Source organism: Chlorocebus sabaeus, chromosome 16, assembly GCF_047675955.1.
Source record: "Chlorocebus sabaeus isolate Y175 chromosome 16, mChlSab1.0.hap1, whole genome shotgun sequence".
NCBI classification, from domain to species: Eukaryota; Metazoa; Chordata; class Mammalia; order Primates; family Cercopithecidae; genus Chlorocebus; species Chlorocebus sabaeus.
The window spans coordinates 48610657-48671604 of record NC_132919.1 but is presented as its reverse complement, the minus strand read 5'-3'; the positions used below and the strand labels follow the sequence as shown (position 1 = coordinate 48671604).

Here is a 60948-nt window from a genome sequence, read left to right as displayed (position 1 = left end):
GGGCAATGTAGCAAGATCTTATCTCTACAAATAATTTAAAAATTAGCCAGGCATGGTGGTGTATACCTGTAGTCCTAGCTACTTGGGAGGCTGACGTGGGAGGATCGCTTGGCCCACGAGATCAAGGTTGCAGTGAGTTATGATTGTGCCACTGTACTCCAGACTGGGTGACAAGAGTGAGACCCTATCTCTTAAAAAACAAAAAACAAAAACAAAAACTTGTCCAAGAGTAATGCAGGTAGGAAGCAGCAGAGCTGAGATTAAAATTCAGATCTGACATCAAAGCCTTGTACTGGACACTAGTAGAGCTGATGATACAATAAACATGATTTATTTATGTTTCTATTATCTGTTTGGGAAGGGAAATGAACAGAATTATCTAGCAAACTGTACAAGGAAAATAACAAATCCAGCAGTTAAGTGCAAAATAACGTATCATTATGCCCTACTACCTTACAAAGAATGAATCAGAAAAGATTTTCTGAAAAAATACAATTTTACCATCCTGGCTAACACGGTGAAACCCTGTCTCTACTAAAAATACAAAAAATTAGAAGGGCATGGTGGCAGGCGCCTGCAGTCCCAGCTACTGGGTAGACTGAGGCAGGAGAATGACATGAACCCAGGACGCGGAGCTTGCAGTGAGCTGAGATCGTGCCACTGTACTCCAGCCTGGGTGACAGAGCAAGACTCCGTCTCAAAAAATAAATAAAAATAAATAAATAAATAAAAATTTAAAGAGGGTTAGGAGATGCATCCAGGCAGGAAGTAAAGTCTAAGAAAATAGAAAGGCAAGGAGAACTGTCCAGAGTGTCAATGGTGAAGTCTGGTGGTTGAGGATTGCCAAGGGGCAACCTGTCAGAGACTTTGAAATCAACATCAGTTCCTGCTCGGAAAGCTAATTGTGTTGTGATGAGCGTGACCCTCAAAGTAAATGTTTGGTTTAAAAAAAAGAAAGGAAGAAGGAATAAGCTTTTAACATCCTCCCCTTCCCCATTCTAAATATACCTAGCTGGTCTACTTTCAAGTACTATACACTTTTTTTTCCTTATGATCATGTTTCTATCCTACTGGTGTTAGTTTTTTCATCTTTCTGCCAGAGTGTACATTTTCCAAGGACAAGAATCATATCTAAATGAAACTGTAAACTCTTTAGCGTCAGCTGCAGTCTTAGGGAATCTAGTGTAAGAAATTAACTAACGACTAATTCCTGTAATGCTGGTATTTGTGTGATGGATGCGAGTCAGGATAAGATCTTATTCTAAAACACTAATTTCCAGGGAGGGTAACTTCACCATCTCTGAGTACTATACATTCAGAGACTGTAAAACAGTAATGATATTCTTACTGAGCAGCAAGCATTTACTGTGGGAAGAACAAGGTTTGAGCACCACTAGAAAGGATGGTAAGGGGCGGGCGGGGTGGCTCATGCCTGTAATCCCAGCACTGTGGGAGGCTGAGGCAGGTGGATCACCTGAAGTTGGGAGTTCAAGATCAACCTGACCAACATGGAGAAACACTGTCTCTACTAAAAATACAAAAATTCGCCAGGTGTGGTGGTGGGCGCCTGTAATCTCAGCTACTCGGGAAGCTGAGGCAGGAGAATCGCCTGAACCCGGGAGGCGGAGGTTGCTGTGAGCCAAGATTGTGCCATTGCACTCCAGCCTGGCAACAAGAGCAAAACTCTGTCTCAAAAAAAAAAAAAAAAAAAAAAAAGAAAGGCTGGTATGGCTGGGAGTGGTGGCTCACACCTGTAACCCCAGCACTCTGGAAGACCGAGACAGGCAGATCACCTGAGCTTAGTAGTTCAAGACCAGCCTGGGCAACATGGTGAAACTCTGTCTCTACAAAAAATAAGCCGAGTGTGATGGCACACGCCTGTAGTCCTAGCTACTTGGGAGGCTGAGGCAAGAGAATCCCTTGAGCCCAGGAGGCGGAGCTTGCAGTGAGCTGACATTCAACCATTGCACTCCAGCCTGGGCTACACAGCAAGACTCTATCTAGGAAGAAAAAAAAAAAAAAGAAGAAGAGAGAGAGAAAAAAAGAAGGATGGTATGAAATAATTGAGATATGCTCTTAATATAAGAGATTCTTACCACTAGTTGGGGAGCCAGAACATTCAAATGTAACCTCAGGAACATATCAGTAAGTGCAAAATAACAGAGTAATGGTATGAAATTAAATGCTTAAGTGGTGAGGGGCTACAAAGGAATAAGTAATGTGAGCCATTTTCAAGGGTAGGTTCTTACGTGCAGTTCAACCTAAGTAGGTTATCAAAGGTATTTATACTAAGCACTAAAAGCTAAGTATTAAATACTAAAAGCTGCCTGTGTCAACACTGGCCCACGACATCCCCAAGGCGAGTGCTGGCTAAAAGGTCTGGAACTTTAACTCTTGAGAGTTCTTTACTTAGCACATCAATCAGATGTTTACCTTCTGCTACTTTGTTCTTTAGCCCCTGGGGAAAATCTCCATCTTAACGGGGGGAAATCTCCATCTAAAGGGGCCTCAGATTGAAATTGGGGTTAGGGATCCTAACTTAATGACTGAGCGTGCCTGGGTTCCACCCAGCCGCAACTGGGCAAGACTTGGTCCTCTCAAGGCCTTTCCTCCAGAGAGGTTAAATCTTCAACGCCTGCTCTCCACTTTCCAGCCTTTTCTTAAGGCTCTTCTTTCAGCCTAGTATCAGTGACCAACCTCTCCTTCCTAGGCCCTCTCATTATTATTTAAATTTCCATTCTTTTGGGGGCTTCAGCTTCAGTAAAAACATTTCCTCTTCTTCCTCCGCCTCAAGCATCTGGATTCCAGAGGTCATTCGAGCTAAATGGGGTTCAATGCTTTTCTGACTCTGGTACTGCATTCCTGGGACACTTTCAAATCACATTTTTCACCCCAGGGCCCCCAGTGGTCTCAAACCCAAACACAGTGCGGGAAGGAAGTGGACGCTCGCCACAGAGCTAAATTGGGAATTCTTTGAGCTGCAGCTTCTGGAGAACGGTTTTGCCTCCTCCCCGCGACATCAACTAACTTACTTGCTGTTAGCTAAGGGCAAGGACAATGTCTCCTCTACCAGACAGGAAACTTCCTGATGGCGGACGCTACCCTTTAGTTCCTTTTTCAATTCCCCATTCCCACCCCTTCGACACCAGGATGGTTCTTAAAATACAAAGTTTCTTTCACAAAACATCCCTCCGCAACTTTTGAGTTTATGTAATAAACGGAAACGTCCTTTAAACAATCAGGCAACGAAGGGGTTAAATCTAATCTCAGCAAACTCATGGATTCCGGGGGGTTTCCTTCCTCGACTCTAGAAATTAAAACGACCGGGAAGGGAAATTTTGCCCAAGGTAAAGATGAGAACCGTTTACATCAACTGTCAGGCTTCTGCCCCAAACAAGAATGGCTACCCACGCCCACAAACAGCGCCACTCACGTTAACTAAAAATGGCTGGTCCCGGATTCCACCACTGGCGTCACTTTCTGCCCAACTTCAAAATGGCGCCCACTAGCTTCACCAAAAGGATCTAATCTCCCAGCACCCTCTTTGGCCCGTAACGCCAGGTGACGCGAGACCCAGCCGGAAGTGAAGGAAAAAGCGCTTCAGCCCGCGGCGCCTGCGCAGAACGCTCCAGACGCTGAGAGGCAGGAGGCACTAGGGATCGTCCGCAGGATTGGGACTGCTACAGAGGCCGCCACGGAGCCCGCCGGAGCCACCGTTCCTGCTGCTGCTGCCGCCGCTGCCCGAATCGGAACCGTCGGGCCGCAGCCGCCGGCAATGCCGCGAAGGAAGGTGAGAAACGGGAGAGGAGGGATGGCGGGTTTCTAAGGACAGTCGATTGAGCACCGTGACGCAGTTGGCCACGCCTCACAGTGCTTGGGTCCCAACTTCCCGCTCCCCCGAACCTTGCTCAGCCACCCTCTCTTCTGTCCATATCCAACAGAAAAATGTGGGCCCGACCCTGGCCTCGGCCTGTGCTTGCAACTATTCCCGCCCTCTGCTTGCCTGGATCCGAGGCGTTCTTATTAATTGGTCGCTGAAACGTCAGGAAGCATATTGATTGGCTGGTGACGCCGCCTGTTTGGGCTCAACGGTCACCTCCCCGCGTGCGGGGGCGGTGTCTGGCCCCGGCCCTAGCGCTCTCCCACTGGCTGGAGAGAACGATCCCTCCTCTCCTGATTGGTCGGGGTTGGCAGTCTGTCCTGTGGGGGCGCGGCTTAGGCGGACCTCGATTGGGTGGCCCGAATCCCCGCCTTTCCGAGCGGGGACGCTGATAGGTGCAGAGGCGGGGTTTTGGAGGCCTCGTTACTTTCCAGGTGAGGGGCACAACAAAGCAGAAGACTGGGTGATGGGAAGCCGGCGCTCACTCCCAGGGGATCCCACTCAGGCCAGTTGCCTCCAAGCCGTAATCTTTATTTGCTAGTTCGACAGCTCCTAGAAAATGCAGTTGGTAAAAACCGAAAACTTCTAGAATTAGGACTTAGGAGGTCACCCAGGAATGGCCCCCTACTTCTTACAGTTGAACTAACGGAGGTCCATGGAGTGCCGCAAGCCACTCAGGCAGTGGCAGATCCAGAATATAGAACAAATCTAACTCAATTCAACAAATATCTATTGATTACTTTCTGCGCGGTGGTTGCTGAGGATTCAGAAATTTATTAGATGTGATACCTGGCTTAAGGGTATCACAGCCCGATAGGAGAAAACAGACATGAATAACCTTAGAACGATCTAGTAAGTTCTCTGCTTGGAGGTGTATACAAAGTGTTACAGGAAGGAAGTGAAGGAGCAGTTGGTCTGCTCTGGAGTACAATGGTAGGTATACTGGTAAAAGCCACAGGGAAGAGCTGAGTTCCAGGATCAAGCCAGGAAGGAACAAGTCTCACATCAAGGCTTTAAATATCTAGGTAATTAGACTATAATGGTGACTTTTAAGATTCCCCCTTCATTTTAGCTGTTTTCTGTGATTCTTGCTTATTTTAGACATTTTCTGTGATTCTTGCTCATTTCCTGGCAGGTTACCCTTGAGATATTTGGAAAACTGGGTGGTATTCTTGCTCATTTCAGTAGAAATCTTTCTCTTCACAGAGGTTTTTCAGGCTGAAAATGTATGCTTTTTAATGTCTCCTAAAATGATCTCAGCTGGTGGGTGGTATGTATGGTTTTTTGTTTTTTTTTTTTAAGATGGAGTTTTGCTCTTGTTGCCCAGGTTGGAGTGCAATGGCATGATCTCGGCTTGCTGCAACCTCTGTCTCCCGGCTTCAAGCGATTCTCCTGTCTCAGTCTCCCTAGTAGCTGGGATTACAGGCGGATTCCATGACGCCCAGCTAATTTTTGTGTGTTTAGTAGAGACAGGATTTCACCATGTTGGTCAGGCTGGTTTCGAACTCCTGACCTCAGGTGATCCACCCGCCTCGGCCTCCCAAAGTACTGGGATTGAAGGCATGAGCCACCGCGCCCAGCCGGTGGTATGTGTGTTAAGGCTCACCAAATGCAGGAATAATATTGGTGCCTTGAAATAGGGCCCCAGTCTTCTTTCTTAATTTCCTGAATACCAGGAGTTTCTTGAAAATGTACATTTTTTTAGTAACCTGTTTGGCAGCAAACCTGTCTTAATCTGTCCTGAGGCTACTTACAGTTTTTGTGTGTCTCATTTAGTGTGACTGTTTATATCTTTTGCTGCAGAAGTATTATGTTTTGTTATTGCACCCAATATTTGCAGGATAGATGCAAAGTACTCCCCTTCTAAAACTCCAAAAAAAAATACGAATTCTAAACACAACTGGCCCTCAGGGTTTTGAATAAAGAATTGGGACTTACAGCGTGAATCTTTGTATTTTTAGCAAATATTTTTTCCTTTCTGGTTTTGTAAAGGGTATAGTGTTAGTGCTCAATTGATAAAAGTTATCTTTATGGCTAAGAAAGAACTCCTCAGGAGGTTAATAATTGACAGATAATTATTCACTGAAAAGATGGTTTTGAAAACAACTGTTTTTGAATACCCATGAGTCTTCATGTGCAAGCTGCCTTTTTGAAAGATAGATGGCTTTCATGTGGAGAAACTTCAAGGATAAATGGCATACGCAGTAACAATTTTTGTCTTTTTCTGCTTAAATTCTTTTGGGATGAGAGTTGTGGTCCATGATATTTTGAGATAGTATATGATTTTTAAAAAATAGTATAGCTTTTCATGGAGACATTTAACAAAAGCTACTCTAAAGTTAAATGAGGTCTAGCACCAACGATTTTTTCACTACATTGGACCTTTTTTTGTGATACTGATCTCCGAATGATCTTGGTTCATACTTAGTGCTAATACAGTAAGAATTAATTATCTTCATGGCTGGGTGTGGTGTCTCACTTCTGTAATCCCAGCACTTTGGGAGGCCAAGGCGGGTGGATCACCTGAGGTCAGATGTTCAAGACCAGCCTGGCCAACATAGTGAAACCTCATCTCTACTAAAAATATAGAAATTAGCTGGGCGTGGTGGTGGGTGCCTGTAGTCCCTGCTACTTGGGAGGCCAAGGCAGGAGAATCGCTTGAACCCAGGAGGCGGAAGTTACTGTGAGCTGAGATTGTGCCCTTGCCCTCCAGCCTGGGCAACGGAGCGAATGAAATGGAAGCTCTTCATTTATTTAACAAAAGTCCCTTATTTGTACATTGTTCCATTTAAGTGTTCTAAATAAAGTGAAGTTGCCTGGGTGGGTGGGAGGATGGGAAATGCTTGTGGAATCCTTTCTTAGGTTTGAACTTGGTGTTTTCGGTGTCACAGCTTGTTTTATTTTCAGTGTTAATGCAAACCCTCAGACCAAATGCTTCTGTGCTAATATCTGGATCTATGGTATTACAGAGGAATGCAGGCAGTAGTTCAGATGGAACCGAAGATTCCGATTTTTCTACAGATCTCGAGCACACAGACAGTTCAGAAAGTGATGGCACATCCCGACGATCTGCTCGAGTCACCCGCTCCTCAGCCAGGCTAAGCCAGAGTTCTCAAGGTAAAAATCTTCATTTTTCCTTACCACTCCTCACATCTGGCTGACGGGCCCATCACATTATTTTCCTAGTTAATGTGGAAACTGGTCCCTTGGCTTGGTGTAGATGACAGTGCACCAGATGATTGGTAAAATGTGGAGTGAATGCAGAGTTGTCAGCTCTTTAACAATGCTTCTGTTGGGGGCTGCTATCCAGTTTGTAGACCCAAAGGAACTGTGGATGGTATAATGGATAGAGACACATGTATGTCTTGAGTCATTTGTGTTTTTTTTGTTTGTTTGTTTGTTTGTTTTTTTAGATCGCCGTGTCTCCATCAGTAAAATGAAAATGTTATCCCTTCACTTTCTGTTTGAATGGTTTAGGCTTAGGGACTTGAAGTCCAGATGGTATCTGACTTATGGTGGTTTGATTTAATTATTATTATTTTTTTTAACTTTACTGTGGTGCTAAAGCAATATGCATTCAGTAGAAACTTTTCGAATTTTGAATTTCAATCCGTTCTTGGGCTAGTGATATGTGGCCGAAATATTTTCTTGTGATGCTGAATAGTGGCAATGAGCTATAACTTCCAGTCAGGGAGCCGTAACTCCCAGTCAGCCATTTGATCATAAGGGTAAACCAGTACCCTTCAGTGTACTGTCTTCAATAAATTACATGCAATATTCAATACTTTATTAAAAATAGGCTTTGTGTTAGATGATTGTGCACAATTGTAGGCTAATGTAAGTGATTTGAGCCTATTTAAAGTAGGCTAGGCTAAGCTATGATGCTCGGTAGGTTAGGTGTATAGTGCTTTTATTTTCTGGAGACAGGGTCTTGTGCTCTGTTGCACAGGTTGGAGTGCAGTGGTGTGATCTTGGCTCACTGCAACCTTGACCTCCTTGGCCCAAGTGATCCCCCCACCTCAGCCTCCTGAGTAGCTGGGACTACTTGGGAAGTCTTGTTATGTTATCCAGGCTGGTCTCAAACTCCTGGACTCAAGCAGTCCTTCCACCTTGGCCTCCCAAAGTACTGGGGTTATAGATGTGAGCCATCATGTTCAGCCTGTAAATGCATTTTTAACTTATAATACTTTCAACTTATGATGGTTTTATTGGGACTTAACCCCATTATAAGTCAAGGAGCATCTGTAGTCTCTTGGACTTGTTATTGGCAGAGGCCCAGTACTTCTAAAACCATGTTTAATTCTGGAATGTAATCCAATACACACTTGATAAATATTAATAATTGTACCAAAATATCAGTGTGGAAATATGGAATTTTGCTTTGGTAATAAAGAATTGAGAATCTTGGGGTTGGAAGGTAGTTTGAAGTATCTCTAGTGCATTTAGGCATCTGGGGTTAGATTTGGAGGGTACCCTTGACCCCTCCTGGCTCTTCTCTGGTATTCCCTGAGGAGGAAAGAAGGTTGTAGCTAATATAGAGAGCTGATGATCAATAGGTGGTAATAGATTAGGGGAAAAAAGCTTTAACATGTTTTGAGCAGTTCAACAGTGTTGCTTTGGTTACTTTTTTTTTTTTCTGAGATGGAATCTCGCTCTGTCGCCAGGCAGAGTGCAGTGGCGTGATCTTGGCTCACTGCAACTTCTGCCTCCTGGGTTCAAGCAATTCTCCTGCCTCAGCCTGCAAGTAGCTGGGACTGCAGGCATGTGCCACCATGCCCAGCTAATTTTTGTATTTTTAGTAGAGATGGGGTTTCACCATGTTGGCCAGGATAGTCTCAATCTCTTGACCTCATGGTTTGCCTGCCTCGACCTCCCAAAGTGCTAGGATTATAGGCGTGAGCCACCATGCCCTGCCGCTTTGGTCACTTTTATATGAGTATGTTGCACAATGAGAGAAAAACCATCAGTTTTTCAAGCAAGAAAGTGGGAATATCCCCTTTAACAACTATTCTTAACTTTATTTTTGAATTTAGGATTTCAGCTAAAGTATTGCTATTGTCTCTTGATTTCTTAAGCTTTAAATTTTTACCACAATGAGACTATGGATAAATAGCTACTGTAACTCAAGCACTATGTTATGTCCTAGGAACCATGATAGAAAAATCATAGTTCCTGTCCTCAAGGATCTTACAGTTCAGTGCAAGATATAGATATGAAAAGTGGTCATGGGAATATATTATGGCAAGGGCTGTGAGAGGGGTTTGCATAGAGTACTACAGAAGCCCAGAGGTGGGATAGCCAACTTAGGGCAGCACTCCCACAATGATGAAGTCTTTTTTGTTGTTGTCGAGACAGAGTCTCGCTGTGTTGCCCAGGCTGGAGTGCAGTGGCATGATCTTGGCTCACTGCAGCTTCCGCCTCCTGGGTTCAAGTAATTCTCCTGCACCAACCTCCCATGTAGCTGGGATTACAGGTGAGCATCACCATACCTGGCTATATTTTGTATTTTTAGTAGAGACAGGGTTCGCCATGTTGTCCAGGCTCATCTTGAACTCCTGATCTCAAGTGATCTGCCCACCTCGGCCTCCCAGAGTGCTGGGATTATAGGCGTGAGCTGCCGTGCCTGGCTGCACACTGACGTCTTAAAGGCTCTGATAGGAATTTACAAGTTGAAAGATGGGAATATGTTATTCTCGGCAGATGGAACAGCATATGCTAAGGAAAAGACATAATGTTCGTAGAAAGTGTAATTGACCATGCCCTAGACACCTGAAAACTAAATATTCAAAACAGCTAGGAAATGCGTAAGCCCTGGGTCTTGACCTCATGACCACAGAGTTGCACAACTCCGGGGTACCATTTACAATGTCATCCATGTAAGGTGTTCCTCCCTAGAGCAAAATGTAGATCATATTGTGAAAGGAGGCCCCTGGAGATGTACAAATTGATAACCTTGTTGTGTGCTAACTTTTCTCACCCGAAAGTTTGGAAATTTTCAGTTTTCTTCTTTGGAGAGTCTATAAGATTTCTTCAGATTTTTTGTTGTTAAAATATCCGTTGGGGGGTGCAGCTGTGAGAGAGTGAGGCTGACACCTGACCTGTGCATCCTGCCCTCCAAAAAAAAAAAAAATTAATTAATTAAAATAAAATATACTTTAGAGAGGATTTTGAATGTTCTCACCACAAAGAAATGACAAGTGTTTGAGATATGGATATGCTAATTATTTTGATTTCATCATTACACAATGTATACATCTATCAGAACATCACAGTATACTCCATAAATATGTACACTTACATGTCGATTAAAACAAAACTAAGACTGCTAGGGGCTTACGCGGAGGGAGTTGAGCCAGCATCACCACAATGATGTTGGAGAGCGAGCAGTTCCTGATGGAGCTGACCAGACTCTTCCAGAAGTGCTGGACGTTGGGCAGCATCTGTATCACCTTGAAGAAGTAGAGTGGTCGAACCAAACCCGTTCCAAAGAAAGGTTCTGTGGAGGGCTTTGAGCCCTCAGACAAGTGTCTGCTAAGAGCTATCTATGGGAAAAAGAAGGTTAGCACTGTGGTGAGCTCCAAGCAAGTGAATAAGTTTCAGAACGCTTATTCAGACCTACTGAGTGCTAACATGGATGGGCTGAAGGGACAAAAAGAACAAAAGTAAGAAGACAAAAGCAGTAGCACAGTAAAGGGCACAAATTTCCTGTTTTCACCAATTAACCACTGAATTGCTATTTTTTCCTTTGGGTTTTACTTTTGGCCACATAGCTAGGTTTCTGGTTCCCCCACACTAGGTGTTTTCACATAAGATGTAGGATCCTTTTGCAAAGAATAGCTGCAATGTTTATAGGGTAGTTGTGGTAAAAATCTAGTTTATTTTACATTTGGCTAATTGGTCTGTACTGCATGGTTATATACTCCTGGATTATAGATTAAAAGTCTCCATAGTCATCTCTGTAGAAAGTAAGCTATCATTAAGCATGTCTGTTTATCAAAAAAAAAAAAAAAAAACGAAAACATATCTATATATATTTTAAAAAATGCTTTACTTTCAGCTTTGAATTTCTTTCATTTCCTTTGTCATCAGGTTGGAGATATAAAAGGGGGGCACTGAGTGCCTCAGAATAGGTTTTTCCATCCAAAAAACTTAAAATGCTGCATTCCTATTTTACCTTTATGAATCTATTATGATTGTGCTAGAGAGAGTAATAAGAAAGAAAAAAATTGGCCCCTTAAGAAAGGAAATCATTTTGTTTGTTGTTATATCTTTGTTAATAGAATATCTGTTCTATGGTGGGTTAGAAAAAGGGAAGAATGAGAGGATGCAGCTAATATTTATAAAGCGCTGTGTACCACGGATGATGTTAAGTGCTTCACGTGCATTATCTCACCTATTGCTCACTACAATGTTATGAGGAATGTGCTACTAGTATTTTCCTTTTCAATAGGTCAGGAAACAGGCTTGGAGAAAATAACTTGCCCAAGATGCCGTAGCTAGTTGGTATGAATCACATTTAGTCATAATTCCAGAACCTAAACTATTAATGCTGTACTACATTACGTCTCTATACCTGAGCTAGGCTCTTTTGCTTATATTTTATTTAATTAAATAGACATTTTAAGGATTTGTTGGATTTTTTGAAACATGAAGAGGAGGAGGAGGAGCTACATTCTAATAAATTATATGGATAGGAAGTAAAACAGATTTCCATCTTTTTTCTTTATTTTCTTTTAAAATCGGGATCAGATTCCAGTCCTGTTCGAAATTTGCAGTCTTTTGGCACTGAGGAGCCTGCTTACTCTACCAGAAGAGTGACCCGTAGTCAGCAGCAGCCTACCCCAGTGACACCGAAAAAATACCCCCTTCGGCAGACTCGTTCATCTGGCTCAGAAACTGAGCAAGTGGTTGATTTTTCAGATAGAGGTGAGTGGGTATGGTATGACTTAGACCTATCACAGAGCATCTGGGTGAATTTCTTTTTAAGGAGGGCTTGGGGCCACTGCAGGTAGATGCCTAATACTTCAGCTAGATGAATGCTGTTTGCTTGTTTCCTTTCTTATGTCTTGCTGAGGACAGTTTGATATCAGAATATTCTCAAGGTGCAGAGTAACTGGAGTATATTAAAATGGACCTATAATAGGAAAAAGAGACTGGGGCCTTCTTAACCACAGATGAAAAGGGCTTGAAGCAGACTTTTCTTATAGCCATACTTCTCAGCCCATTTATCTCCAAATTTCTTCATGCAGAGGTTACCGACTGGTGAACTACTTCTAGCCTCTCCGCATGGTTGGTTGGTTTGCGTGCACAGTGTTTAAAATTTTTAAAATTTGTTTCTAGTATTTGAAAACACAGTGATTTCATATAAAAACCTGGATTAATCGTTTATTTTAAACAATGAAAAGATCTGGGAACACTAGGTGGCCAATCACCCATAGTAATAATTGGCTGGAGTTGAATAGTAGCTGTCCCCTTTGGATGGACAATGAGCTGTCTATTTGGCCTTGCTGAGCCCCTGTAGCCATTTGGTTTGCAATTCCTGATTTACAGTCTGGAATTTCAAGATTGAATTGTTAGACTACCAACAGGCTCACTCAAGAGTCTAAGTCCATTCACATCTTACACCAAGCCTGTCCAGTGTCATCAAGAAAGACAATCACTGTCACTTATCTTCTGTCCTGTGTCTCTCCTGGAAGGGAAATGGGATAGTAATTGTTTTTGTGTGTGTTTTTTTTTGGGGGGGGGCGGGGAAGGAGTCTCGCTCTGTCGCCTAGGCTGGAGTGCAGTGGCGCGATCTTGGCTCACTGCAAGCTCTGCCTCCTGGGTTCACGCCTTCCTCCTGCCTCAGCCTCCCAATTAACTGGCACTACCGGTGCCCGCCACCATGCCTGGCTAATTTTTTTTTTCTGTATTTTTAGTAGAGATGGGGTTTCACCATGTTAGCCAGGATGGTCTTGATCTCCTGACCTTGTGATCCGCCCACCTTGGCGTCCCATAGTGCTGGGATTACAGACGTGAACCACTGTGCCTGGCTGTAATATTTTTAAAATTTATTTCCATCCAGTTTTGATTATCCATGATTAGCAACTCAGGAGAAATACAGATAGGTGTAATAGGTAAAGTACAAATTTAATTTTAATTAGAATTTAAAGTTGCACAAAAGGAGTGGTGTAGAAGTGCCTCTTCATTTTCCACTTAGCTGTCTAGCAGACAAATAGCTGAAAGTTACTGGTTAAATCATAGAAAAAGAATCTGGGAAGCCCATAAACTCATCTGAATAGTAAACCTCTAAATAAATGAACCTCACTCGTGACTTCTACCAATTGTTTTTGCTTTAGAAACTAAAAATACAGCTGATCATGATGAGTCACCACCTCGAACTCCAACTGGAAACGCACCTTCTTCTGAGTCTGACATAGACATCTCCAGCCCCAATGTGTCTCACGATGAGAGCATTGCCAAGGACATGTCCCTGAAGGACTCAGGCAGTGATCTCTCTCATCGCCCCAAGCGCCGTCGCTTCCATGAAAGCTACAACTTCAATATGAAGTGTCCTACACCAGGCTGTAACTCTCTAGGTCAGTGTGCCCCAGCTTCATGACATCCTTTGTTCTGTGGTTCTCTCTCCCAGGATCATCCAGAAATGTTTTGTGTTCTGTTGGGGTTTAGCTTCTTAGGCTCTTCGTGGTCATGTGCTGAGTGATAATGAGTTGCTCACTTGAATAAAAGCCTTTCTCTTCTTGACCGATGGTCCATAATAATAGACCTGGTTGTAAGGAAATTAACTATGATGAACAATTTAGTTTATCAAGAGCTTTTCCCAGTGAAAAATTCACTCCTTTACCCAGCAAAAACAAAAAAGACTATCTCCAAATATCTTATTGCATGGCACATAGCTCATACTCAGTGAGGACTAGTTAAGGGTAAGCTAGTACAGAATAGTGGTTGCGCAGCCATAGCTGTTAAGGAAATGAGGAAAACATTTCCTGTCAGGAGGCTGTGAAATTAAGAGTACACATGAGACCCTAGCCTTCTGTAACTTTAGTAGCTTTAGGTCTTGTGCTTTGTGTGCTTAGTAAGTATAAAGAAGATAAAATATTTCTTCTGTGATAAATATCTTATTTTCTTATGAGTTTTACCCCTTAGTGAATTACTTTAGAGATTCTTGGAGTGGTTTGAACCTTATTTGTGCACCTTCAGTGAGCTGAGGTGCGTATATTGGGCTTAAGCTTTTGTCTAGAGTTGGAAGAAACTGATTGGGAGATAAGGGGTCTTTCACTACTGGGTCTACTTCTCAAATTCATACTTTGCATGTGGCTATCAAGTTTGAAAAACGGTAGAACAGAGTAAGTTACTGCTTGGCAGGCCAACAGTACACTTTCTGTAGTGGTTTTTTTGTTGTTGTTTGTTTGTTTTTGAGACGGAGTCTCGCTCTGTCGCCCAGGCTGGAGTGCAGTAGCGCCATCTTGGCTCACTGCAACCTCCACGTCCCGGGTTCAAGCGATTCTTCTGCCTTAGCCTCCCAAGTAGTTGGGATTACAGGCGCCCACCACCAGGCCTGATTTTTGTATTTTTAGTAGAGACGGAGTTTCGCCATGTTGGTCAGGCTGGTCTCAAACTCCTGACCTCATGATCTGCATGCCTCTGCCTCCCAAAGTGCTGGGATTACAGCATGAGCCACCATGCCCGGCCTTTTGTTCATTTTTATAGAGAGACAGGGGTTTCACTTTGTTCCCCAGGCAGGGGCGCAGTGGCATAATCATAGCTCACTGCAGCCTCAACTCCTAGGCTTAAGTAATCTTCCCATCTCAGCCTCCCAAGTAGCTGGGACTACAGACATGTGTCTTGGCTTTTTTTTTTTTTTTTTTGGTCTTATTTTTTAGGGATGAGGTTTTTTCTGTGTTGTTCAGGTTGGTCTTCCAACTCCTGGGCTCAAGCAATCCTCCCCACTCATGCTGAGTAGCTGGGTCTACAAGCGTGAGCCACCATGCCCAGTGGTTTTCTGTAGTGTTTAATTAATTTGGATCATTTCCTGGTCTTATAGCAGTTTCTCAGATAATTTCAAACCATCAAAATGAATAAATACAGCAAAGTTCTCTTGAACTCCATACCAGTTGTCACTCAAAGAGGATAATTGTTTCAGGCCTGCATTGATTTCCTTGGAATAAATAATGAAAAACTAAGAAAGACAACATATTATACTAGTATAAGAGATGATGGCTAATGTGCTGTAAGAGTTGAAGGGGATCTACTTGCCATGCAGCAAGAAAAGGAATTTTCTTTTGCTTCTGCTTGTTACTAACCATTTGTTGCTAAATTGTTACTTTTATGTACTATATTTGGTCATTCATGCAGTAAATATTTACTGAATATTGGTCATGTGCCAGACACTGTTTTAAGTTATGAGGATGTAGCTATGAACAAGTCAAAGTCTCTGCTCTCATGGAGCTTATAGTCTAGCTGAGGAAGGCAAATAGATAGATGTATAATGTATCAACTGGAGGTAAATACTGTGAAGGAAAATAAAACTGGGAGTACTGAGGGTAGGATATTGTGTGCATACATACATGTATGCATACATATGTATATGTATATGTGACATAGGAAAAGCTACTCTGATATGGTCACATTTGAGCAGAGACTTGCTGTTTGAATATTTTACAATAAACATTATGGGTAGGGAGAACAGCAAGTGCTCTGGGCAAGAGAATAATTAACCAGTTTGAGGAACACTTAGAGGCCAGTATACCTGGGGCAGAGTGACCAGAATGGAGAGGAGGAGGTAGGCGAGAATGGGTCCTGATTGTGTTATTTATGCCCAGGAGTTAACCTCTTAATGGGGTAGACCATAGGGTAAATAAAAAAGATGTTGCATTAGAGGAAAGTTTATTTGTATTTATTTATTTATTTGTTTGTTTATTTTGGAGACAGAGTCTCATTCTATAACCCAGGCTGGAGTGCAGTGGCGTGATCAGTCACTGCAACCTCCACCTCCTGGGCTCAAGCGATTCTCGTGCCTCAGCTGCCTGAGTAGCTGGGGTTTACAGGCATGTGCCACCATGCCTGGCTAATTTTTTGTATTTTTTAGTAGAGACGGGGTTTTGCTATGTTGACTAGGCTGGTCTCAAACTCTTGGTCTCAAGTGAAAAAGTTTACTTTGACTTTGGTTTTCATGTATTGGAACTTTGAAAAATATGAACCTGAGCTTCCAAAGTATCCTTTTTTTTGAGGCAGAGTCTTACTCTGTCACCTAGGCTGGAGTGCAGTGGTGCGATCTCAGCTCAGCCTCCGCCTCCCAGGCTTCATTGGATTGTCTCCCAAGTAACTGGGACTATAGGCACATGCCACCATGCCCAACTAATTTTTGTATTTTTTATAGAGACAGGGTTTCACCATGTTGCCCAGGCTGGTCCTGAACTCCTGGGCTCAAGTGATCCTCCCACTTCAGCCTCCCAAAGTGTTGGGATTACAGTTGTGAGCCACTGCACCAGGCCCCAAAATATTCTTGACCCTAGTCTATTCCTTAAGAATTTTATGTACTTGTGAAAAATTAAAGCTCTATAAGAAAGTTTGAAGTGCATTAAGTAAAAATTTTCCTTCACTCATGCCCCCAGAACCGTGCCACAGATACAAAACTTCTGTTTGCAGTTTTCTATGAATGCTTCCAAGAAGTTTTTCTACATATATAAGCACACATATATGTACATGTATTTCCTTTGTGTGATTATTCATAAAAGGGAAAATAGGATACATTCGTTGGTTGTACATCTTGGATATTTTACGTTATTAGTATTTAGAGGTCTGTCTTTTTAAAAGATGTGGAGAATTTCATTATGTTGATAGTTCATAAATATTTAAATTGTCTCATTCACATTTAGATTGTTTCTCATTTTTAGCTTTTTTGAACAATACTGTAATGGGTAGCCTTTTATGTACATATTTTGGTGTCTTTCTAGCAAATCTGTAGGATAAATTCATAGCAGTGGAATTTTTAGGTTAATAGATAAGCTGTTCCTTTTTTAACGTACATGGTAGATTGGTTTTCATTAACATGTAGAAGAAAACATGACCTGAATAAGTTACTAAGAAGTATGGATATGCCCAGGCACGGTGGCTCACGCCTGTAATCCCAGCACTTTGGGAGGCCAAGATGGGTGGTCACCTGAGGTCGGGAATTCGAGACCAGCCTGGTCAACATGGTGAAACCCTGTCTGTATTAAAAATACAAAATTAGCCGGGCGTGGTGGCGGCGCTTGTAATCGCAGCTACTCAGGAGGCTGAGGCAGGAGAATCGCTTGAACCTGAGAGGTGGAAGTTGCAGTGAGCCGAGAACACCCGATTGCACTCCAGCCTGGGCAACAAGAGTGAAACTCCATCTCAAAAAAAAAAATAAAAGAAGTATGGATACATAGTATCTGAAAAGCAAGTCTTGCAATAGTAATGACACTCCTTTATATACATATATATATTTTTTGAGACGGTCTCTCTATCACCTAGGCTGGAGAGTGGTGGCGTGACCATGGCTCACTGCAGCCTTGAATTCCTGGGCTTAAGTCATCCTGCCACCTCAGCCTTCTGAGCAGCCAGGACTACAGGCATGGACCACCATGCCTGGCTAATTATTTTTATTTTTGTAGAGGTGGAGTCTCACTATGTTGCCCAGGCTGGCCTTGAGCTTTTGGATTCACGTAGTCCTCATGCGTTGGCCTCCCAAAATGCTGGGATTATAGGTGTGAGCCACTGTGCCCAGCTGACACTATGTTGTATATATGGTATTTGATCAGTGAGGATGGTTTTTCTGTCCGAGATAATTTTGTGGATCTCTAAAATTGCATTTTTTTTTTCTTTTTTGAGACGGAGTCTTGCTCTGTTGCCTAGGCTGGAGTGCAACGGTGCAATCTTGGCTCACTCAGCCTCTGCCTCCTGGGTTCAAGTGATTCTCCTGCCTCAGCCTCCCGAGTAGCTGGGGTTACAGGCATGCATCACCATGCTGGTCTAATTTTTATATATTTTTAAGTAGAGACGAAGTTTCACCATGTTGGCCAGGCTGACCTCAGGTGATCTACCTGCCTTGGCCTCCCAGAGTGTTGGGATTACAGGCGTGAGCCACCGTGCCTGGCCCTAAAATTGCATTTTTAATAATACAGTCCCAGAGAAACGGTAGCCTGAATGTTCTAAAATCACCCACTCCCCAGTACTTGGACTGTTTTTTCCTTTTAAAGTTTATTCTGTAAATTATGTTGTGTAAGCTTTAAACTCCCACTGTCTTCTTTACCTCAGATTAAATATATATATATATATTTGTAATGAAAGATGAAGATTTTTGTAGACTCGCTATTCAGCTTAGCTAACTTTTTATCCCATTAGAATTGTCCTCCGAGCCCTTTCAGTCTTAGGTGTTTTATAAACCTTTTGGTTGAAGAGAAATATATAAAAAGGAAATAAGGTTCAATTCCCTGTGTGTTTTCAAAAAAACCACAGGAAAAATAGATGAATGAAGAGAAACCCATTTAAATAAAACAAGCTTTCGTGTATTGTTATTCCTTATGTTTTTCCGTCTTCAGAAGGCCTTGTGTTACTGCCTGTTTCGGGCGTGGTGGCTCATGCCTGTAATCCTAGCACTTTGGGAGGTGGAGGCAGGAAGATTGTTTGAGTCCAGGAGTTCAGGACCAGCCTGGGCAACACAGTGAGACCCGTTTCTACAAAAAATTTTAAAATAGGCCCAGCGTGATGTGAGCCTGTAGTCCTGGCTACTTGGGAGGCTGAAGTGGGAGGATCACTTTGAGCCTAGGAGTTGAAGGTTGCTTTGAGCCATGGTTGCACCACTGCATTCCAGCCTAGGTGACATAAAAATATTTTAAAAAGTAAAAAAATCTGATTATAGAAGAATCCTAAATCTTTAAGCAAAACTCTGTTCTCCCTCCAAAAAATAAGTATTTAATCTGGTTTAAAGTTATGTAAATATGTTTACTTATATGATAGAAAAGGCCATTTCTTTCTCCATTTTTCATAAATTTATTTTGAGTATTGAAAGGGGTTAAATTCAGGTTGGATAGCATTGCACAGTAGAAAGAAAAGTACACTTATTATACATATGACCTGATTAATTTAGCGTAGGAGAGTTACATTCCACCAAAAGAAAGTGTTCCTCTTCATTCTCTTGTGCTTTATCACAAATGTTGACTTCATGACATTTTGAGATTTGAGAAGTCTAAGAGCAGAAAGAACTATGGTTTATATTGATCATACATAAGCATGTTCAAAGATAGCCAGATCCATCCTGTGGAAGAAAAGAATGAGTGCAAGTTATAGCCCTACCAGCCTTACCTTTGGTGGATTCAGTCTGATCAGACATATATTTGATAAAAATGATGTAGCGAAAAAACAGGTTTGTCGTAGAGAAACATACTGCTTTCTAAGCTTGTCTTCTTTCTTGAGATTGAGTTTTCCCTCCTTTAACAGGACACCTTACAGGAAAACATGAGAGACATTTCTCCATCTCAGGATGCCCACTCTATCATAACCTCTCAGCTGACGAATGCAAGGTAATTGTGTTCTCGTTTATTCAACATATGCTTTTTGAGTGCTTACCGTTTGCCAGACACTTTACTAAACACTGGGGATACAGTGGCCAATAAGATGGACAGGGTCCTTGTTCTTACGTTGTAGTCGAGGAAACATAAAAACCAATGTGCTTTTTTAGAAAAAACTAGTTAAACAGACAAAAGAATTGTAATATGTTATGAGTGATTTGAAAGAAATTAACAAGGAGATTATGAAACATTTGGAACATCAGCTGCTAGTGCATTGATATTTTCTATTGAAAATTGGCTTCGAAGACTGCTAGGGACTTATTCCACTAAGGAATAATTTGCATATTTTATTTGCATAAAATTTGTGATCTTAATATTTATGCATTCAGTTCTCTTCTTATAAATCTATGAAGTCATTTTGCTTTTAAAAACTTTTCATAATTCTTGTTCCTTTTTCTGTCCTTTTCTGTGAAATACTTTTTGTTACTTTCAGTCACACCTACTCTTGGCTAATTCTTCTTTTAAATTCTTGAAACATAGCTCCTAAATAACCTTTGGGATTTTGAGATAACGTATTTAGGAGTAGAAGCTCAGATCCTATTTGTATGTTCCTGTGTGGGTTGCTGTTCCCAAGGATGGAACCAAAGATCTAATTATGGGGAAGCAAGAGTGGAAAATGTTATTAAATGGATTGCTTGAGTAGTATTGGATAGGTTATCTAAGCTGGTTAGACGAAAGTATTATTGTTGTTTTTGTTGTTACTTTGCTAATGATGCCAGGGTCACAGGTTTATTCCTGTCTGAGCCAATTTCATTGTGAGGAAAATTAGATTCCCTAGCTAACATTGATTTTCCTTGATTCAGGAATTTGTTCTCTTATTTACAGGTAGACTGCAGGGGTGAAAGTTTCTTTTATGTGGTTAGTCTTTCAGCAAAGTAGTGTACTTTCCATGTTTATATGGATTTTAAGGTCAATGACCCTACTCTTATTTTTCTTCATTCCAAATCTTTTTATAAGCGGCAGTTCCTTCTGCTCTGTGTAAAAGTAAGTTGTAGATCTTCCCATTGTCTTCCCATTAGCCTGGGACTAAATCAAAACAGAAAAAGCTGTGCCCCCATCTGTGTCAGAAGCAGGCAAGTCTTTAGGTACTTCTTTCTCAGAAAATAACTGCGATCCCTGCTTGTTGAGAGTTGTTGTCTACCACTTGTCTCTAAATGTAATGATCTGATACTATGGATGGTTTTACATAAAAATCTTATGACATGTCTTTTGCTTTTGAAATTGTTAGTTTATAACAATATGACTGTGTTAAGTTAAGCAGTTTATTTTAGAAAAAGAAAAATTTAAGTTTAGAGAAGAAAATTCTGATAAAAGGAAAACATTTCTATCCTGAATTTATCCTCTTTGTTTCCTCTTCTTTGCAAGGGGCATTAGGCTCAGCATAATCCATCTTTACTACTGGAACATGTGCATGGAGGATCAGGAGAATTTCTGAGATGATATATTTTTATTACATTTAGAACTGTAAGTGGAAAGATTAGACAAATTCCCCACATTTATTAACAGCTCTAGTGTTTTTGAAGACCCTTCATATACGTGATTGCTTTTGAGTTTCCCAGGACACCCTTGCGATTAGTGATGTTACATTTGTATTCAGTCATATATTTCTGTAGCTGCATGTACCAAATACAGGTATCTGATGATTCAGTGAATAAAAGACTGCATTTAAGGAGCTCATGTTCTCATAGGGGGAGGCAACATAAACCTTCAAATTAATAAGTAAATAATTTTGTGCAATGATAAATATTGTGAGGAAAAAAGACGAATGATAGAGTCTGTTTTGGGGGTGAGGGTAGGGATAGCCCTGCTTTTCCCAGGATGGTCCAGGAAGACCTTCCTGAGAAGTTGGCATTTGATCTGGGACATGGATGATGGCAAAGAAGCAGTTGTGTAAAGATCTAGGAGAAAAGATACCTAAGTAGAAGGAACAGCAAGTGCAGAGGCCATGAGGCATGGCTAAACTGATGGGTTTGAGAGGCTGAATGAAAGTAGGTTGTGTATGGCTGGATCCAGATCATAAAGGACCTTGTGGACTTTGGCACAGGAGTATACTTTTGTTCTGATAGAATGAGAAACTTTTGGGGGGCTTTAACAAAGGCATGATAGGATTTCATGCACACTTTTTAAAACTGAAGGCTTGCTAACGTGGAGAATGGAGTGTAGAGGCAAGAGTTGATGCAGGGTATAAGGTGCTTGGGAGACTGCATGGAAGTTCAGGCAGTAATTGGTGGACTGGACTAGCTTTGTATCGGCAGCAATTCTAAGACTAGGTTGGATTCAGGATACATTTTAGAGGGGAGCAACCTGTTAGGCTTGCTGATTGATTTGATGTGAGGTGTGAGAAAAGAGAAGAATCTAGGATAACATTCAAGTTGTTGACCGGATCAGCTATTTAGACAGTATTGCTGTTTATTAATACTGGGAAGATTTGGGGTGGAGCAGATTTGTGGAGAAATGCCAGGCGTTCTGTTTTGACCATTCTGAGTTTTAGTGGTGAAGTGGAATAAGCAGTTGGATATGAGTTCCCAATTCCCAGATTATGAAACAGAAACTATTGAGAGCTGATGTCATTTGTCTGAGGTCATGTAACTACAGAGTTAAGTTTCACTGGAGACTTGAACCCAGGTTTTCTTTTTTTTTTTTTTCGAGACAGAGTCTCGCTCTGTCACCCAGGCTGGAGTGCATTGGTGCAATCTCGGCTCACTGCAACCTCAGCCTCCTGGATTCAAGCAATTCTCATGCCTCAGCTTCTTAGGTAGCTGGGATTACAGGTGTGCGCCACCACACCTGGCTAATTTTTGTATTTTTAGTAGAGACGGGGTTTCACCATGTTGCCCAGGCTGGTCTTGAACTCCTGGCCTCAAGTGATCTGCCCACCTTGGCTTCCCAAAGTGCTGGGATTACAGATGTGAGGCACTGCGTGTGGCCAAACCCAGGTTTTCTTTTTTCTTTTTTTTTTTGAGACGGAGTCTCGCTTTGTTGTCCAGGCTGGAGTGCAGTGGTGCAATCTTGGCTCACTGCAACCTCCGCCTCCCAGGTTCAAGTGATTCTCCTGCCTCAGCTTCCCAAGTAGCTGGGATCACAGGCGCCTGCCACCATACCCTGCTAATTTTTTGTATTTTTAATAGAGACAGGGTTTCACCATGTTGGCCAGGCTGGTCTCGAACTCCTGACCTTAGCTCATCTGCCCGCCTCAGCCTCCCAAAGTGCTGGGATTACAGGCGTGAGGCACCACGCCCAGCCCAAACCCAGGTTTTCTAATGTTTCCTTTGTACTTCATACTCTATTCTTGCACTTCCTCATGCTTTTTTTTTTATTTGTTGTACTTTGGGAAGAGTCCAGGCTCAGAGTCATCAGACATGATTAAAACCTTAGTGATCCCATCATTTAGCTGTTATCATTTCAACTTCTCTGATTCTGTTACTGGCTGGAAGGCAGAATGTGAAGCTTGCCTTATCTCTTTCTTGTAGAGATTGTGATAATAAGTGTGAAGACGCTTTGAAAGTAAAGTACAACATAAATCCAAGGCATTATCATTGTATTCTTATGCTTTAAGTAAACGTAGTCTTAGAAGCAGGTGGATTTATTGACGTTGTTGATGGTTGCAGGTGAGAGCACAGAGCCGGGATAAGCAGATAGAAGAAAGGATGCTGTCTCACAGGCAAGATGACAACAACAGGCATGCAACCAGGCACCAGGTATGGGCCTTGTTAAAGCTCTGGCCACTCATAGTTTGAGGTCCGTTTCTTGGATCTCCTCTATAATTGTCTTCAGGCATGTCTATGCCTCATTTCCTGTGATATGTCTTCCAGATGTACTTAGAATCACGTTTCTTTTTCAAACAGTAAATTTTCATAAAACACTTCTACCTCATGAAGGAATCATGCTATCTGTAGTAATAGTAGTAGTACTAGTAGTAGTAGTAGTAGTAGTAGTAGTAGTAGTAGTAGTAGTAGTAGAAGAAGAAAATTCTGATTATTCAAAAGATTACACTTGCTGCTTCATTTCCTCACTTGGCATCCTTTAAGACTATTGTAGCTTGCTTTCAAACCTCTCCACTCTGCTAGCACCTTTCCAAGGCCACCAGTGACTTTTCCCCAGCATTTGACACTCGCTGACTATGTTATTTTTCTTGTACTTGTCTCTTCCCTTGGTTTGTAGGGAGCATCCTGGCTTGGTCCTAATCCTCCTCCTGCCTCTCTGAACATTCCTGCCACATTGGTTGCACTTAATTTCTTGTTCTTCCCTAAATGCCTTTGGTCTTCACTCTTGCTGTTTTCCTGCCTGGAACACTATACCTGTACGGAGAAGAGATTGTATTTTCCTTCAAGGCCTGTGCAGTTCTCAGCTGTTGCAGGAATTTTTCCCAAATTCTCTCCCACTGTTAATGAATTTCTTCCTTATGTATTACCATTGTAGCGCTCTCAAAATATGCCTTTGCGTCTTTGTGACATACTGTATTTTGTTCATCATTTAGGTGTCTGTTTTTGCAGTTAGATTAGGTGGATAGCAGAGATGTATAGTGATAAGGAAGAAGTTTGGCTTTGGAGCCAAACAGATGTGAATTTGAATACTCATTAACTCTAGCTATGTTGTCCTGGGCAGGTCAGCTAACCTATTTCTTTGTTAAGAAGAAGAGGTGAATAATGCCTTCCTGGCAGGGGAGTCAGCTAAATTATGTATGTAAAGCACCTCTACTCAGTGCTTGGCAGGTAAAAAGCACTCCATAAGTGGTAACTACACTTTTCTTCATTGTCTATCTTGGGTGTTATTTTATTTTATTTAATTAATTTATTTATTTTTTAAACAGAGTTTTCACTCTTTTTGTCCAGGCTGGAGTGCAATGGCGCGATCTCGGCTCACTGCAACCTCCGTCTCCCGGGTTCAAGAGATTCTCTTGCCTCAGTCTCCCAAGTAGCCAGGATTACAGGGGCACACCACCACGCCCAGCTAATTTTGTATTTTTAGTAGAGACAGGGTTTCACCATGTTGGCCAGGCTGGTCTTAAACTCCTGACCTCCAGTAATCCACCCACCTTGGCCTCCCAAAGTGCTGGGTTTATAGGCGTGAGCCACCGTGCCCAGCCTTGAGTTTTATTCTTACTCAGTTTTTCTATTTAAATGAATATATATAAATGAATTTTTGTACCACTGTTGATCAGATCAATAAGCATTAATTGGAAAACAGTTCTTGTTGCTTTGGTGGAGACATCCATCCTTAGTTTATGTTAATAGTAAAATAAGTTTGTACTCCTGAACCTGTATTTAACTGACAGTAAAGGTGGTGGGGTGATGATTACCTGATTTGGAATTTTTAAATTGCCATATTCATGAAAAAATTAGCTGGGCATGGTGGTATACACCTGTAGTCCCAGTTACTTGGAAGGCTGAGACAGGAGGATGGCTTGAGCTCAGGAGGTAGAGGTTGCAGTGAGCCATGATTGTGCCGCTGCAGTTCAGCCTAGGCGACAGAGCGAGACCCTGCCTCAAAAATAATACAAATGAATAAAATAAAATTGCCATATGATTTGCAGTGTGGCTAGAACATTTCTGGCGTTTTTTTCTCTTTACATTTAAAAAAATGTTTTGGTACCTTCTTTTTTTTTTGTTTTTAAGACAGAGTCTTGCTCTGTCTCCCAGGCTGGAATGCAGAGGCGTGATTGGCTCACTGCAACCTCTGCCTCCCAGGTTCAGGTGATTCTCCCGCCCTCAGCCTCCCGAGTAGCTGGGATTACAGAAGCACACCACCATGCCTGGCTAATTTTTGTATTTTTAGTAGAGACGAGAATTCACCATGTTGGCCAGGCTGGTCTTGAACTCCTGATCTCAGGTGGTTGGCCCGCCTTGGCCTCCCAAAGTGTTGAGATTACAGGCGTGAGCCCCGAAGTGTTGAGATTACAGGCGTGAGCCACCTGGTTGGCCCGCCTTGGCCTCCCAAAGTGTTGAGATTACAGGTGTGAGCCACCGTGCTGGACCTTGGCACTTTCATTTTGAAGCTTAGCTTTATAAGCAGTTTTCTCTCAGTTTTCTCCTTTTTCCTTTTAGGCACCAACGGAGAGGCAGCTTCGATACAAGGAAAAAGTGGCTGAACTCAGGAAGAAAAGGAATTCTGGACTGAGCAAAGAACAGAAAGAGAAATATATGGTGAGGAAAAGTTAAATATTTAATGAGCATGAACTCCTGCTATCACATTTGATTCCTTTTGCTTTCTGAGCTTATGCCTTTCAGATTTGCCATTTAGTATGCTCTACATGTGAATACTAAGTGACTCTTCTATGGCACTTAGAGTTTATTTCATCCCCTAAAACTGAGTTGTTGAGAGTGGAAACAGGAGGTCTTGGGAAAATGAAATACCATTAGAATTTAGATTTAAAAAAATTTGATCCTCTGGTTGTTCATAAATTTTACTTTCATCTTAAAGGGTTAAATTTACCCACTAGAACACATGCCATGGCACTGGAAACTTATGTATGAAGAAAAATAGTCAACCTTAATAGTAGGCTGCTTATTTTAATGGAAAAATAGATTTCCTCCATGATTAAAAGGTATTAATCGGGTGAATATTCTATAATAGATATTCTTGTAGTATTTTAACATTTTTTTCTAATTTTAGAAGTAATTATCTTACATTTGTAAGATAATTTAGAGTGATTAAGCAAAGTATATGGAAGAAAACAAGTCCTACCACCTAAAAATAGCCACAGTTAGTGTTTTTGGATATATCCTAGCTTTTTCACAATCCCTTATTTATGTAATTGCCTCCTTACTGTATGTAGCACTTTGAATTCTGTCTTTTCACTTAAACATCTTTTTTTTTTTTTTTTTTTTTTTTTTTTTGAGACTGAGTTTCACTCTGTCAGCCAGGCTGGAGTGCAGTGGCATGATCTCAGCTCACTGCCACCTCTGCCTCCTGGGCTCAAACAATTCTCCTGCCTCTGCCTCCCGAGTAGCTGGGATTACAGGCATGTGCCACCACGCCTGGCTAATTTTTGTATTTTTAGTAGAGACAGGGTTTCACCATGTTGGCCAGACTGGTTTCGAACTCCTGACCTCAGGTAATCTGCCTGCCTCAGCCTCCCAGAGTGTTGGGATTACAGGTGTGAGCCACCATGCCTGGCCTTAAACATCTTTTTTTAGGAAAATATTTTATTATAAATGTATTAATACATGCTTACTACTGAAAATACCAAAAATATAGAGAAGAAACATTCCAATAAAAAAAAATTGTCCTTCAAGATACAAACCACTGCTTAACATTTTTCTTTTTTTTTTTTCTTTTTTTTTTTGAGATAGAGTCTTGCTCTGTCACCCAGGCTGGAGTGCAGTGGTGCAGTCTTGGCTCACTGCAGCCTCCGCCTCCCGGGTTCAAGCAATTCTCTGCCTCAGCCTCCCAAGTAGCTGGGACTACAGGCACCCGCCACCACTCCTGGCTAAGTTTTGTATTTTTGGTAGACACGGGGTTTCACCATGTTGGCCAGACTGGTCTTGAACTCCTGACCTCGTGATCCACCCACCTCGGCCTCCCAAAGTGCTGGGATTACAGGCGTGAGCAACTGTGCCTAGCCTTTTTTTTTTTTTTTTTTTTTTTTTAGTATTTATTTATTTTAAATTTTAGATAAGGGGGTACATGTACAGGTTTGTTACATGCATGTGTTGTGTGATGCTAAGATTTAGGCTTCTATTGATCTTATCCTGTCACCCAAGTAGTGAACATAGCCCCTGATAGGTAGTTTTTCGACCTTTGCCTGCCACCCCACTTTTGGAATCCTCGGTGTTTATTGTTCCCTTCTTTGTGTGCCTCTGTACCCAGTGGTTAGCTCCCACTTATAAGTGAGAACATGCTGTGTTTGGTTTTCTGTTTTTGTGTTAATTTGCTTAAGATAATGGCCTCCAGCTGCATCCATGTTGCTGCAAAGGACATGATTTCATCTTTTTTATGGCTGTTCTTTTAGTTTTTTTCTGACATTTTAGTTTTTTTCACAGAATTGGAATGTTTTCTTATTTAGCCATTAGAATAGATTCTTAAACGTAGGGCATGTGAATACTTACTCAGGGCATGGCTTCACTAAGACAAAAATATGCCAGACTATGTATAGTTGACCCTTTGTATCCATGGATTTTGTTCCTGTGGATTCAGCCAACCACAGATCGGAAATATTTGGGGAAAAAAATGTGCGTTTGTACTGAACATGTACAGACTTTTTCTTGTCATTATTTCTGAAATAGTACAGTATAACAGCTATTACATGGCGTTGACATCACATAAGTAATCTAGAGATTAATTAAAGTATACTGCTGGATGTGCCCTGGTTATATGCAAATATGACATCATTTACATATGAGACTTGAGCATCCATGGATTTTGTTATATGCAGGAAGGTTGGGGGGCGTTCCTGGACCTCTTCCCCCAGGGATATCAAGAGATGACTGTATTTACTTTTTTTTTTTTTTTTTTGAGACAGAGTCTCACTCTGTCACCTAGGCTGGAGTGCAGCAGTGGTGCAGTCGCAGCTCACTACAACCTCTGCCTCCCAGGTTCTGGGTTCAAGCAATTCGCTTGCTTCAGCCTCCCAAGTAGCTGGAGTAATAGGCATGGGCCACCACACCCAGCTGATTTTTGTAATTTTAGTAGAGACAGGGTTTTGCCATGTTGCCCAGGCTGGTCTCAAACTCCTGACCTCAAGTGATTTGCCCATCTTGGCCTCCCAAGGTGCTAGGATTAGAGGTGAGCACCTGGCCTATATTTACTTTTTTGACAGTCATCACTGTCTTAAATGATAATTTGACGAATAAGTGGACGTAGGCCAATGTGAGATGGGTTGTGGGGTGAATTTGTAGTTAGACCTTTACACCAGACTGTTGGTTTGTAGAGTGAGGGCTTTAGTAGTGGGCTGTAGGGTACCAGGTTGTTTGCTTGCCCCAGTCTTGCTCACTGTTTCTCTCTGCAAACTGGTTAGAAGAGTAATAAGACAATGATAGCATATATTGAGTGATTAGTGCTAGGCACTGTGGTTGTGATGTTCCTTTGATCTTTTAACAGTCCAGTATGATTGGTAGTATTTCCTGTATTTTATATACAGGAAAACTGAGACTGAGAGAGGTAAGTTGCCCAAAATCATACAGGTAGAAAGAGTGTCTGAAGTAAAAGTTCCTGAAATTTTTAACCTTAACAAACATCTGCTCTGCTTTTCAGTAATTTGGGATAGGTTAGTAGGACCCAACCTCCTTGATTAAAATGCTGGCTAGGATTTTTTTCAAGCCTTTTTTTTTTTTTTTCCCGGTGTTCCTCAAAATAGAAGAAATAACTAATGCTTAGAACCCAAATCTTAGATGATAAGTGTCCAAATTTAAAAAGATTTACAGCAGATGGAATCAGATTAACCAGAAGAAATTTTAATAGGGATAAAGATACTGATGAGTGGTGTCTTCATATGCTAATATGTGTGTGAAATCTATAATATTTTCCTGGGATAAGCCGTCCACTCCACTTAACTACTATTATCTCCTATTCTCTGGATGGGAGGTGGAGCCTAGAACAGAGTGGGAAGGGCTAAAATCAAAGGCTTAAAAGGGAAGTTTCCTTTGTAGAATCTCTTTCCTGGAAAGGATTCTTGTAGTGACTGCCATGGTAAGATTGGGAAATTATTTTGAGACTGGATTATTTTCACGCTTTTAATTTTCTATGGCTTTTCCCTGTCTTATTCTTGCTTAATATTTAGTAAGGCATTTTTTGGAGTCCAGCCTATTTTTCCTGAGCATGTGGACTGGAGTTTGAGGGTAGCACGCCTTTTGCAGACAGTGTAATGGTGGCTGGAGCAATTCAAGTGAAAGAAGTTACAAAGGACTACTTCATCCAGCTGCCCCTGTCCCTCCCTTCCTGCAGATTTTCTTTTGAGTCTAAAATCTTAGACACTAAGGCTTAGAGAATCTGGTTTTTGTGTGTTTTGTTTTTAAATCCGGGAGTATCCACCAAAGCTCCTTCCACATCTCGGGATTCTGGGAATTTGTAGTGTCTCTGGGTTTGCTGTACTTTATTTATTTGTACTGTCATGCACATTTTTACATGAAGGAATGGAGGCATAGAGTTCTGATCCACGAAGAAATAGAGTGAAGCTCCCTTCTGGAGGTGTGGGAGCATTTCCTTTCCAGATTCACTGGGGTGGGTAGTGGGAGTGTTGTGGCATTAATCTGATGAGTAGTATGTCTTGTGCTCGATGCCTAGCACCTAGTATGTAGGCACTAAATAAATAGCTTATGGTTGTGTGGTTTGCATGGATTGAAGTGAAATAGATTAAAAAGTTCTTAGAAGCAGAGAGTATCAGAGTGTCATGCTCTGGTTATTTTCCTAGGAACACAGACAGACCTATGGGAACACACGGGAACCTCTCTTAGAAAACCTGACAAGTGAGTATGACTTGGATCTTTTCCGAAGAGCACAAGCCCGGGCTTCAGAGGATTTGGTGAGTATTAAAACCTCCAAACTGAAGACCACTTGTGAAAGGTGCTTAGAATTGCCAAGAAAAATGATTGCAAATCAGTTTGGTGGGAATTAAATGTACCTTGCTTCTTGAATCTCTTTCCCTCTCTTCCCAGCTGTCCCTTTTTGGAGACTAGCCTTTCCCTTTCAGATTTAAAACAAATCACCCCTCCTCCCTTCCTTTTTTTATTCCCTTCTTTCCACCTCAGCTCCCGGAAGTACCAGTTTGGCTAGAGCTGATGAGGCTGGATAAAACTATAGGCTCCCCTTTGTCTCAGCTGGGCAATTTGCAATTCTGAGAACCTGTAGCCTAGGAGAGACTCATCTCTGTTGTTTTCTTAATCCCAACAGGAACTCCCCTTTTGCTAGGTTTCCTCTGCACTAAGAATGAAAATAATAGTGAAGGGGAATAATGGAAAAGGCTGTTTGTCAGATGTTTTAGAATTAATCTTTGACACAGTCAAGTTTGATACATTGGTTTTCCATTCTGATATTTATTTAGAGCTAGTTTATACTGAGTTGCTGTCCTAGGCGGAATTTTTAACAACTTTGCTTGAAGAAAATTCTGGTGATTGAGTTTACCTCTGATATAACAGATTAAGTGTTCAGGGAAGCTCAGTTTTTAAAGTGAATCTCATCTTCACCCCCTTCCCCCTTGTATTAAAAAAAAATTGTATCAAATAATAGACTTGTTGAAAACTGGGCGGAGGCAGGGTTTGCTGGCTACCCTTGGCTGGAATGGGCAGTTCCTACTGCTAGTTTTCTCTATCCTGTTTTGTCATGGAGCATTTCTGAGCTAGCGTTTCACAACTTTACACCTGGTTATACTTACAAATTATAATACTTTTGTAGCCAACTCAGAGTCACTGAATTTTCTTTTTTTTTTTTGTCTGAGACAGAGTTTTGCTCTGTTGCCCAAACTGGAGTGCAGTGGTGCCATCATGACTCACTGCAGTCTCGACCTCCAGTGCTCAAGCGATTCTCCCACGTCAGCCTCCTGAGTAGCTGGGACTATAGGCATGCCACTACACCCAGCCCAGAAATATTTTCTGCCTTCTGGAGTTTAGATTCTAGAAGTATCATGCACATTTCAAAAATATTTTTTAAAAGGCCTACTTTTTTTTCTAAGTGAGCATTGTGGATATATGTCACAGAGATTCATATAGCTTTATAAAAGTTTCTGCAGATAAGGCGGATTCTAAATCAACTTTTCTGTTTAGTTTTAGAATACTTTCTAAGGGTGGGCAGTTTGTATCTGTGATGATTTTCTTTATAATTCAGTTTGGTCTAGGCTGATAATAATGAAGTTTCCAAGGTCTCATTCTGGTGAGGCCCAGAATGTGGGAGGTAGCAGAGAAACCCCTCTTTTGAGACCTGTGCTCTGAGCAGTATGGGCAGTAAGTTTTCTGTATGCCTGCCTGATTTTTCATGTAGCTCTCTTTAATGTAAATTCTCATGGGTAGAAGCCAAATCTGTCTGATTTTTTCTATAGCCTAGCATGGTGGCATGCACACACGCTTTTAGAAACAAGACAATATTTATTTTTTTAAAACGGAGTCTCGCTCTGTCTCCCAGGCTGGAAGTGTGGTAGTGCGATCTCGGTTCACTGCAGCCTCTGCCTCTTGGGTTCAAGTGATTCTTCTGCCTCAGCCTCCCAAGTAGCTGGGATTACAGTTGTTTGCCACCACACCTGGCTAATTGTTGTATTTTTAGTAGAGATGGGGTTTTGCCATTTCGGCCAGGCTGGTCTCGAACTCCTGGCCTTAAGAGATCTGCCTGCCTCAGCCTCCCAAAGTGTTGGGATTACAGGATCCATTGTGTCCTGCCTGAAAGCAAATATAATAAATTCTAATCCTCCTTTGACTTTTGATTTCTTGGCAATAGGAGAAATTAAGGCTGCAAGGCCAAATCACAGAGGGAAGCAACATGATTAAAACAATTGCTTTTGGCCGCTATGAGCTTGATACTTGGTACCATTCTCCATATCCTGAAGAATATGCACGGCTGGGACGTCTCTATATGTGTGAATTCTGTTTAAAATATATGAAGAGCCAAACGATACTCCGCCGGCACATGGTGAGTTGTCTTGGGTTCCTCTGCCTTGACCATGATGGCAATAAGCTGTAGGATCTCTAGATTTTGCCGTAGTGATTGCCTCTATTCAGGCACCTTCTCAGTGGTCCTCAGCAGTGGGGTGAAGGCATAGGAAATGGAAGGCCACAGCTTAAGATGGGGTGTAGAGCCTGAGGCATGGCTTGTGCTGGGTGCCACCCAAAGCAGCTGAGGGCCCTTACCCACATCCTGTCATGTACGTCTTCCTGTCTTTTGTTCTTACTGCCTACTCCTCTTCATTTCCTCCTTGGAATATGAATTACCTCTGCCCACAGGTTTTGTGTGTCCCAAACTAGATGAAAATACAGACTTCATTAGGCAGAGCAGGGACAGCATGGCTCACCTTCATATCCCCAGCAACTAGTGTGGACAACTGATGCCCAGGAAATATATGTTGAATGGGTACACTTACTAATATGTAAGAGTGATCAGCCTGTGACAGATTATGAAAGTAGCAGAATGGGTCCTTTGGTGCCTTCCTCTCTTTTTCCTAATAAAGCAGGTATAAGGAGTTGAATCTGTTATTGTTGACAAATTTGTTTACTAGATTTTTTGCAGCTTCAAAAAAAAAAAAGCCATTTCCCCCACTCCCTCTGTTATGAAATAAGAAGTTTTGTCTTAAGGGGAATTTCTGCCATGGAGCAAGGGAAGGAGTAGAGATTAGATTAGCCTTTCAGGCAGATAAGCCTTTTTCTTGTTTTTTTGTTTTTTGTTTTTTGGGTTTTTTTTTTTTGAGACGGAGTCTTGCTGTGTTGCCCAGGCTGGAGTGCAGTGGCGCGATCTCGGCTCACTGCAACCTCCGCCTCCCGGGTTAAAATGATTCTCCTACCTCAGCCTCCTGAGTAGCTGGGACTACAGGTGCACACCACCACACCAGGCTAAGTTTTGTATTTTTAGTAGAGACGGGGTTTCACCATGTTGGCCAGGATGGTCTTGATCTCCTGACCTCATGATACACCCGCCTCAGCTTCCCAAAGTGCTAGGATTACAGGCATGAGCCACCGTGCCCAGCCCTTGTTCTCATAATCACAATATAGTTTGGCTCTAAGGCCTCGGGGGTGTCTCTTTTTCCTTCCCCTTCCTTTTTTATTTCCCAGGATTTCCATATGCTGAGCATCTATGACCCAGTCTTCCTGTGATTTCTGTCATTATACTCTTCTCCCCAGTTTGGTTGGTGATACTGCTTTTTTATGTTCCCAGTTCAGGAGCATGTGGTCTGCAGGTTCAGGGCCCAGAACTGTTGCTTTGACTCAGGTTCTGCAGGCCCTGGCACACTTGACTGCATGGGTCTAGAGTCATGGAGGGGAGGTGATTGGCGGGGATTGGTAGAGATACCAGTGTACAGGGAATGATGGGATCAGAAGGAGGGGCACTGACACAGATGGCAGTTCATGGAGATAAAGTAAAATGGTTTTACTATGTAAAAGCAGGTATTTTTATTGATGTGTACTGCTTACCATTTATGCCTTTTTTCCTTTTTGTTTCTGGTTGTTTAGTGACACTAACCGATGAAATAGCTAAAAGGGCAAGAAACAGTAATAGAAGGAGAAAACAAAGGGTCTGAATAAATCTGAGGATCGAATAAACATTATGAATATTTGAAAATCTTCCATATTATATGATATAAAAATCAGATTTCAGGAAATACCTATTTTATTCCATGCCTGTTCTTATTCGCATTGCTTCAGGTGTGATCACTGAAATGAAATGGTCTTCCTTTGGCTTGGCTTCTGTTTCTAAACGATAATTGTTACATGAGTTTGCTTATTGTTGGGAAGAGCCAGCATGAGTAAAGGGGTAGAGATAGGAACAAACTACAGATGGAATTTTCTTGGAGGGATTCCAGTTAATAAATATTTGGATTTACATATGACAAATTGGAACATGCTTCTTGAGTTGACAAAAAGGGTCGCAGTAAAATTACTTAATAGAAAGTGTTTCATGGGCCAGGTGCGGTGGCTCACACCTGTAATCCCAGCACTTTGGGGAGGCTGAAGTGGGAGGATTGCTTGAGGCCAAGAATTTGAGACCAGCCTGGGTAAAATAGTGAGACTCTGTCGCTTCAAAAACCGTTTTAAAAATTAACCAGGTGTAGTGCCATGTGCCTATAATCTTAGCTACATGGGAGAATCTTTTGTGCCCAGGAGTTTGAGGCTGCAGTGAGCTATGATCGTGCTATTTCAGCCTGGGTGACAGGGTGACACCCTACCTCAAAAAAAAAAGTTCTATGTATCTATACTTTTTAAACACTTTTTTATTTTTTTTGAGACGAAGTCTTGCTCTGTCACTTAGGCTGCAGTGCAGTAGTGCGATGTCGACTCACTACAGCCTCCACCTCCCGGATTCTTTTGCCTCAGCCTCCAGAGTAGCTGAGATTACAGGCTCCCGCCACCACACCTGGCTAATTTTTGTATTTTTAGTAGAGGTGGGGTTTCACCATGTTGTCCAGGCTGCACTCAAACTTCTGACCTCAGGTGATCCACTCACTTCAGCCTCCCAAAGTGCTGGGATTACAGGCGTGAGCCACGCGCCAGGCCTTAAACATTTTAAAATGTAAACCTTTTAAAGAATTCACCTAACAGCAGAATGCAGCTGACTGGCTGCATTAAAACAATTAGCACTTGAGAGTTAGGAAAATGGGGTACTTCATGCCTCCTTGTGGCCAAGTGCCCCTAGCTTCCTGCTGCTCAGCTAGGCTGCTTGCTTTTTTTTTTTTTTTTCCTTTTTTTGCCACAGGACTTTCTCTTAATTTCCTTATATAACTAAGGCAATGCAGTTGTTGCAGGGGAGAGGGGCAGACAGGTAGTGGTACATGGTTTTTATCATTGTGAGTGAGTTTTCTAATCTGAACAAAAGAAGACCATAATGGTTAGGTGGTAATGAGAAGTTATGGGTAAAGGTGAGAGTAAAGTACTTAGCCACCCTAAGCTGCTGGAAATAAGCTGCTTAAGAATTTCCTGTTGGCTTGAGGCATAATAAGCAAGGGTATTGTTATTTAGTTGACCTTTATGTAGTGGGTGATTTTAATCTCCTGGGCTAAAGCAGTGCCAGAATGTAATCCAGAGTACTTGTTCCAGATTGCTATAGAAGAGTCATAAATATATTCAAATGATTTTGGAAGTCTTTATTTTATGGAAAAAAAATCTGTGTTTTACTGTATGTTCTCAACTTGTCCAACTGTCCTGTAGCTCAGTTAATCACATTTGACCTGTCATTCCTTTTCCCTTTTGAGGAGCAGTCTTGTTGGGAGGCTTTGGTTCCCTGATGTGAATTTCATTGTCTCGCAGGCCAAATGTGTGTGGAAACACCCACCTGGTGATGAGATATATCGCAAAGGTTCAATCTCTGTGTTTGAAGTGGATGGCAAGAAAAACAAGGTAAAAAGTGGTGACTTTAGAAAGGAGTTGTAATGTTGGATATTCACAGGTTTGAGAAGGCATGTGTTTTTTCTCCATCATACCTTGTGAAGGACATAGAACTCTTCTTTTGCCAAAATACACAATATGTTTCATTAATAATTATAGTATGTTTGTGAATTTTAGGCCTTTATCTGTTTAGGAATCAGTGGCCCACACATGAACTCTGTTTCTCTGCTTCCAGATCTACTGCCAAAACCTGTGCCTGTTGGCCAAACTTTTTCTGGACCATAAGACATTATATTATGATGTGGAACCCTTCCTGTTCTATGTTATGACAGAGGCAGACAACACTGGCTGTCACCTGATTGGATATTTTTCCAAGGTAAGCAGGATCTGGAGATTAAGAAGCCACTGGCCAGAGCAGGGTGATCCATGTTCGCAGCTGGGGGCTCAAATCACCGACAGGAAGAAGCCGCACTCTGGGCAATGATAACACCCCTTCCTTAAATTTAAAAAAAAAAAAAAAAAAGGGCAAACCCATGTATCAAAGATTGTTTAATGAAAATGCAGTTTTTATTAAAAGCTTCTGGTTAATTCTTTTCTGGAATTGTGGACTGGAGCTGCCTATTAATAACTGGCCAGAGCCCTCCCTAGTAACTCACAAGCCAACATCTTGTAGTCAAGCCAACTCTCCTGGCTTTGCCTGCCTCTGTGTTATCAGCTTAAAACCAGGAATATACTCCTTTTGCCTGATTATTTAGCTGGGCTCCTAGCACAGTCCCTTCAGTGATAACACTACTGCACCTTTTAAAGACCCAAGGCCGGATTTTTTTTTTTTTTTTTTTTTTTGGAGACAGTCTCACTCTTGCCCAGGCTGGAATACAGAGGTGTGATCTTGACTTACTGTACCCTCTGCCTTCTGGGTTCAAGTGACCCTCCTGCCTCAGCCTCCTGAGCAGATGGGATAACAGGCGCCTGCCACCACGCCCAGCGAATTTTTTGTGTGATTTTAGTAGAGATGGTGTTTTATACCATGTTGGCCAGGATGGTCTTGAACTCCTGACCTCAAGTGACCACTCGCCTTAGCCTCCCAAAGTGCTGGGATTACAGGTGTGAGCCATTGTGCCTGGCTCAAGGCCAGATTTTATGACTTTTAGTATAACAACTTTATTGAAATATAATTCATACACCATAAATTCACACACTGAAAGGGTACAATTTAGTTGTTTATAGTGTATTCACAGAGTTGTGCAATCAATCCAGTTTGCATTATCCTGAAAAGAAATTGTTAGCAATCACTTCTTTTTCCACTCAATCCCTCTCAGCCCTCTGTCTGTACAAATTTCCCGATTCTGGACACTTCCTGCAACTGGAATCACACATTTTGATTTCATTCGATTTGATTTTTTTTTTTTTAATCCTTTTGCAGAATGGAGACTTACTGTGTTGTTTCCTTCCCTTCTCTTCCAGTAGGCAGCTCCTTTTCAAAAATTGCATTTAAAGTGGGCTTCTGTATACTGAGTCAGCAGCCTTAACCTTCTTGCCCTGCTCTGTGGCTGTCAGGAACCCAGAGTCAGCCCCCTTAAAATGAGACTGGAGGTCTCAGCTAGGGAAATCCTGGGATGATTAATGGCTTTGGCCATTATAAGGGGTGTGGTTATAACAGCTGTGAGCCTGACAGCCACTCCTTGGTACTGGTTACCCAGATGTTTTGCAAGCAGTCTTATTTTGTATCTGTGGAAGTGCTGAAACCTTTGGTTTCAAATCCTCGTGACGTGTTCATCTGTTTGCTCTTGATTTTAGGAAAAGAATTCATTCCTCAACTACAACGTATCCTGTATCCTTACTATGCCTCAGTACATGAGACAGGGCTATGGCAAGATGCTTATTGATTTCAGTAAGTGAAACTGCTAAGTCATTAGTTCCACAAGGCAGGGACCATGTGAATATTGCTGTTTGTCTTTTTGTCTTGTGGTCTCTGCAATTCCTGAAATGTAGTGGAGGTACATGGATATTTAGTAAATGGATGAACAAGTAGGAAAAACCTGAGCATTGTCATTGTGCCTGATACACATTGACCATTGAAGGGATACAGGACTTCTCCTTAATGAGTAGGAAGTACAGAGGATGATAAAGTGAGCTCTTTCATATTATCCCAGTTTGAGACTTTTAAACAGCACATACATGCATGAGGCTTAAAATCTGTTCCTTGATGCTAGGGATTTCACTTTTGTAGGGACTTGTCTAGAAGTAATCCATGTACCCAATGGACCCTTTGCATAATATACTCTGCCCTCATTAATTGTGGATTCTGTGTTTGTGAATTTGCTTACTCACTAAGTTTTATTTGTAACCCCAAAATCAATCTTAACATTTTTGTGGTCATTCGTGAACATGCACAGAGCAGCAAAAAATAAGAGTCATGGATGCACGCATTCCCAGCTGACTTCAGAGTTTTCAGCTCTTATACTGTAAACAAGTTCATTTTCAGTCTGTGAATGCCACACGGTTTTGGCCTTCTGTTGATTTTAAATGGCCCCTGTGAGTAGTGCTGATGTGTCTGGTGTTCCTAATCTCAGGAATCCTGGGGTACCTTACACTAATCTCAGGAATCCTGGGGGGATACCTTACACTAATCTCCGGAATCCCGGGGTACCTTACAGAGGTTAGATGGCTTTCTTCAGGTGAATTAGAGAGTTGCTGGCAGTGAGTTCAATGTTAATGATGTCAACAGTGTATATTAAATAAGGCATTTTTAAACAGAAACATAAAATAAGGTTATGTATTGATGGTTGACCAATGTGTGACCAGAGGCTTGCAGGAACCTAACCCTCCCTGTATTTCTCCTAGTAGCAGTGGTTCAGTATTCACTAATTCAGGTTCTCAGTGACTTTATGAAACATAACTGCTGTGAAAAACAAGACTCCACTGTGTGTTATTCTCTATTTGATGTCCACTGTCAAAGGACAGGGTATATTGTAATCAAAATTGGAATTCCTAGAATTAGCCTTCCAAGCCTTCTTTCTTTCTTTCTTTCTTTCTTTTTTTTTTTTTTTTGAGACGGAGTTTTGCTCTTATTGTCCAGGCTGGAACGCCATGGCGTGATCTTGGCTCATTGCAACCTCCATCTCCCAGGTTCAAGCGATTCTCCTGCCTCAGCCTCCCGAGTAGCTGGGATTACAGGCATGTGCCACCACGCCTGGCTAATTTTGTGTTTTTTTAGTAGAGATGGGGTTTCTCCATGTTGGTCAGGCTGGTCTCGAACTCCCGACCTCAGGTGGTCCGCCCACCTTGGCCTCCCAGAGTAGCTGGAATTACAGGTGTGAGCTACCTTGCCCAGCCACCTTTTTTCATTTTTAAGTCACCTGAGAAGAGATGAACTGGAAAGTGACATAAGAGGGGAACTATATATCTTTGAATAGGTAACACTGTTCGTATAAACTTGATTTTATAGGAAGTTTTAAGCATTAACAAAAGTATAATAAACCCTCCTATACCCATCACCCAACTTCAATAATTACTGTTTTTTGGGGGTGGGGGGGGCTAACCTTGTTTTACCTATACTTTCACCTGCCATTATTTTGATATTTCTAAAAAATAAGGTCTATTACACCTTAAAAAAAAAAAAGTCCTTCATATCATAAATTGTGATACTCAAATTTCCCTGGTGTGATTTTGTTCTTTTTAAAAAACTTTTTTTTAATACTTAGATCCAGGTAAAATTGATAGTGAGATTGAGAAGTATGGCTCATAATTTACTTTCAGTCTAAAATTTTCCAGTCCCATCTTTTTTTTCCTTGCTGTGTTTTTGTTGAAGAAAGGAGGTTAGTTGTCTAAAAGGGTTACCCACATTATGAACTTTGCAGACTGCATCTCCATAATGTTGTTTTGTATATTTTGTATAAATTGAATGTTAGGTGTTTAGACTTTACAACTAGAGGCTTCATCATTTGGGTTTTTTACACCCGTCCCCTACTATCTCATAGGTGGTACTGAGCTAATCTCTTCTTACCATTCAAAGATTTCAAAAATATTTTAAAACTAGGGAATGAAGTGGCTTCACATTTTTTTCCTGTCTCCCTTGTTTCCAACACACACCTATAGAGAACCATTGCTATCAAAATGATTAATAGTGAAGCCTTCCAGAGTTCTTTTAGTGCCTATTACAGTAGTGCCCTCCTTATCTGCCATTTCACTTTCTGCAGTTTCAATTACCTGTAGTCAACTGCGGTCCCAAAATAGGTGAGTACAGTACAATAAGATATTTTGAGAGACAGACACCCTTCACATAACTTTTATTACAGTATATTGTTATAATGGTTCTGTTTTACTATTACTGTCTTCCTGTTCCTAATTTATAAGTTAAACTATAGCATAGGTATGTGTTGATAGGAAAATACATAGTATATATAGGATTTGGTACTATCCACAGTTTTGGGCCTCCACTGGGAGTCTTGGAACACATTCCCTGGAATAAGAGGGGACTGTGCTTCTTAAACCTTCTTGCATGTTGGCACACTGTTTTTTGCTATTCGGATAAGATCTAGTGCTGCTAGAAAAAGTCTGTATTTGTTCCCTGGCAGGTTATTTGCTTTCCAAAGTCGAAGAAAAAGTTGGCTCCCCAGAACGTCCACTCTCAGATCTGGGGCTTATAAGCTATCGCAGTTACTGGAAAGAAGTACTTCTCCGCTACCTGCATAATTTCCAAGGCAAAGAGATTTCTATCAAAGGTTGGTTTTTGACTCCTTGGAATGGTTGATTGTTGCCCAAGAAGTTAACTTTACTGGGTATTGTGTTTCCCCTGAATATGAGAAAAGAAGGCCAACTGAAAATGGACCACTGCAGAGACCCTCACTAAAGTTGCCTAGGAATCCAAAGCATTTGGCCCCTGGCCAAATTATTAATTGGCTTCTCAAATCCAGAGTTGCTAACACTAATTCTTGTAAAAGTCAAGAAGAAAAACTTCAGGTCTTTTGGTTCATCTTTCTGAGAAAGACGTCCCTGTGTATTTATACAGGGGTGGAACAATTTAGTTTGATCTATATTTGACCCTGATTTCTAAGGGGCCAAGAATAGCTTCTTGCTGTAATATCCTTCTGTAGTTATTTGGACTGGTCAAATGAATACTTTGTAAACTCCTCCTAAACAGATTGGGTTGAGTACAGAAGATTCTGTCCATTTGGATTTCCTTTAAGGGAAAGTAGACCTTGGTTGGGGGCAAAGGGGTGGGAACCTGCACTTTGGTCAGGTTGTCAGTACCTCTTCTGTTTCAGAAATCAGTCAGGAGACGGCTGTGAATCCTGTGGACATTGTCAGCACTCTACAAGCCCTTCAGATGCTCAAGTACTGGAAGGGAAAACACTTAGTTTTAAAGAGACAGGTAAGGTTTTCATCAGCAGCTTGCTCATTGCTGGATGTGCTTCAAGGCTTAGCAGAGCAAAGTAGGGGCCTTAAGACTCAAGAGAACCTTCCCTTAAAGGAGTTTGGCTACATGCCCCTTTTACTGGGTCTCGTTTCTATAGCTGGCAGTGATGCCTGCATTGCCTTATCTGTATCTGAAGGTTTTGGTAAGCTCCTGTCTCAAATTTGGATGACACAAGTTAAGCAGCTCCAGTTAAGCAGCTTTATGTTGTACAGCACTTCTGTCATTTGATGATTTTCTTACATGGGAGGAAATTGTCCATCTGTAGAGGAATCTTCACAAACGCTGTCTCAACTCATACTCACTTCTATTTTTTAAAATTGTTTCATACATACAATAAAGGTAGGTGAGTGATGATTTTCATTTCTCACTGAGGGTAAAGTAGGAAGAATGGATTAGATAGAAAAGTCGTTTATAAGTCAAAAGATAGTATTTTTTTATACCCTAATATGTTGTTAAACCTTTGGCAATTCCTTCTTGGCGGTTAGTTATTTTGGAATCTATGTAAAGGCATTTGAGTTGAAAGTATATAATCCTTTTTCCCATTGTTCTCCCCTAGGACCTGATTGATGAGTGGATAGCCAAAGAGGCCAAAAGGTCCAACTCCAATAAAACCATGGATCCCAGCTGCTTAAAATGGACCCCTCCCAAGGGCACTTAAAGTGACCTGTCATTCCGAGCCAGCGAACCCCAGCAGTAGGAATCCGTACCCTAGGGATCTGTCTGTCATTTCTGTTGCTCTTGTGATTGGCAAGTACAGTATCCTTTGGGAAGGCCATCCCCCTCAGGACTGTCCTGGCTCCGACCTTTGTGTACACTGCAGACGCTGGTTCTGAGGAACTGTTGTTTCGGCCTCAGTGAGGTTGCCTGGATGGGATCTGTATTAGACTTGAGTGCAGGTCTCTCAGCACTGACCCAAGGAGTTCTGTTATGGTACTGTACCTGTCCAGTCACTGGTTCTCTCCTCATGTCCTCTCGCCCCATGAGGTTGTGTTGTGTCTTCTAAGCGTGGTACTAGTGCTTGCCGCCTGGTCACCAGACCTCCAAATATGGCTGCCACCACCAGGACCTTTCCAGTTACTCCTTATGTGTGTGTTCTATGGAGGGGCAGGGAAGAGGTGGCACTTGTGAGTGTGTGTGGATTGGCAGGGGATGCATTCACTTTGGGTTTCATCTTGCTTTAAATTTCTTTCCTTCATTTTGATTAAGAGACTTCTTTTTGATCTGTATTGGGCTTACCAGAGCCAAATACTTTTGAAGAGTTTCCCAGGGACTGGTCTTGGTAATAGCATATAATTGATCTGAATGAGATGGAGAGAAGAATGAAGAAGTGGTAGTTCTGGGTTTGATTTGAGTTCACCTGTGGGCATTGGGGCAGTGTCTTGGTGAAAGGGAGCGGATACTACTTTTTGCCTCACCGTGAAGTACCCACAAGTTAATATTTCCTTCTCTCTTTACTCCCAGTCCCTTTTTACGTTTGCAGGTGCCAAAGTAATGTCCACTTCTCCCTTTCATGCTGCGTGTTAACTGATTAATTATACTGCAGAAATCTTTTCACCTCCACTAGTGTGATACAGTACATCTTTACTTCTGTATACATTGCACTGATTCTGTCTGAGTGCCCTGGGAGAAGTTGAAAATGATTGAAAGTGACTTTCATATCTCAGCTCATGACTCAGCAAGGCAGAATGGCCACCCCTGCCAAGGTTTGCTTCTCTTTTCAACAGTGCCTCACCCTCCCTCTAGGATTAAAGTGCTTCTGCCCTTCCACGAACTCCTCCTCCATTTCCTTTTTGGGATTTGTCACCGTCCTTCTATTCTCTGGTCTTCTATTTTTGGTGTTGTTCAAGTGAAGGAAGAGATGTTCCCTCTAATTTCTCTGTAGCCCATTATAACCTGCTATCTTGGGGCAACTTTTGATGTATGACATGTCACCCTTCCCAACTTGGTCTCCTCCAACATGCTGTCTTCATGTGGAGCCCTCACCACAATCCCTGACTCCGGTCATTTGTGCCTTTCTCTTGTCATCTCTGTACACTACTTATATTCACTGTGGGTTGGGGGAGCTAATTTTAAGCATGTTCAGTGGCAGCTCCCCTCCAGTTTCAGTGTCACTGTTAAAATTTATCCAAAATCAACTTCACTAGGGGTTTTCTTAAGGGGTAAAGGCCTTTTACAGAAGCTAAACCCTTCCCCACATGTGGTAGAATGTGCTCTTCTATATCTACTCCTCAATAAAGCATGTTCTCTGCTCAAGTCTGTTTCATCTGGGGGCTCTCATTTATATATGAAAATGATGCACACAATCTGCTACTCATAGTAAACGCACTTAGGATTTGCTTTGCCTAGCAGTACACTGTTGAGGGATGTGGTTTGTGGCTATGGAATGTTTTTCCCTGTGATGCAGGCTGTCTATAAAGATCGAGGGAGTGCTCACGCTGAACTTACCTAGATGGTGGCACAAATTTGATCTGCCTCACTTTGGTTCCAGCTAATCAGTATACATAGCAATGATTAGTCAGTATTACCCATTCTTTCACTAAGTGCCATTTTTCACTGATTTTAGGGGCAAAGGAACCAATAGGAAGTTAGGATATATGGGAGTACAGTTGATGCCTGTGGGAGATGGGAACAGATATCCCTTCTCATTTCCAAGTTCATTCACCAGTATTGAGCAATGTCACGTCTAATTATTGACTACCAGGTTGAAATGATTATTTTTGAAAATAGCTGCATTTTCCTGTAAGATATACCCAGCACAGGAAAAGGGTGGCTGAGCACTTACCTCTGTATAGTGGAAAGAAGGAGGCTGGGAATTGTATGTGCTGGAATGGTTTTGCTCACTGTGGCCAGTAGTGGTGAGAACCTATACAGTTGAAGTTTTTTGCACAGTCCTGATCCCAAGCCTCCACTCGCTTTGCCATCCCACTTTACTCACTGAAAAATAAAAGAATTTATTATCTCATTTAAACCCCCACAAGTGTGGGAACAGACTTCCCTTGGCAATTTTGAGTAAGACTATCCCATTTCACTCCCTCTTTTTTTTTTTTTGAGTCAGAGTCTGGCTGTGTCACCCAGGTTGGAGTGCAGTGGCCGATCTCGACTCACTGTAACCTCCACCTCCCGGGTTCAAGTGGTTCTCCTGTCTCAGCCTTCCGAGTAGCTGGGATTACAGGTGCATGCCACCATGCCCAGCTAATTTTTATATTTTTAGTAGAAACAGGGTTTCGTCATGTTGGCCAGGCTGGTCTCGAACTCCTGACTTCAGGTGATGGCCTCCCAAAGTGCTGGGATTACAGCTGTGAGCCACTGCACCCAGCTTTTAACTCCCTCTTATCTGCATAACAGAAGCTTAGCTGCTTAAGCTCCTTTATTAGAAGAGCAAAAGTCTGAAATTATTACTGAAACCTGCTCAATGGAAGTACCTACTCTTATTTCTGGAGGAAGAGAGCTGTAGCATGGGCTGGTTGCTTCCCATATGGTTGTCACCGTAGCTTCATATTGCCTCATTTGACCCTCATACTAGCCCTGTGCAGTAGATGTGTACACTGGTTTGCCAAAGGAGACCTGGAATCCAAGGTGGAAGTAAGCAGCGAATCCAGAAACTTCAATTCTGGTCTGTCTACCTTGATAGCCCGTACCCTCCCCTCAAACGTTTGCTTCCACAACTTTTTTTGATTCCTTAGTGATGAATCATCCTCTCCCTTCTAGTTGGATTTCTTTGCTATAGGCACCCATGTTTCTAATGGCTTCCATTACAAGGATAATAATGAAACTGGTGAAAACTTTCAGGCAAAGGGATTGATTTTCTTTTTACGTTTTTTTCTTATTATTATTTTTTTAATTATTAACCAACTCAACTCATTACAGTAAAAAGGACTGATTTTTAAGCCAGCCATGATAGCTCTGTAATAGTCTGTAATCTCAGCACTTTGGGAGGCCAAAGTGGGCAGATTGCTTGAGGCCAGGAATTCGAGACTAGCCTGGGCAGCATGATGAAATCCCAGCTCTACAAAAAATAGAAAAATTAGACGTGGGCATGTGCCTGTAGTCCCAGCTACTCGGGAGGCTGAGGCATGAGAATCGCCTGAATCCAGGAGGTAGAGGTTGCAGTGAGTTGAGATGATGCCACTGCACTCCAGCCTGGGTGACAGAATGAGACCCTGTCTCAAAAAAACAAAAAACAGAATTGATTGATGTTAGTTGGCTTTACAAGCAGCAACTTTGGGGGGCTACAGAGCTAAACCAGGAAGCAAAAGATGTACCTCATGCTGGCATTGTTTCTGATTTAGGATAGGAAGCATTGTCCCTTTACTTCTGTGGTTTTCTTCATTCCTCACCACAGCACAGTAAGGTGGATATTATAGCCCTCTGCCAGATGAAAAATTGAGGCTCATAGCGGTCTTGCTGCTGTGTTAGAGCAACAGAATGAGAGAGCCTTGCTTCCCTGAGTCCAAATCCCATACTTTTGGCATTGTTACCATGAGGTCTGGTCATCTGATGCTTCCATGCTATTTTCCCATTTCTTATCTGGGGATAATGAGTCATATTAAGTAATTTTGTTTTGTTTTGTTTTGAAGATGGTGTCTCGCTCTGTCACCCAGGCTAAAGTGCAGTGGCATGATCTTGTCTCATTGCAATCTCTGCCTCCCAGGTTCAAGCGATTCTCCTGCCTCAGCCTCCCAAGTAGCAGGGATTACAGGCGCCCACCACCTCGCCTGGCTAATTTTTATGTTTTTACTAGAAACAAGGTTTTGCCATGTTGGCCGGGCTGGTCTTGAATTTCTGACCTCAGGTGATCCACTCACAGCCTCCCAAAGTGCTGGGATTTCAGGCAGGAGCCACCATGCCCAGCCAAGTAAGTTTTAACAGTGTGGTATAACCTTTAAATGACAAGGTGATGCTTTTGACTTGTCCTCTACTTTGATTTGTCCTGATTTGTCCCTATAGTTCTGAGTGGGTCAAAACAAAGTCTCAGGGGCTGCACCAGGATCAAGCAGCACAGCTCGGCCATGATCCTTTTACCACTTTTTTCTTCTGTGAGACTCTGATTAAAGCACTGGATTTTTAAAAATCACCCTTGTAAATACACACACATTTGTCTATAGTTGAGGAAATTGTGCCTTTGAAGTCCATTCTTGGACGTGGAGTTAGGAGACCCTGGTTTGAGAAAAAGCCCCAGTGAGACAGCAGGAATCCTCTTGCCACACAACCCATCAGCTAGTTCTTAGTGTGCTCAGGCTCAAATAACCAATCCCATCAAGTGAAATGAATGGCAGCAGGGAGAAGGCCTGGGTCACTGAGGCTCTCAGCATTAATTTCCTCTACCTCATGTGTCTCTCAGGTGCACATATGTACAGCATATCAAGGTGTTGAATGTCATGAGAATAAAATATGAAAACTGCTTTGCTGAGTGATAGTATGTGATGTGTGCTAGGGCTTCTAGAAGCCACTCTGCTGTTCATTGGGATCATGGAATCGGACCTCAACTGGTTTTGCCTCAGCACTTTCTTCCACAAAATTATGTGTGACTGCCTCCTCCAGACTGTTTCCTGCTGATAGGGGCAGTTTAATAGCCTTCTTCCTGTGTGGTATCTGCAACAAAATCCCAATGAATGTCGCTAAGAAGGAAACAAAGGATTGCCCAGCGATGAGAAATGTCCCTGGTGCCAAAACATCAGTTTGCCCCTAACTTCTTGTGCAATACCTTTAAGTCCAGGTCATGTTGTTACCATTTGGGGGTTTGGGGATTTGTTTACTTGTGCCCAAGAGTGGAGAAAATAACCTGTGCGATTGCACAACTCTGGCTCCATGGTTCCTCAGAAATGTTCCATGTGAGATATAAACATCTTTATCCTCGACAAGTCATGTTCGTTCCAAGAAACCCGTCTTTGTTCTTAATTGGGCATTTGTTTCTGGAAACAGCTTACCGTACATTCAATTCCAAAGTTATCAGAAACCTACACTCTTATCTCACAAATTTAGAGGTATGGTAGATCATCTCCAAAGATGGCCACCAGCAATTGCTCTCATCCTCTGTGCACGTGCTACTTCCAATAAGGTCTATTTTTTTCCTCAGTGTGGGCTGAACTTGTGACTTGTTTTGACTAATAGGATGTTATGGAAGTGATATTTTGGTAGCTTCCACTTTTGTTCTTGAAAATGCTGTTTTCAAAAGAGAAACTTGGGCTAAATTACTGAATGGTGAGAGACGATGCATAGGAGAACCAAGGTGCTTTGTCACACACAACTAAAAGCCCAGACTTGTGTCTCTTGAAGGTTTCAACCCCGCCAGACTCCCAGCTGAATGCACCCTCATGAGTGGCCCTTGCTGATACCACATGACACTAAAGACATGTAGCTGAGCCCTGTTAACCCAGAGAATTGTGAGAATACTGTTTTAACCACACGTTTTGGAATGGTTTGATACATGGCAATCGAGAAGTGAAACAAGGGGACTTTGGAAACTGAAGGGCTGGAATTCAGTTTGCCCTGTAGGTTGATTGGAAGCCAGATGTGCCTAGAGGAAGCCGGCTACCACCTTGTGCAATTCCAAGGGACACTGTTTATATTCTGTGTAAATGGCAGCCTCAGACAGTTCACCTCGTTTGGTTATTTATCGTGTCAGCTGTCAGTCAAATTGCTTCTGAGGTAACTGGCTGGCCTTGGAATTCTTAGCCACCTCCTTAAGCGGATCAGGAAAACTGAAGAATATCCTTCTATATGTATGTATGTATGTATGTATGTATTGATTGACTGATTTATGAGACAGGATCTCTTTCTGTCACCCAGGCTGGAGTGCAATGGTACAATCACAGCTCACTGCAGCCTTACCTTCCCAGGCTCCAGCGATTCTCCCATCTCAACCTCCAGAGTAGTTGAGACCACAGGCATGCACTACCATGCCTGGCTAACTTTTTGTATTTTCAGTAGAGACGAGGTTTCACCATGTTGCCCAGGCTGGTTTCAAGCGGAGCTCAAGCAATCAGCCTGCCTTGGCCTCCCAAAGTGTTGGGATTACAGGCATGAGCCGCTGCGCCCAGCCTTCTTCTGCTGTCAAGATACTGCTCATCACTTGCGTGCTCCAGAATTCATGTGGCTTCTCATTGCTCAGTGGATTAAGTTCATGTTTATCCTGGCTTTCAAGTCTTTCTGTAAGCTGACTCAACCTACACGTAGCTTTCATCATTCCCTTACACATAACCTCAACGTGCAACAGGATTAGTCTATTATTCCCTTTCTTGTATTTACTGAGAAAGCCTCCACTTCAACGTTCCATGAAGTGTGTTCCACTAAATACCAAAGTATAGGCACAAAGTTCTGTGGTCAAATAAATTTGGAAAACACCGAGTGTTTCCAAAGTTAGTATCAGGCCAGTCATGGTGGCTCACACCTGTAAGCCCAGCACTTTGGGAAGCTGTGGGAGGATCACTTGAGCCCAGGAGTTTGAGACCAGCCTGGGCAACATAGGGAGACCCAATCTCTACAGAAAAATTAGCTGGGCATGGTGGTGTGCACCTGTAGTGCCAGCTACTCGGGAGGCTGAGGTAGGAGGATCACCTGAGCCCAGGAAGTCAAGGCTGTGGTCAGCTGAGATACCACCAGTGTGCTCCAGCGTGGGTGACAGAGCAAGACCCTGTCTCAAAAAATAAAAAAATAAAATACCAGTATGTTTCTAGACTTCAGGATTTCCCAAAACCTTCAGTAGGCTAATGGGCGTTGGGGTTTTCCAAGAAGATACAGGATATAACATTTCCTAAAATGATTTGATCTGGAAGGAGCCTCTTGGACTGGTGTCCTGGGGTAGGGCTTCTGGAAATGTTTCCCATCCAAATAGGCCCCTAATTCTGCCTGAGACTTGTCTGAACTATCATGACATAGACCAAGTGTGGGGGTTGATGCATGTGAAGTCAAGCCACCATAGCCCAAATCCTGTCATTTCCTTTGTAACTTCAAGCAAGTGGCTTATCCCACATTGGCAGAATGGGGATAAAATTGTGGAAAATTCGCTTGCAGTACCTGCCATATATTCATTCATGTAGTCAGTAAACAAGTTCTGTTGTGCCCACCGACTAAGGTGGGAGTTAGTTGAGTCTGGGGAACCAGTGGTAACCCCTGTCTGAAAAAGGGCCTTTATCCTGGGAGCTGAAAGATGAATTAGTGGGGTGGGGGCAATATGGAATAGAGGGACTGGGGCAGTGTCCAGATCCCAGAGCAGGCCAGCATTTGGTGTGTGTGTCTGAGAGAGCCTGGTGATGATTGTGACAACTCAGAGGAGAGGGACTAGAGAGCACAGGGCCCTGGAGGTTTCTGCAAGAATGTCAAGTGTATGCTAGGACACCGTTGGACTGTGGCCAACAAGGGATGGACTCGATCCTATTTCTCATTTTAAAAAGTCACGCTCCAGTGGACAAAGGCTGGGGGTAGCTGGCTGGCTTGAGGGTGGAAAGCAAGGAGGTCTGCCAGGAGGCTGCTGTGCCCTCCAAGACGGGAGGAAGGTGGCTGCTACCAACAGTGACAAGATAGCAAGAAGTAGGTGGACTCCAGATAGATTGTGGAAGGTTCAACAGCTAGGGGATAATGAGTTAGGTTTGAAGAATTGAGGGGAACTCCCAGGTTTGTAGGTGGGTGCGTGGAGCCGTTTGTAGAGATGGGGAAGATGGTGAGGAGTAGTTTTGGGGCAGTGGATCAGCAGTTCAGTGTATGGACAGGCTGAGTTTGAGAACTGTGGGACGTGTTCAGGAAGTAGCAGCTCTACTGTTTATTTCAGTTACTTGTATTAAGTTTGGCTCCTAGAGACAGACTCCTCGAGGACAGGAAGTGTGAGTCCATCACAATGCTCTCCAGGGACCTCTCGTGCCAAGCACTTTTGTTGGCGCTGAGGACACAAAGATAATAAGATGCAGTCTGTGTTCTTCAGAAACCCTGTTTTGCAGGGGAGGTAAATCATTAATTACAACATCAACATTGTAACATAGAGGAAGTGCTGAATGAAAGAACTTGTCAGGCATTTCGGGAATGCCAAGGAGGGAATGGACGAGTGTTTCCTGGGCTGGAAAACCTTTACAGAGAAATGGATCTTGGCAAAGAATTCATTCACCAGGATAGAAAGAATGGTATGTGCAGAAGCCAGAAGCAGGAGTGAACGTGGTGAGCTTGAGAAAAATAGGACTGGGGAGCAGAAGGCGGGATTTGCATCCGTTAGTACATCTTGGCTCTCCTATAATACCGTGAGGTCTTCAAGGGCAAATTCCAATCTCACACTTCATTCATATCCCCGGTCCCATCTGAGTTCCTAGTGAAATGCTGGCACATAGGTGAAACTGGTGAGTTCACTTTTTTCTTAAATGTCCCTGACTTCAAACACAAGAATGAGGTTTTCAGCCCTCTTTACTGGTGCTTTGAGTTGGGTTATTGCAGTGAACCACCTCTTGGCACCTCACTGGTGGCTGGGTGGGGTGGAGTAGGCACTGGGGATGCCTGGTGGGTTAGGAGGTTAGGAGTGGGTGAGATGGAAAGTACATTAACTGGAAAATTCTGCAGCAGTGTCAGAGTTCCAAGGAGGAGGCTTGCACTGGCCCCCACTCCCATATTCATTGCTGGACATGATAGTAAGGTGTGAAGATGGAGAAAACGGGACCCTGAGGTTTATTCGGGGCTCACAGTGAACATTCAATGTTGGGATAGAGAGTACCTCACTACAGGTTAAGTGCAAGGACTCTTCCTGCCTGTGCTGGCACCATTTGGCCTCCTTGCAGCCGCCTTTGTTGTCACTAAAGCCTTTTCTGGCACCCACAGGAGGGTCCTGCCTTCTGTACCAGCACGCCTGCTTCCCCTCCTTTTTTTTTTTTTTTTTTTTTTTTTTTTGAGACAGAGTCTTGCTCTGTTGTCCAGGCTGGAGTGCAGTGGCGTGATCTTGGCTCACAATAACCTCTGCTTCCTGGGTTCAAACGATTCTTCTGCCTCAGCCTCCCAAGTAGCTGGAACTACAGGTGCGTGCCACCATGCTGGCTAATTTTTATATATTTAGTAGAGACGGGGTTTCACTAGGTTGGCCAGGCAGGTCTCAAACTCCTGACCTCATGATCTGCCTGCCTCAGCCTCCCAAAGTGCTAGGATTACAGGTGTGAGCCACCATGCCTGGCCCCCCTCGTTTTAAACATAGCCCAGCTCCCAGCTCCCCTCTACCCGCCTGCAAAGAATCAAACACCCAGAAAAACTCCTAACCTGTTTTCTTTTTTTTTTTTTTGGAGAGAGGGACACAGAAGCTAAATGCTTTGTAGCCTAGTAGATTAATGAGCCTCTTTTACTGCTGGACCCACACACAATTCCCAGTGCATTCCTTGGTTGAGCCCCGCCATATTTAGGACCTAGGTTTGCCTCCAGGATTTCATGCTGGCTCATGTGCTGCTTTCTAAGGGGTCTTCTGTGTCCCACCTCCCTATAAACTGCTAGTGCAGGGACAGTTGCCTCCTCAGTCTGGGGCTCCCTGAGGTTGGGAACTGTTTTGCTCTTCTAAGGTGCTCAAGAATGAGACTGTGTCTTAACCATAAAACAGTTAGTTGAAGAGTCACCTTTATACAAGGCAATTGATGAATAACCTGGAACCCTGTTCTCTGGGTCAGGAGACACATGGATTTGAGCCCTTGAGATCATGTCTGTGAGTAGGGAGAGGGTGTTTTCTTTCAGGCTTGGGTTTCAGAGGACCCTAAAGGGAAGAAAGACCCCTTGTTTTCAAATCCCTTCCATTCCAAAATGCCTGCGATACCTTCCCATCCTGTCATAGTCTCTTTCCTGTTTCTGTCATCCTTACCTAGGTCCCAAGTCTGTTTTCCCACCTGGGGGCAGGACCAGGGCTGTTCGGTATTTCTCCGCGATTCTGTGAAAGGGCTCTTGGCCTCTTGACATATCAGTGAGGCCACTGAAAAGTCTACAGAGCCCAGGCCATTCCTGCCCTTTGCTCTGCACGAGAGAAGGAGCCATTCACTGGTCACTCATTTATTGAGTGCCTACTGTGTGCTAAGCACAGGCTACCGAGTGTGCGAGTCTCCTCATTGCTGTGCAGTGAGATGCCAGCTCTGAGTGTGAGGGAGGGCAGAGTCAATGCAGCTTGCAACGGCAAAGACTGCATTTATGCAGGACTGCTGCCTGACACCGAGAGTCCAGGAAGAAACCCAGTGGGTTCAGTGTGGGCCTTGTGTGAAGTGCCAGCGATGAGGACAGGAGACACAGAGAAGAGAGTTGGCCTGCCGGCTTGTCAGCTGTGACATCCAGGTAGGAAGAAGCGGCACAACGTCCTCTGGGAAGTCTGCAGTGGGGGCTTTTACTCTGAACCTTGGGCGTCATCCTCTCTGCCTGGGGAGAGTTTGGTATATGAACCATGGTTAGTGGGGGGGTCTTGTCTGGCTCCTCCACCCTTGGAAGTCTTCCCTAGTCACATTGAAGGCCTTCATCTTCCTAACTCCTCTCTCCTGTCTGGAGATATCTAGGGCAATGGAATTGCAGGCTCATCTGTCATATCTTCCATTATTCAGTTGCTAATGCCTCCAGAGCATGGATGGAGCCCACCCTCAGTTATCCTCTTTAAAGTTGGGGAAGGCTATCCAAGAGTCCTGGGAACATGGCAGCTGACATGAACTAGGAAGCAGGAGACACAGTTTAGTCCTGGCTCTGTTATCAGCTCACTGTGTGACTTTGGGCCAGTAGCTTCCCATCTCTGAAGAATGATGACTGACTCCTAATATTCCTGCCCACACCATGCATGGAGGAACGTTCATCTCTATTTGTTATCGAGGTGACTTCCACGGCTCTTGAATGAGTCGAGCAGGTGTTCTACCAGGGGTGCTGGGGAGGGGAGGGGTCCAGAAGTCTGCAGCTCCAGTGGAAGAGGTTAGGCACTAGGGAAGGCAGACTGGAGCTCAATATCTGTGACCTGCTGGGGCGCCCACTGCCTGTCCTCTTGTGCCCACTCACTTGAGCCGTGACCTTTCCCCAACCTGATTGATTTACCTGCTTTCATGCCTGGTCCCCTGGAACTATTTGGGGCTGTGGCCTCTGCTAGAAGGTGTGAGCTGATAACTGCTTATGGTGTTATTCCTCCCAGAGTGATCTGCACTTACAGTTGTTGAAGGCAGAAAATCTCTGAAGACTAAAGGCATGACCTTCTAATGATCAATGATTAGTATAACAATCAGTGATTAGAGCTTTGCAAACAGTGAGGGAATAGGGGATGTTCCAAGGTCTGGAAAACTAGGCATGGTTTCAGCTGGCCCTGAGGGGCAGGGGTGGGGGCAGGGCAGAGTGTGCCTGGGTGTGTCATGGGCGGGGAGGGTGCAGCTTCTGAGCCACAGCGATTTCAGTCTTGGATCATCAAAAAGACCACCTCCTTGCACTTGACTGCCTCCCCTGGGGGCCTCCCCATGATGGCTTGTGGGGAGCCTGTCTTGTCTGGCTGCCCAACCCCCACCTTGGAAACTGGCAGCAAAGTGTATGGCCATTTTCCCATGATGCCCTTGCAACCACCAGCAGCCCTCCTTTACCTTCTGTGGACAGACTTCTCTTGCCCAGGAGGCCCTGGAACGTGTGTTCCACCTGATACGCTGGCGGTGGGAGAGAGAAGTGGTAGAGAAGAGAGAGGCAGCAGAGGTGGACTGTCTTGGGAACCAGGTAATGGCAGGGCCAGGGCCAGGGCTGGGGCCTTGCAGATGCAGTCATTTCTCCGTCATCCCGAGAGGTGAGGAAACACCATGGACTGATTGATTTATTGACTGGTTCATTCACTGATTCCTTCCTTCCCCTCCTCCATTCTCCTCTGCTCTCCCTTCACAGACACCTAGGGGTGCTTCTAACAGGCAGAAACTGCTGGGAACTGGCGATACAGAGGTGACAGCAGACCTGATGCCTGCCTGTTGGGGGGCCTCCAGTCTGGGGACACCAGCCGGCCATGTGACCTAGCAAGACAGTGTAATGCAGTGTGCCAGGAACAGGGTCGCACCAGGCAATGGCGACAAGCTCTGTCTGTGTAGGGCAGGCGGTCAGGGAAGGAGAGCTGATTAGGATGGGGCTGGGAGTCAGGTCAGTGAGGCAGGCCTGAAGGATGCGGTGAATCACGTTAGGGGACTGGACTTGGTCCTGAGAGCACTGAGGGAGTGGAGGGTACAGGTTGGTTTCTTTTTTTTGTTTTTTGAGACAGAGTCTTGCTCTTGCTGCCCAGGCTGGAATGCAGTGGCACGATCTTGGCTAACTGCAACCTCCGCCTCCTGGGTTCAAGCAATTCTCCTGTCTCAGCCTCCCGAGTAGCTGGGATTACAGGCACCCGCCACCACGCCCAGCTAATTTTTATATTTTTCGTAGAGACAGGGTTTCACCACATTGGCCAGGCTGGTCTCGAACTCCTGACCTCAGGTGATCCACCTGCCTCAGTCTCCCAAAATGCTGGGTTTACAGGTGTGAGCCACCACACCCACCTGGCTGGTTGGTTTATTTTCTTTTGATTTTGTTTTTCCCTTTTCGCTGAAAGATTTAAGCAGAGTAGTGGCTTCTCAGATTTGTACTTTTTTTTTTTTTTTTTTTTTTTTGAGACAGTCTTCCTTTGTCACCCGGGCTGGACTCGACTCACTGCAACTCCTGCCTCCTGGGTTCAAGTGATTCTCCAGCCTCAGCTTCCGAAGTAGCTGGGACCACAGGCACCTGCCACTACACCGGGCTAATGTTTGCATTTTTAGTTGTAGTTTGTATTTTTAGTCGCCATGTTGGCCAGGCTGATCTCGAACTCCTGACCTCAAGTGATCTGGCTGCCTTGGCCTCCCAAAGTGCTGTAATTACAAGCGTGAGCCACTGCCTGGCCCAGATATGCACTTTTAAGATCATCTGGGTGCCAGGGTTTGAAGGTTTAAGCACTTCTTATCTCTAGTGGTTGACTTTTTTTTTTTCCCTCTAATTCCAGGCTTTAGACCTAAAGTAATTTTGAAACGCTGGTAGAACTAGATCCATCATTGTCTGTTCCTATCCCTGCAGCCACTCCTTAGGACCACCCCTCTAAGGAAACAACCAGAAAGCCTAGCATGGACAAACCATACTGGCCCCACCTCTGCACAGCAATGCCAGCCTGGCCTGCCTCTGGCCAGAGCATCTCCCCTCACCCACCTGGTTTGTTTGTGCTGAGGACAACTCAACCCTCTCCAGGGGCATGTTGAGGGCAGGTTTGGGCAATACTTACCTTTTTTTCTCCTTGGCTGGATCAGAGGTCTTCCTAGGGGAAGGAGAAAGAAGGAATGAGGACTGCAGACTGCACTGCTTCCCTCGGGGCTTGGTGAGGTGGGAAAGGCTCCAGTTCTTTGGGGGTCGGTGCATTGGTGGGTCTTCAGTGGAATTCTAGTCATCCTGGGTTATCCTCTGTGGCAGTAGGAGTGTGCTGGTAGGGGGCAGTGTGGAGTGGCTGGAAGTGTACAGACTTTGGGGTCACTGGCACCTGGTGCCAGCCGGGTGAGCATCCGGGGAAAAGTGCTTAACCTATCTGAGCCTTAGTTTCCCCGCTTGTGATAAGGGGGATATTGCTGTGGAGATTTAATCTCTTTTTTTCCTTTTTGGGACTCTCACTCTGTTGCCCAGGATGGAGTGCAGTGGTGCGATCTGCAAGCTCCGCCTCCCGGGTTCATGCCATTCTTCTGCCTCAGCCTCCTGAGTAGCCGGGACTACAGGCGCCTGCCACCACGCCCAGCCAATTTTTTTGTATTTTTAGTAGAGACGGGGTTTCACCATGTTAGCCAGGATGGTCTCGATCTCCTGACCTCGTGATCCTACCACCTTGGCCTCATAGTAGGTGCTCAAGAAGTATTTCCTCTGACATTCCCATCCTCCATTCCTCATGGGTTTGCTGGATTTGGAAAAGAAGTTTGAAATGGGCCAGGCACGTTGGCTCACACCTGTAATCCCAGCACTTTGGGAAGCTGAGGTGGGTGGATCACGAGGTCAGGAGTTTGAGACCAGCCGGGCCAACATAGTGAAACCCCATCTCTACTAAAAATACAAAAAATTATCCGGGCATGGTGATGGACACCCGTAATCTCAACTACTTGGGAGGCTGAGGCAGGAGAATCGCTTGAACCCAGGAGACGGAGGTTGTAGTGAGCTGAGATCGCGCCATTGCACTCCAGCCTGGGCGACGGTGTGAGACTCTGTCTCAAAAAAAAAGTTTGAAATGGCTCAGTTCAAAACTCATTTTGTGGAAGAGGAAACTAAGGCCAAAAGTGCTTGGTCACAAGTTGGTTTTCTCTATTTTTATATGTGTATTTTTTTTTATTACAAAAGCAGTCCTTGAATACATCCACTATTTTGAAAAGGTTCATACAAGTAAAATTTAAAGTCTCTCTTCCCTTTCTCCCCCTCATCTTCACTTCCTGTCCTTGAAGTAGCCACTTTTTACAATTTGATACGTATCCTTCTAGAACTTTCCCTGTGTATTTGCATATCTGCGTGTATGTCATTTTTTAATAACAAGTAAGCTCCTCTTGAATATTGATCTGTAACATGCTTTTTCCCACTTAACCATGTATCTTGGAGATCTTTCTATATCTTTCCATGGGTCTGCCTCATTATTTTTAATGGCCACAGGGGTTAAGGATATGCCTAATATATTTTGACCATTTCCTGATTGATGGTGTTTATGTTATTTCCGAATTCTTGCTATTACAAGCATATTGGCAGTGAACACCCTCAGGGCTCATGTAGCAACAGCATATCTACCTGAGAAGCGAGACCCTGGGTCAGAAAGGTAAGCACATTTCCAACTTGCCTGGATATTGCCAACGTGTCCTCCAGATAGACAGTGTAAAAGTGCCAGTTTTTTCACACCCAGCCAACATGGAGCATTACCACTTAAAAAATATAATGTTGACAATAAGAAAAGAGAAAACTGCTCTATGTGCAGAGTATTTTCTCCTGGTCCCCTGAGGACAGGACACCTGAGTTGAAAGTGCCCTCAGGGAACACAGGTTTAAGTTAGTAATTTTGTTTGAGCCAAACAAAATTGACTAGAAATAAGTTAGTAATTTTGTTTGAGCCAAACAAAATTGACTAGAAAGCTTGGTTTGTGGCTTTGCCCACATCCAGACTGGTCTCTAGCTTCACTGCCACTCCCCAGAGTCATCCAGAGCATGGAAGGCACCACCCAGGGTGCAGAGCCTGTGCCCCCACCCTTCAGGTGACCATGCTCCCCATTGTTGGGAACAGCCTGGTTTACACCTGTTGCCTGGTGTAATTATTAACACTCCCCAAAGTGTCCTGGTTGGATGATAATTTCTTTTTTTGAGATGGAGTCTCGCTTTGTCACCCAGGCTGGAGTGCAGTGGTGTGATCTTGACTCACTACAACCTCTGCCTTCCTGGTTCAAACGATTCTACTGCCTCAGCCTCCCGAGTAGCTGGGATTACAGGTGTGTGCCACCATGCCCGGCTAATTTTTGTATATTTTTAATAGAGATGGGGTTTCACCCTGTTGGCCAGGCTGGTCTCGAACTCCTGACCTTAAGTGATTTGTCCACCTCAGCCTCCCAAAGTGCTGGGATTACAGTCATGAGCCACCGCCCCCAGGCCTGGATGATAATTTCTATGGACAGTCTGTGTCATCCTATCTCATGAGTGACCCCTACTGGACTTGAGTACCTGACCCTAGGTCCTGGGCTTTAACTTAGGGCCTCTGCTTGATGTTGCAGAACCCACCCAGAACCCCTGCTTGCTGGGCTCCATTGTCATTGTCACTCACCTCCCACTTGCTTCCCCATCAGCCCAAAGAACTGGCTTGCTTTGCCCGTCTTCACCTCCTGCAGCTGGAGCTGAATGCTGGGGCCAGCGCCTTCCTGAAGAAGCAGAGAGTTAGTGTTAGAGTTGGGAGGTTGTCCAGCAGACGGGGAGGCCAGCCTGGGCAATGACAATCTCAGGAGTGACAGTTGGTGGTCAGCAGACACTCGCTCTGCACTGGCACTGGGGACTTCTGCATATTTTACACAGTACTGCACATCCTCGTAATAATAGCTAACATTACACCTACTATGTTCTGAGTACGTTAATCTAGTAACTAATTTAAACCTCACCAAAACACCATGAAAACAGTACCCCAAGTACTGTTACTGTCATCATTTTACACATGAAAACACCGAGACACAGGTTAAAGAATTGTCCGGCTGGGCGTAGTGGCTCACACCTGTAATCCCAGCACTCTGGGAGGCTGAGACGGGTGGGTCGCTTGAGGTCAGGAGTACGAGACCAGCCTGGCCAACAGGGTGAAACCCCGTCTCTAATAAAAATAAAAAAATTAGCCGAGCGTGGTGGTAGGCATCTGTAATCCCAGCTACTCAGGAGGCTGAGGCGGGAGAATTGCTTGAACCTGGGAGGCAGAGGCTACAGTGAGCCAAGATCCTGCCCCTGCACTCCAGCCTAGGTCACAGAGCGAGACTCCATCTCAAAAAGAAAGAATTGTCCAAGGTCACCCAACTGGGAAGTGAGAGGTGGAACCAGAAGTTGAACTCAGGCTCAAAGGCTGGTCTGAAACACTGCAGTCGTCATCTCATTTAATCTTCACAACCACCATAACTAGCAGGAACTATGATTGCCCCCAGTCCCTGCATTTTACAGATGGAGAAATTGAGATGTAAGGAGGTTAAGTGACTTGTCCAAGGTCACACAGAAAGAGGCCGAGCCAAGATTCAAAGTCTCACTTCACAGTACTGGTTCTGCTCTATCTTGGAAAGTGTCTGCAGCATAGATGAGGAGAGGGCAGCCAGTGAACTTACGATGGGTCCCCAGGAGGCAAGGCAGGACTGCTTCCCTCCTTATCCCCACTCTAACGCCCACTCACCTCTCTTCCCAGGCACTTCCCCCATTGCCCCAGATTTCCCTTGCCTTAGAGCCTGGGCCTCCTGGAAGGAAATGGCATGTGGTCTGGGGGTGGAGGCTGTTACCCTGGGCAAAGACATTTTAATCCTTGAGCTGATGGGGCGGGCGTCCTGAACCAAGAACTGTGGATTGACATTCTCATTCTTCCATTAGCTTCTGTGACCTTGGCCAAAGCCTTCTCCCTCTCTGACCTTAACCTGAACTTCTGAACTGGGGCTTGCTCAGTTCTGCTGAAAGGGAGAGTTGCTTCCTAGTTGAGAGAGTGACAGTGGGTTACATTCATTAGACTGTCTTCACATGTCTGTATCCCCAGTTCCTGGCACTGAGCCTGGCACACATAGGATCCCAGCACACGTGGGACACAGAATGCTGAATGAGGAGTCCTTTCTCTGAGAGTCTGGGAATAGGGAAGAGGCTGGAATCCCCTTTTCCAGGAAAGCTAAAGATAGATAAACAGAGCCCTAGAGTAATGCAAGCTGCCTGCCAGGACGCTGGGAGCTGGGCTTGCATCAGAGGCTCTTTCTTCCATCCCCAGTTTCCCTAGGGGTAGCGCTGGAGCTCCTGGAACCAGCAGGGACCCAGCTAGGGACAATATAAACCCTCTTGCCTCTCACAACTTGTGTTGTCGTACCTTTCAGGATCAGGAACGGATTGTTTTCTTTTTTTCTTTTTTTTCTTTTTTTTTTTTTTTTTGAGACGGAGTCTCACGCTGTCACCCGGGCTGGAGTGCAGTGGCCGGATCTCAGCTCACTGCAAGCTCCACCTCCCGGGTTTGCGCCATTCTCCTGCCTCAGCCTCCCGAGTAGCTGGGACTACAGGCGCCCGCCACCTCGCCCGGCTAGTTTTTTGTATTTTTTAGTAGAGACGGGATTTCACTGTGTTAGCCAGGATGGTCTCGATCTCCTGACCTCATGATCCGCCCGTCTCGGCCTCCCAAAGTGCTGGGATTACAGGCTTGAGCCACCGCGCCCGGCCAGGAACGGATTGTTTTCTAAGCCTTGGACTAATTCGCTCACTTCCCATCTGCTTCCCTCACATCCCACCATGACATCAGTGGCTGGGGCAGCTATCTTAAGCTGGAGTTGCCCAGCCTGGCCAAGAACTGGAAAAGTCTCTTTGGAGATTTGGACCCATTTCTGAAAACCACTTTGCCTTGGTAAGAGGCACCTTCAGGTGCAAGCTGGAGAGAATGGTCACTTATGAATTCCATAGGACTGACCTTTCTCCCCCACTGGGTTTCTGTGCCTGGCGGGGGGCATTCGGAGACATTGGTTCCCATTCACTCTGAAAGGACTCCTACCCCCACCCAGAGCCCTCCATATCCATTTAACCCAAATCCCCAACTCCAGGGATGATTACAGGTTGGGGGAGCCCCGAGAGCAAGGGAGGTAAGTGATGTGATCATGCCCCATTCTTGTCACCTCATTTTTTTTTTTTTTTTAAAGACAGGGTCTTGCTCTGTTGCCCAGGTTGGAGTGGAGAGGCACAAGCACGACTCACTGCAGCCTCAACTTCTCGGGCTCCAGTGATCCTCCCACCTCAGTCTTGAGTAGCTGGGGCCACAGACGTGCATCACCATGCCTAGCAAATTTTGTTTATGTTTTGTAGAGATGGGGGTCTTTCCGTGTTGCCCAGGCTGATCTTGAACTCCTGGCCTCCAGCAGTCCTCCTGCCTCAGCCTCCCAAAGTGCTGGGATTACAGGCATGAGACTCCACAGCCAGCCGTCACTTAAATTATGCTTAGCATCCCACAGTGTTCTGTAAGTTCTTCCTGACTTCTAACCCAGTCTCTCCTCCCATATTCCAAGCCCTGTATTTTGGGAAGCAGAGGGATGTGATATTAAAGGAGAGTGAAAGGAGAATAAGGATTAGACCCAGCTGCAGGATGAGGTGCTTTTGGGAGGTGGTCCAGTAGCGCTAGTTGAAGTTTTTAATGTTTCTCATGGGGCTGCATAGATGAGGCCGCATCACCCAGCAAGGCTTCTGTCTCTAGACCAGGTACCCCGATGTTTGGCACTGACTCTGTAAAGCATGGCAACGCTGGAGAAAAGCTTTGGGGGGTCACTTTCCTCCTCCGTTTTGCAGGTGAGGAAACTGATGTCTGGAAGCAGCAGGTGTCAGTGGAGACACTCCTAGCCCTGCTGCCTTCTCACTGCACACACTTCCAGATTCAGACAAACCAGAAAGGAAGCCCACCATGCAGGACTGTCCATGC

At 43.7% G+C, this 60948-nt stretch overlaps 2 protein-coding genes across 4 annotated transcripts in view; one reads left to right on the top strand and one right to left on the bottom strand.

Moving 5' to 3' along the window:
• Positions 1-3593: 3593 nt before the first annotated feature.
• Positions 3594-43098, top strand: KAT7 (lysine acetyltransferase 7). Of its 2 annotated transcripts, XM_008011575.3 has the most exons (15): positions 3639-3790; positions 6850-6997; positions 11630-11806; positions 13219-13458; positions 19343-19425; positions 23082-23171; positions 25518-25616; positions 29822-29932; positions 31834-32025; positions 35349-35438; positions 35662-35802; positions 37224-37317; positions 40004-40150; positions 40694-40800; positions 41402-43098. In XM_008011575.3, exons 1-15 carry the CDS (start codon positions 3776-3778, stop codon positions 41501-41503), a joined length of 1836 nt encoding a protein of 611 aa, XP_008009766.2. In that variant the 5' UTR covers positions 3639-3775; the 3' UTR covers positions 41504-43098. The 2 variants fall into 2 exon arrangements, with proteins under 2 accessions (XP_008009768.2, XP_008009766.2); XM_008011577.3 differs by lacking the exon at positions 23082-23171 and having other exon boundaries at positions 3594-3790.
• Positions 43099-51824: 8726 nt separating this feature from the next.
• TAC4 (tachykinin precursor 4) overlaps positions 51825-60948 on the bottom strand; it is a 10468-nt gene continuing 1344 nt past the window's right edge. The window contains exons 2-5 of one of the 2 annotated variants that reach the window (XM_073004988.1): positions 57604-57697; positions 55061-55093; positions 53382-53441; positions 51825-52197 (exon numbers count right to left, since the gene is read on the bottom strand). In XM_073004988.1, coding sequence (XP_072861089.1) covers positions 52166-52197; positions 53382-53441; positions 55061-55093; positions 57604-57697 — 219 coding nt within the window. In that variant the 3' untranslated portion in view covers positions 51825-52165. The remainder of the gene's footprint in view (positions 52198-53381; positions 53442-55060; positions 55094-57603; positions 57698-60948) is intronic. The other variant, XM_008011559.3, reaches the window with a different exon arrangement.

Bases quoted from the DNA above. Each gene is read 5' to 3' on its own strand.
- KAT7 (XM_008011575.3), top strand. The intron at 25,617-29,821 runs GTGAGGAAAAGT...TTATTTTCCTAG, and splicing joins AACAGAAAGAGAAATATATG to GAACACAGACAGACCTATGG. The intron at 29,933-31,833 runs GTGAGTATTAAA...TCTTGGCAATAG, and splicing joins CCCGGGCTTCAGAGGATTTG to GAGAAATTAAGGCTGCAAGG.